Source organism: Arvicola amphibius, chromosome 8 (assembly GCF_903992535.2).
Source record: "Arvicola amphibius chromosome 8, mArvAmp1.2, whole genome shotgun sequence".
In the NCBI taxonomy this organism is placed as follows: Eukaryota; Metazoa; Chordata; class Mammalia; order Rodentia; family Cricetidae; genus Arvicola; species Arvicola amphibius.
The window spans coordinates 63,210,807-63,270,427 of NC_052054.1; the positions used below are offsets into that span (position 1 = coordinate 63,210,807).

Genomic DNA, 59,621 nt, shown 5'->3' on the forward strand with positions numbered 1-59,621 from the left:
TAGACAAGCGTTATGCAGACATTAAGAGACCATGGATGCCAGCTCTGATAGCATTGCCCTTCTTGTCTCTTTCTAGGCCCCTAAGGCTGTCCTTAGGCCCCATATCTTCTGTACTGGCTGGTTATGTGTGTCAGCACAAGACAAGAAAAAATCATCAGAGGAAGGAGCCTCAGCTGAGGAAATGCCTTTCTGAGATCCAGCTGTAAGGCCTTGTCTCATTTAGTGGTCAATGAAGGTGCTCCTGCTGCTGCTTCTGCGATTAACTACTTGCTCAACGGGCAAGCCAGGAGCACTTGAGAATGCATAGCTCAGTGGTGAAGTGCACTAGCTGCCCTTCCAGAGGTCATGAGTTCAATTCCAAGGGAAGGAGGGGAAGGAGGAGGGACACAATAGGTGACCTGGACATAGCAGGTGACCTGGGACAGGAGCCTCTGGAGGAACATTCTTCTCAAAGCCTGGAAAGTTGTCATGTTTTAGAGAATGAAACTGTGTTGAGCTTGCTTGCTCCTGACTCTCCTGTGCTCCAGACCGTGGCCACAAATAGATCTGTAATGTTGCCCTCAGTGGCAAAAAGCTTTATGGAAGGTTTGTCATTCCCAGGGTATACAACAGTGTCCAGATACAGTGCACAGCAGGTCCCAGTTCACTGACTTACTCCTGTATGTAAATGAGTATTTATAGGATGCTACATGTGAGCAAGGCCTCCACTGAGCATGAGGACAAAGACAGCTTAAGTCCTTCAGCTGAGGGAGCTCACAAGGCAGTGATGAAGGAAGAGCATTTTGAGCAATTAGTTATAATTTAATACCTACTGTTACTATAAAAACTGGAATGAAACTATCTTCTACTGCTATTTAACTGCAGAGAAAATTTACTATGGAAAAGTTTACTTGATAGAAATATTTTCTTTAGGTTTAGTCCATAGAGCAAGCAGCCCGGCTCACATGTGTGACTTCCATCTCAAGGTCTGGGGTGACTGGTCCATTTTCCCTTCTCCTGTCCATGTGATCATCACCCAGAAAGATAGAAGGAGAAGCAGTGGCTACATTCTTTTCTTGTGAGGCCACATCCTGAAGGCTGCACACATCTCCACTCATGACCACTGTTCACGACTGGTCAGTCATGAGACTATTGAAGCTGGAGGGAAAGCCAGGGAATCCAGAGTGGCTGTGTATCTGGCTAACTTCAGGAGTTATGTTACCCAAAGAAGACCAGGATAATGGACAGTAGGAGACAATTAGCACCTTCTACAGCCCCCTTCCAAAAACGCTCCAGTAGTTAGGATGGATATTCAAAGGCTTCTAGCTGAGCCTTCCCTCCACAAGAAGGAGGTGAAATTAGAAGATTCACTAACAAATACCACAACAGTGCTGGAGGTTTAGAAGACAACACATTTTTTCAGCATAAAAAGACTATGAAATCTAAAAGGTTTTGAAGAACTACGAAGGGAAAGACACAGAGCTAAATTTCCAAAAGTAGACTGGACTAGAATATCAGAACAATCACGTTGGGCCTCGTCTGGTGTCTCAGAGCCAAGCAGCCAGGTAGCCTGCATGCAGCTGGGATGTGCACTAAACAACTATTGGATGTGCTTTTCCCACGGAGTGTCCATCAGGCCGATTTCCTGGTGCACAGCACTGAGAGCTCTTGGGAGAGGAGGGCTTGTTTTCAAAGTTGCCCATAAGTGTTCTTTGAACCATCTAAGCATGTGAACCGTATGTATCGGCAGCCATGTAACCTTGGGTACCACGGAAGAGAAAAGGAGTGGATTGTGGCGGTCTTTGATTAGCTTTTAAAGCAGGCTTGAGTCTATCACGATAAGTGGGTTTTATGTCCCCTGGGAATCAAAAGCTTAGAACATAAGGATATGAAAAGAAACTCAGGATCCATTCATTACTCGGTAGGGAAGGACAATTGAAGCTGCAGTGAGATACCCCATCCCAGCCACCAGGAGGTGTATAATTGAAAAGACCAATATGGTGTGGACAGGTGGAGAAATTGGAACAGTCATAGATTACCAGTGGGGATGGAAAATGGTACACAGTCAAGATAAGTGAAAAGGCATAGGCTCAAAGCTTCCACTCAACATTGATGATAATAACTAACAAGGGGAACCAACGCGCTGTCCATCCCCTGATGAGTGAAGTAGCAGAACGTGGTACTTCCACGCGATGGGTGATGACTCAGACATGAAGAGTAGTGGAGTCCTGGCGCTGTAGATGAACTCTGGAAATATGACACTAGGCATCAACGGCCACAAAATGTCATATATTATATGATTCTATGTGCATGAAACGCTCAGCATAGGTGACTCTAGACAGAGTCAAGAACTGTTCAGCATAGGTGACTTTTTAGACAGAGAGTCAAGTTAGTATTTGCTTAAGGCCAGGGGTGGTAGGCTAGGAGGGGCTGAGTAGTTAGGGAGCTAAAGATCAGAGGGAAATTGGGAGAGAGTGCTGTATGCTGTGTCCGGGGCTTTGGGGAAGAAGGGAGAGATAAAAATGTTTTAAGTGTAATGACTAAGAGAAATCCAATTTATGTATTTAAGCATGTGAGTATATCTACATATAGTATATTAGTATATTTATATGCAGATAAAATTGTTCAGAAGCTAAAGACTATAAAAATAAATTCAGAGCGCAGATCAGAAGTGTGTAGCCCCTATCACTGAGAAAAGAGGTCTGGAAGTCATGAGAAGTGTTTTCTTCTGGACTGTGAGCCCCCAACAGGATCAAGGAAGGCATTCTGGTCAGGTGGTAGGCTAGAACTGCCAACTGTGTGAGAGACAGGGGAGGTTCCTCAGAGGATAGAGAAAAATATTTTATAATTATTGATTCTTGTGTTAGTAAAACTGCATGAAATTCCAAAGTTTCATTTAAAACATGAAATCAGGCATGCTGGTATATGCCTGCATGTACTCAAGAGGCAGAGGAAGGAGGATTTCTGTGAGTTTGGGGCTAGCTTGGTCTGCAAAGGGTGTTCTAGAAACGCCAGGGCTACAGACTGAAAGCCTACCTTAAAAGCAAACCAAATCCATGTATTTTCAGGACAGTATCATTCCTAAAGGAATGAAATGGATTTTAGGGAACACACACACACACACACACACACACACACTTCCTCTTTTTACAGATAAAACATACATATTAAACATTGCATAAACCACTATACAGTGTATCTGTGTTATTACCAGACCACAGCTGGGTGATCATGGAGAAAATATCTAGAAACATCGAGGACCGCAGTCTTCTTCCCCATTCATTATATTCTGTGCTAACACTGCTCCTGCTGCCTTCATTCAAGCTCTTGGGAAGTAAACATATTTGTACGTGAGGCTCATTCATTCTTCTTGAAATGCTCCCAGCCACATTGATGGTTTTCTGTCTAAAACACTGGCTCGAGTTGCCTCACCATGTGTGACTTAGGAAATCTTCCGTCTTACACCAAGAAACCATGTCTTGAAACCGAATAGCATAATTTAACGCATTTAACGCAGAGCAGGAAGAGATGAGGACAGCGGGCCTCTGCCGTGTTTGGCTTATCTTCCTATCCACGCAGGTCTACCCCCAAAACACAGCTCTGCCAGGAGAGTGAACGGGGAGACTTCTCTCTCTGCTCTACTCACCCTCTATCCCCCCACCATATCTGGGCCATCCCCTCATCGCTGTCTATATTGGAAGATTTACCAGGAAGATCCTGTCTGAAATTGTTTTGTTTTTGTTTGGTTTGTAGCCTTGGGTGACTTGGAACTCTGCAGACCAGGCTGACTTTGAACTCAGAAATCCTCCTGCCTCTGCCTCCCAAGTGCTGGGATTAAAGGTGTGCGCAACCAGCCCTGGCTGCCTGTGTAAAATAGGAAGGTATGTACATACTATCCTCCGAACCCAGGGCCTTTTCTTGCTTTTCAATTTCTCTTCTTTTTCTTCCCTTCAACGTTTCTCTTCCTTTCTTATCCCTTCCTGTATGTTCACTGGTCTCCTCTACACCGTTTGAAAAGTGAAAAACTGAGCTCAAGTTTTGATAGAATAGATCGTAGCAGCCAGATAGATGTCTTTTTGCATCTACCATGGAATAGGAGACTTTGACTCCCAACAGAGAAATGGCAGCTCGGGGAGAGACAGTCAGACACCGCCTGGGTCAGTTACAAGGGTGGAGGAGAAAGGATGGGGCAGATCAGACACAGGGCCTTCAACCTTTGTCATCTCATATCTGAATTGTCACGCCGGGGTCCCCCCAGTCGCATCTGCACCTTTGGTTTGCCTGGGAATCACTGGTCCCAGCAGAGGCACAGTTTTGTTATTGTCTTCTCAGGAGCTCACACACACTTGTACATAGAGGCCACAGATTCTCCATCTATCCTCCCAGTATCACACAGCTGCCCCAGCTCTCCCAGACACTGGTAACCCAGGGCCAAGGCTCCTTCAGTGGTTCCTGGTTTCAGAACCACTACTTGTGTACCTGCTCTCAGCATCTCTTGAGAAGGCAAACGGCAATCTACTTGTCTTCAACAAGCAGTTCTTCAGAACAGGAGGGGCGTCTAGGTCCCAGACCCCAGGTCACGGCCTAGCCATCATCCTCACCCATTGCCAGTAATCCAAGTTTTATGATTTGCTATCACAAACGCTTTCTTTAGATTCAAGTGTCCTATCATTTCTTTTCTTTTTTCCTTGTTTCTTTGTGAGTGTTTATTTTGGGTTTTGGAGTTGTTTTTTTATTGTGTTTTATTTTGTTTGGGGGACAGGGTCTCACTGTGGTCAAGGACCGACTGACCTCGAGTTCACAAATATCCACCTGCCTCTGCCCCCAAGTGCTTGGGTTAAAGGTGTGTGCCATCAGGCTTGGCTAGATTGCAGTTTGTAATAAAAGCTTTCATGTTTTCTCATCAAATATTGACCCCATAATCTATTCATTTCTGTTTCCAGTGTAATTCAGAAGTTCTCATTTGCTTTTGGCAGAGCTGATTTTGAATGTAAATGAAAGAAAATCAATCTTTTTCTCTCTGTAATAATCTGAAACCTTGCTGCAGAGCCATCTTATCAAACAGCTTAGAAGCATAAGAGGGGGAGGATTTCAAAGCATCTTCTAAATCACTTCCCAAGTTTTCTTTTATCTAGTCACATCCTTAAATGAATTTGTTGTGGAACGTAAAATGCTAAGCAGAACCTAAAGTTTGGAACCAGGAAATAGGATCAAGATGGCATTGCCAATTGCATGCTACACGATGCAATTATTTTTTGACCTACTTTCACCAAATTTTAATGTGACATAAAATAAATGCCGCTGTCATGACTTGCATCCTTCTTGTTCTTGAAGCATAGCTGGGGCCTTCCAAGAAAAGCCCAGTTCTAACCAATGGGCTGCGCAGCTCCTGTCTGACTTAAGAGCCATTCAACACACAGCCTGTGTCCCTTTCTTAAGCAACCTGAGACAGCCAACGCCATCATGCCAAACCAAGCCGCACTTGAAAACACCTGAACTATGTCTTCACTTGACTCATGAATGAATATATTAATTAACTTCTTACTTTTATTTGAATTCTTCTTTTGTTTTATAAAAATCCACAAGGACTTGTAATCCTTTATTTTGGACCCAGGGTCTCACAACTCAGGTTGGCCTTGATCTCATTATATAGCGGAGGATGACTTTGAACTTCTGATTCTCCCGCCTCTACCTCCTGAGTGGTGGGGTAGGTATGAATGCCATGGTTTTGTAGTGTTGAGAATCAAAGCCAGGGCCACATGCATGCAGGCAAACAGTCTACCAACAGAGCTACACCCCTGCCCACAGACTGCTTGTAGCAGTTTGATAGCAATAACCAGCTTCTTTGGGGAGGTCCCCACAACACCCAGACACCTGTCCCTACCCACGACCACAGAGTCCAGCAGATGTCTAAACGTGGACAGTCGGATGAAGTAAGGGAAACCTATAGCCGAGAAGCAGGCATGTGTGACATTGTTTAGGATCTTAACTGCTTTCAAAAATACTACCATGGGCCGGGCGGCGGTGGCGCACGCCTTTAATCCCAGCACTCGGGAGGCAGAGGCAGGTGGATCTCTGTGAGTTCGAGACCAGCCTGGTCTACAAGAGCTAGTTTCAGGACAGGCTCCAAAGCTACAGAGAAACCCTGTCTAGAAAAACCAAAAAAAAAAAAAAAATATTACGATGGTCTAACCTGAGAACCTACTTGGCTTCTATAAATAGTCTCCTGAGCAGAATGTTCCAGATAGAAATAATTCTCTCTGTTTTGAGATGTATCATTTTGTCCTGGTTGTTTGCTCTGTTTTGTCCTTTTTTTTTTTTTTTTTAAATGAGCTTTGTTTTGTTTTTGTCAACTTGGCACAAGCTAGAGTCATCTGAGGGAGGGAACCACAGATGAGAAAATGCTAAGAACAGGCTGCAGGCAAGCCTGTGGGGCATTTTCTTAATTAATGACTGATGTAAAAGGACCTAGTCTATGGTGGGCAGTGCCAACCCTGGGTTGACGGTCCTGGGCTCTGCAAGAAAGCAGGCTGAGCAAGCCATAGCAGCACCGTAAGCTGCACCCCCTCCATGGCCTCTGCTCTCATCCCTGCCTCGAGCTCCTTCCCTAGCTTCTCTGGGTGAACTGGGATGTGGCCCTGTGAGCATAAATAAACCCTTTCCTCCCCAACGTGCTTTAGGTCATGGTGTTCCATGTGACAGAAACCGAAGACACATTGGTAAGTTCAGGATGGTGTACACAGTGCTGACAGACTTGGTGAAGCAGTCTTGTTAATTTATGTCAGTCATTTTACAGAACCTCTCAGCATCTGTTTATACATCAAGGTCACTTTCAACCTGTATAACCAAGTTTTGTTTTGGCAAAAATGCACATTTTTTAAAAAAAGAATTCCCTTTATTTTCTTTTTATCTAAATACAAAGCTACACATAGATTGCTTTCTCTCTCTCTCTCTCTCTCTCTCTCTCTCTCTCTCTCTCTCTCTCTCTCTCTCTCACACACACACACACACACACACACAATAGTGGCTCTAATTGGTCTTGGCTCATTCATAACTGGGTGTAGCATTCCCGGCACACCCTTCCTTGATACAACCGTTAATACTTCTCTGTCTCTAACAAAGGTGTTCTAAGTCACACTGGACGCCTCTGGTTTCTCCAAGGGGACCGTCCTGGTGCTGAAAACTGAAGCTGCTGCCTTACTAGTGGGACGGGAGGCAAGGTGGCTCCTGCAGAGGTACCCTGAGTTGGTGATGTGCACAGCAGGTCAGCCTGAAGCTGAGGCACGAGATAGATCCCATCACCTGCACACACTGCCCCCACCACCCCGTATCACTGAAAAGGACTTGGCTGCCTGCATGAACGTCTGTACTCTCCTCGGCTATAAAACATGTCTTACCCTAAGGAGTAGAGGCCGCACCGCTTGCTGCGGATTTGATGCACTAAGCCAAACCTGTCATCAAGACACACCAGCCAGGGTTTCGTTGTGGGACTGGAGTCAGTAGCCAAGCTGTCTGTACCCATGTGATCGCATGCAATCTGTAAGGATTGGAAATCAATATGAATAATTTAAAATGCTGGCTGATGAATGGCAGGTAGAGACTTTACTGTTTTCCCTGCTCCTGGAAACAGTGATGGGAGAGTTACATCCTCTGCTGCTAACTCCTCTCCTTCCCCGGGGAACCACAAGACCACTGGAAAGTGTTCAGAGGAATTTCAATTACATGCCGGATGAAAAGCAACCTCATGAAGACTCAATGAGGCGGGGGGGGGGGGGGGGGGGAGGAGAGGGAGGGAGGAGGGGGGGCAAAATCAAGATATAAATGTAAGCAACTGGAAATTACAATGAGTACAATTACCTAAGACCCCAAATTCAACCATCATGTTTTCTCTTACATGTGGGTCTCAGTTTCAAACATTTTGCACTGTGTTTAAGTAAGAACAGGAGCTAGAGATGGACCGTTAGTGAAGAGATGCAGGAAGAGAGAATGAAGATAGAATATAGGTAATATGAAATTAGAAATTGGGAATACTGGGGGATGAATATTTCAAATATGTACGGTGGTGGTGGGAAGAGATTGGGCTGTTGAAAGTCAAAAAAAGGAAATGATTTTGAAGAAGCTGTATGGGAACCTATCATTTTGCAAGCCACATTACAGGAAAAAAAAAAAACCAGTACAAGGCAACAGTAGAACACATATGCTATAAAAGAATGGGACACCGAATTAAAGCCAACACCATAGAGAGGAATTCATGCCATGGTTAAAAAACATGGCAGTTAGTCACCTTTTTGCTATTTGTATGGTTTGAGTCTAGTATGAAGATTCTGAGGGTAAATAAAAGAATTTATCAGAGCATTTTCTTTCATGATGAATTTTCTTTTATCTCTGCAGTTTTAGCAAGATGTAAAGAATTTGTAAAAATCAATGCATTTGAGGAGTGTAATTTCCAATGAACAGCAAGACATGAGGATTATACATGGGATACCTTTATATGGTTTCTCAGAATTATGAATTTTGTCATGTACAGAACAATTAAAGAAAAAAAAACTAAAGGTTTTGTCATATACTTTGTTACTTTATATGACTTTTAATTTTTTGTTTTGAAACAGGGTTTATGTAGTCTTGGCTGTTCTGGATATGTAGGTGGTGATAATGTCCTCCAACTCACAGAGATCTTACTTCTGCTTTATGAGTGCTGGGATTAAAGGGGTATACCACCTTGCCTGGCAATATTATGAATTTTTGGATGTTGAACAAGACAAGTTTTTATTACATTTTTTACTTGGTGCTGAAGAAATGGCTTATTGGGTAAAAGTACTGATTTTCTTAAAGACCAGTGTTCAGTTCCATAAACATTCACAGCAGTTCACAATGGTCTGTAATTCCAGCTTCAGGACATCTGATGACCCCTCTGCTTGCATCAGGCATATATTTAGTCCACAGACATACTTGCAGCAAAGCAAGCATACGCACAAAAAGAAATAAAAACTTTTCTCAGTTTTATTTGCATGATTTTAATTTAACATAAAATCTAAGGTATTTTTTAAAATTTAAACCTTCATTAAAGACTTCCAAATATTTCTTATCTTTATGTCTCTATTTTGTATAGTGCTGTGATTTGTAAGCAGAAAACGCTATGTCTTATTATTTACAACAGTATGTTTCTCTCCAGCATGAATTTTTTGATGTCTTTTAAGATTCGACATCTGAATAAAAGAAAAGTCACAGTCTTTACATTTGTGTGGTTTCTCTCCAGTATGAATTTTCATATGTGCTTTAACATATGAGCGCCTAGTAAAAGATTTGCCACACTCCTTACAACTGTAAGGTCTCTCTCCAGTATGAACTCTGTGATGTGTTCTAAGATGTGAATCCTGGGTAAAGGATTTGTTACATTTCATACACTTGTAAGGTTTCTCTCCAGTATGAATTTTCTGATGTGCTTGAAGAGTTGAGCACTTAGTAAAAGATTTTCCACAGTCCTTACATATGTAAGGTCTCTCTCCAGTGTGAACTCTCTGATGTATTCTAAGATTTGAACGCTGGATGAAGGATTTGTCACATTCTCCACATTTGTAGGGTTTCTCTCCAGTATGAATTTTTTGATGCTCTCTAAGAGTTGAGAACTCAGTAAAACATCTGTCACATTCCTTACATCTGTATGGTTTCTCTCCAGTGTGAACACTCTGATGTCTTGTAAGATGTGAGTACTTGATAAAGGATTTGTCACATTCCCTACATTTGTAAGGTTTCTCTCCTGTATGAATTTTCTGATGTGTTCTAAGAGTCGAATTCACAGTAAAGGATTTGTCACATATCTCACATTTGTAAGGCTTCTCACCAGTATGAGTTCTGTAATGTCTTTTAAGATGTGATAATTCAAGGAAGGACTTACCACATTCTTTGCATTCATTAAATTTCTCTAGAGAATGAGTTTTCTCATGTCTTCTAAATGATGAATAGTGGGTAAATGATCTGTCACAGTCATTGCACTTATAAGGCTTCTCTCCAGTGTGGAGTCTGTAATGGTTTTTAAGATGTGAAAGCTGATGAAAGACCTTGTCACATTCTTGACAAGTATAATGTTGATCAGCAGCATGGATTTTCTGATGTCTCCTGAAACTGGAACAGTGGGCAAAGGATTTGTCACATTCCTTACATTTGTAAGGCTTCTCTCCAGTATGCATTTTCTGATGGCTTTTAAGTGCTGACAACTGAGGAAATGACTTCCCACATTCTTTGCATTTATAAGGTTTCTCCCCAGTATGAAGTCTTTGATGTGTTTTTAGATTTGCACACTGGTTAAATGATTTGCCACAAAAGTGGCACTTATAGGGTTTTTTCCCAGTATGAATTCTCTGATGTACAGTGAGGCTTGAGGCAGTACTGAAGCATTTCCCACATTTCTCACACTGGTGAGGTGTATCTCCGATGAAGATTGGTTGTTGCAAAAGACTGTAGGCCGAGCTGAAATAATCATCATATTCTTCCTGCCTGTTGTCTTTCTTTGCAGTGTGGAGACTCTGATCTTGAGTAATGATGGAACTCAAATTTAAAGATTTCTCACAATCTTTAGATTTGCAGGGTTCTTCTCCAGTGTGTACGCTTTCATGTCTGTCTAGGTTTGATGAGTCAACAGAGGCATCCCTGTGATTACTGCAGGTTCCCTTATTAGAGCTTTCTGCAGGTTCACTTGTTCTAGAAACTGCACCTTTGGAGGGGTCATGTAGCATTTTGTCAGGCTGATTACACTGAGAAAACTCTTTTTTATTATTCATATGTTGATGGGCAGGATCACATTTGCAATAGTTCTCTGAAAATGAGCACAAGTCATATTAACAGGGCTTGTTCCAAGATTAAACATTTGATAAATGCCTCCCTAAGCTCCCTTTTAAGATAAATGAACATGGGACTATTTAGACTAGAACTCCCAGAATTTGATATTTTTCATTTGTTGTAATTGTATGGATTCTCAGAAAACACACATGACAGCCTTCAAAGGTCAGTAATTTTTAACAGATAACCCATCTTATTGAAAATATCTAACTTGGAAAACCATGGAAAAAATAATTGAGGGTCTGCCCATAATTAGCTTTGGGATAGAGCTCACTGACTGATTTTATTTAGAAGACATGTCTATTTTTTAAGCTAGTTTTTTGTGAAATTGATGAAGGAGAGTGTAATTCAATTCCAGGTTCATGGTATTTGTACTTACTAAGGAGATGGTCAATTCCATTTAATATTAAAGACCTACTAAAAGCATCAGAAGGTTTATTTTATTTTTTCTAAAACAAGGCATTAGATTCTTCAAATGTGATGGATGGAAAACAAGTACTCTGCCGGATAACAGAGGCTCTAGACTGTTTGAGGCAGAGCTGCCTTCACTGCTTGAGTTCCACACACTGCAGTACTTCTTAACTTTACTCATAGGGTTACTCTCAAGTCCACTCTGCAATCGACTCCTGAGTTTATTTCCTAGAAGTCTGTCTGTGTGTTCTCCACTGAAAAGAAAATGAAGGATGTAATATGAAGATATACATACAAGGAAGGCAATTAGAAAATAATTCTATTTCTTGGACTCACATTAAGCTTATAATTCTTGTCTGATATCGTCATATTCAAATACAATTGTATTTTGCATTAGTATTAAGTCACCATAATTCAGGTGCAATAGACACCTAATAGTTACAAAAGGCAGGATGCATCCTGGGATCAGAACACTATATTAAGTTAAATGATCAGGAATTCATGCAAGTGTGGTATGGGAAGACCATCTGTATAGGTGTTGCTTTTACTGGTTAATGAATAAAGAAGCTGGCTTGGCCTGTGATAGGGTAGAGTAGAAGTAGGCATAGTAGTAGTAGGATAACAAATCCAACAAATTCTTAACACAAAACATCCAGGAAATCTGAGACACCATGAAAAGACCAAACCTAAGAATAATAGGGATAAAAGAAGAAGAATTACAGCTATAAGGCCCAGAAAATATATTCAACAAAATTATAGAAGAAATCTTTCCCAACCTAAAGAAGGATATTCCTATTAAGGTAAAAGAAGCATACAGAACACCAAATAGACTGGATCAAAAAAAAAAAAAAAGTATCCGCTCGCCATATAATAATCAAAACACAAAACATACAGAATAAAGAGCGAATATTAAGAGCTGCAAGGGAAACAAGTCAAGTAACATATAAAGGGAAACCTATCAGAATTACACCCGACTTCTCAATGGAAACCATGAAAGCCAGAAGGTCTTGGATAGATGTGCTGCAGACACTAAGAGACCATGGATGCAAGCCCAGACTACTATATCCAGCAAAGCTCACATTCATCATCGATGGAGGAAACAAGATATTCCAGGACAAAAACAGATTTAAACAATACTTAGCCATGAACCCAGCCTTACAGAAAATACTAGAAGGAAAACCACAAACCAATATCACCCATAATAACATAAGCATCTAACAACTCTCCACCAGCACAACTTAAAGAAGGGAAACACACAAACACTACCACCAGGAAAAATAACTGGAGTTAGCAATCACTGGTCATTAATATCAATATCAATGGACTCAATTTACCTATACAAAGGCAAAGGTTAAGAGAATGGATACGAAAACAGGATCCAGCATTCTGCTGTTTACAATAAACACACCTCAAACTCAAAGACAGACACTACCTCAGAGTAAAGGGTTGGGAAAAGGCTTTCCAATCAAACGGTCCAAAGAAACAAGCGGGTGTGGCTATACTAATATCTAACAAAATTGAATTCAAACTAAAATCAATCAGAAGAGATGAAGAAGGACACTTTATACTCATAACGGGAACAATTCATCAGGAGCAAGTCTCAATCCTGAATATGAATGCCCCTAATATAAAAGCACCCACTTATGTAAAAGAAACATTACTAGAACTCAAAGCATACATCAAACCACACACTCTAATAGTAGGAGATTTCAACACTCCTCTATCACCAATGGACAGGTCGACCAGACAGAAACTTAACAGAGAAATGAGAGATGTGACAGATGTAATGAACCAAATGGACTTAACCGACATCTATAGAAAATTCCACCCAAACAGAAAAGAATATACCTTCTTCTCAGCATCTCATGGAACCTTCTCAAAAACTGATCACATAATTGGTAACAAAGCAAACATCCACAGATACAAAGAAATTGTAGTAACCACCTGAGTACTATCAGGTCACCATGGAATAAAGTTAGAATTCAACAACAATGCTACCCCCAGAAAGCCTACAAACTCTTGGAAACTGAACAGTCAACTACTGAACCACACCTGGGTCAAGGAAAAAATAAAGAAATTAAAGTCTTCCTTGAATTCAATGAAAATAAGAACACAACATACTCAAACCTTTGGGACACTATGAAAGCAGTGCTAAAGGAAAGTTCACAGCACTAACTGCCCACATAAAGAAAACGGAGAAAGCACTCATTGGAGACTTAACAGCACACCTGAAAGCTCTAGAAAAAAAAGAAGCAGACTCACCCAGGAGGAGGAGAAGACTGGAAATAATCAAACTGAGGGCTGAAATCAACAAAATAGAAACACGGAAAACAATCCAAAGAATCAATGAAACAAAAAGCTGGTTCTTAGAGAAAATCAACAAGATTGACAAACCCCTTTCGAAATTAATCAAATGGCAGAGAGAGAACAAACAAATTAATAAGATCAGAAATGAAAAAGACACAGAGGAAATTCAGAGAATCATTAGATCTTACTACAAAAGCCTATATGACACAAAATTGGAAAATGTAAAAGAAATGGACTTTTTTTTAAAGATAAGTTCCATATACCAAAGTTAAACCAAGACCAGGTGAACAGTCTAAACAGACCTGTAAGTTGCAAAGAATTAGAAGCTGTTATTATTATATTATTATGTTATTATTATTAGAACCTCCCTACCAAAAAAAAGCCCAGGACCAGATGGTTTCAATGCAGAATTCTACCAGAACTTCCAAGAAGACCTAATACCTATACTCCTTAATGTATTTCACAATATAGAAACAGAACAGTCATTGCCAAATTCCTTTTATGAAGCGACAGTTACCCTGATACCAAAACCACACAAAGACTCAACCAAGAAAGAGAATTACAGGCCAATCTCACTCATGAACATTGACGCAAAAATTCTCAATAAAATTCTGGCAAACAGAATCCAAGAACACATCTAAAAAATTATACATTATGATCACGTAGGCTTCATCCCAGAGATGGTTCAACATATGAAAATCTATCAATGTAATCCATCATATAAATAAACTGGAAGAAAAAAACCATATGATCATTTCATTAGATGCTGAAAAAGCATTTGACATAATTCAACACCCCTTTATGATAAAGGTCTTGGAGAGATTAGGGATACAAGGCTCATACCTAAATATAATAAAGGCTATTTACAGCAAGCCAACACCTAACATCAAATTCAATGGAGAGAAACTCAAAGCCATTCCACTAAAATAAGGAACACGACAAGGCTGTCCACTCTCTCCTTATCTCTTCAATATAGTGCTTGATGTTCTAGCAATAGCAATAAGACAACATAAAGGGAGCAAGGGGATTTGAATTGGAAAGGAAGAAGTTAAACTTTCCTTATTTGCAGATGATATGATAGTGTACATAAGCGACCCCAAAAACTCCACCAAAGAACTCCTATAGCTGATAAACTCCTTTAGTAATGTGGCCGGATACAAGATCAACTCCAAAAAATCAGTTGCCATCCTATACACAAAGGATAAAGAAGCAAATAGGGAAATCAGAGAAGCATCACCTTTCACAAATATAGCCACAAATAGCATAAAATACCTTGGGGTAACTCTAACCAAGAGTGATAGATCTATTTGACAAATAACTTTAAGTTTTTGAAGAAAGAAATTGAAGAGATACCAGAAAATGGAAGGATCTCCCTTGCTCTTGGATTGGGAGGATCAACATAGTAAAAATGGCAATTCTACCAAAAGCAATGTATAGATTCAATGCAATCCCCATCAAGGTTCCAACAAAATTCTTCACAGACCTTGAGAAAACAATAATCAACTTTATATGGAAAAACAAAAAATACAGGATAGCCAAAACAATCTTACACAATAAAGGAATTTCTGGAGGCATTACCATCCCTGACTTCAAACTCTATTACAGTGCTACAGTATTGAAAACAGCTTGGCATTGTCATAAAAACAGAGAAGTCGACCAATGGAATTGAATTGAAGACCCGGATATTAACACACAAACCTATGAACACCTGATTTTCAACAAAGGAGCTAAAAGTATACAATGGAAGAAAGAAAGCATCTTCAACAAATGGTGCTGGTATAACTGGATGTCAACCTGTAGAAGAATGAAAATAGATCCATATCTATCACCATGCACAAAACTCAAGTCCAAATGGATTAAAGACCTTAACATCAATCTAAACACACTGAACCTGATAGAAGAGAAAGTGGGAAGTACTCTCTACAACACATGGGCACAGGAGACCACTTCCTACGTATAATCCCAGTAGCACAGACAATAAGGGCAACAATGAATAAATGGGACCTCCTAAAACTGAGAATCTTCTGTAAAGCAAAGGACAATGTCATTAAGACAAAAAGGCAACCTACTGAATGGGAGAAGATCTTCACCAACCCTGCATCAGACAAAGGTCTGATCTCCAAAATATATAAAGAACTCAAGAAATTAGACCTTAAAATGCTAATTAACCCAATTAAAAAATGGGGCACTGAACTGAACAGAGAATTCTCAACAGAAGAAGTTCAAATGGCCAAAAGACACTTAAGGTCATGCTCAACCTCCTTAGCTATCAGGAAAATGCAAATCAAAACAACTTTGAGATACCATCTTACACCTGTCACAATGGCTAAAATCAAAAACACCAATGATAGCCTTTGCTGGAGAGGATGTGGAGTAAGGGGTATACTCATCCATTGCTGGTGGAAATGCATACTTGTGCAACCACTTTGGAAATCAGTGTGGCGGTTTCTCGGGAAATTCGGGATCAACCTACCCCAGGATCCAGCAATACCACTCTTGGGAATATACCCAAGAGGGTGCTCTATCATACTACAACAGCATTTGTTCAACTATGTTCATAGCAGCATTATTTGTAATAGCCAGAACCTGGAAACAACCTAGATACCCCTCAATGGAAGAATGGATAAAGAAAATGTGGAATATGTACACATTAGAGTACTACTCAGCGGTAAAAACAATGACATCTTGAATTTTGCATGCAAATGGATGGAAATAGAAAACACTATTCTGAGTGAGGTAACCCAGACCCAAAAAGATGAATATGGTATATACTCACTCAAAAGTGGATTCTAGCCATAAGTAAAAGACATTGAGCCTATAATTCATGATCCTAGAGAAGATAAATAAGAAGGTAAACCCAAAGAAAAACATATAGTTATCCTCCTGGATATTGGAAGTAGGTAAGATTGCCAGGCAAAAATTGGGAACTTGGGGATTGGGGGTGGGATAGGGGTAGGGGGAAATGGGGAGAGAAAAGTGAGAAGGGGATGATGGGGAGAGCTTGGGGGAATGGGACGGTTGGGATGGAGGAAGAGTGGATATGGGAGCAGGGAAGTATAGATCTTAATTAAGGGAGCCATTTTAGGGTTGGCAAGAAACTTGACTCTAGAGGGGTTCCCAGGCGTCCATGGAGATGTCCCAGCTAGTTCCTTGGGCAGCTAAGAAGAGGGAGCCTGAAATTGCTCTATCTTATAGCCATACTGATGAATATCTTGCATATCACCATAGAACCTTCATCTGGCGATAGATGGAGATAGAGACAGAGACCCACACTGGAGCACTGGACTGAGCTCCCAAGGTCCAAATGAGGAGCAGAAGGAGGGAGAACATGAGCAAGGAAGTCAGGACCGTGAGGAGTTCACCCACCCACTGAGATAGTGGGGCTAATCTAATGGGAGCTCACCAAGGCCAGCTGGACTGGGACTGATGGAGCATGTGATCAACCAGACTCTCTGAATGTGGCGGACAATGAAGGCTGACTGAGAAGCCAAGTACAACGACACTGGGTTTTGACCCTACTGCATGTACTGGCTTTGTGGGAGCCTAGTCTGTTTGGATGCTCACCTTCATACACCTGGATGGAGCGGGGAGGACCATGGACTTCCCACAGGGTTGGGAACCCTGACTGCTCTTTGGACTGGAAAGGGGGGAGGAGTCGTGGGAGGGGGAGGGAAATGGGAGGAGGTGAAAATTTTTAATAAAATAATAAACAAATAAATGAGGTACAGATCTAAACAGAGAATTCTCAAAAGAAGAATTCAAATGGTCACAAGACACTTAAGAAAATGTTCAACATACTTTGCTATCAGGGAAATGCAAATCAAAACAATTCTGAGATACCATCTTACACCAGTCAGAATAACTAAGATCAAAAACATGCTAGACAGAATGTGGAGTAAGGGGAACACTCCTTCATTGGTGGTGGAAATCAAACTTAGTACAACCACGTTGGAAATCAGTATGGCAGTTTCTCAGAAAATCAGGAATCATATTACCTCAAGACCCAGCAATATCACTCTTGGGCATAAATACAAAGGATGCTCAATCATACTACAAGGGCTTTTGTTCCTTTTTAAGCAAGCTCCATCTGCCCCCACTCCTTCTTCTGCAGTACTTCTCTTTCCTGGTCAACTGTAACAAATCACACTTTTATCTCTCTATCAATAAATTCCCATGTGGGTTTGTTGTATTCCATGACTCATTCCCCAGCCACAGCTACACAACACATTTGGTGTTGTGACTTGCTAGGCTTTTTTCATGGTCCCTCTCACCCGCCACTCTGACATCCAATGGGGCTGTACCAGTTTGCATTCCCACCAGTAATGCAGGAGTGTTCCCTTTACCCCACAATCTCTCCAGCCTAAGTTGTCATCAGTGTTTTTGATCTTGGCCATTCTTACAGATGTAAGATGGAATTTCAGAGTTGTTTTGACTTGCATTTCTCTGATGACTAAGGATGTTGAACATTTTCTTAAGTGTCTTTCTCAAACAGCCTGGTATTGGTATTAAAACTGATAGAAGGACCAATGGAGCTGAATCGAAGACCCGGATATTAAATCCACACATCTTAGAACAGCTGATTTTTGACAAAGAAGCAAAAAATATCAAATGGAAAAAAGAAAGCACATTTAACAAATGGTGCTGGCATAACTGGATATCAACATGTAGAAAAATGAAAATAGATCCATATCTATAACCATGCACAAAACTCAAGTCCAAATGGATCAAAGACCTCAACATAAAGCCAGCCACACTGAACCTGATAGAAGAGAAAGTGGGAAGTACACCTGAACACATTGGCACAGGAGACCACTTCCTACATATAACCCCAGTAGCACAGACACTGAGAGAAACAATTAATAAATGGGACCTCCTGAAACTGAAATGCTTCTATAAAGCAGCCTCTTCTTCTCCAGCAATGGACCATTCCAATTGCCCAACTCTTGCACCCACTTTCACCCTTCCTGTCACTCATTCTGATGCCATGGTGTGCCACACCCTACACCAACCAATCTTGTAACAGTTCTCCCTTTGCAAGAAGTAGCCAGAGTGAATAAATTAGTCAAGGTACATGTCTCCTTGTTATTGAAAACCTCTCCCAAACAGAAAACAAAACAAAACAAAACTGGGTTCTTATATCTCCAACTCTACCACTTTCATAAAGGAACTCTAATATATAACTCAATCTTATAGTCTTACCTTTTATGACATATATATGATTTTACCTAACAACCTACTCCCTGAGGAATGCAGTCAAGTTTGGGAACAGGCTAGAGCCCATGCAGACAAGGTTCATCAAATTAATGCAGCACATCCAGTTGGGGCAGAGGCGGTCCCTGATCGTGACACCCAATGGGATTATAATACACTCCAGGGAGCACTCTAGCTAGAGATCAGTTTACAACCAGCCTCCTGGCATGTCTCTGTAAGTCCACCAATATGCCAATGAACTTCGAGAAACTTCAGGAAATAGTTCAGAACAGGAAAATCTGTCTCATATCCTAGAATGCCTCACAAAGGCCCTCTTACAATATACTAACCTAGATCCTGAACAAACAGAGGGCAGACAACTCCTTATGACCTATGTTTTCCAAAGCTTTGCCAACATTAGTGCCAAACTTAAATATTAAAAAAAAAGGTCCCTAATGTCTCAAAAAAAAGTCTTGGCACTGGCCTTTAAGTTATATCATGGGAGATATGAGAAAGCCTGTGAACAAAAATACCAAATGCTGGCCAAGGCCATCCCAACAGCCTCAGCGAGTGTCTCCGAGTCCAAGTTTCAAATGTCGTCAGGAAAGTAATTGGGCCCAGGCTTCCCCTAATCCCCATGGGCCCCCTAGGCCATGTCCAAAGTATCATCAAGAGGGACACTGCTCAATTGATTTTCCCCATGCACTTGTGGCATGGGGGCATCAAACACAGACTACCCTCCAGCCAAACTCCTAGGCCTGGCCATGGATGACTGAAGGGACCTGACATCTCTGACAGGGAATCTCAGGTAGACATCCTGGTATCAATGCAATCCATCTACTTCCCCTTCAACACGGGTACCACACACTTGGTCCTGAGGGAATTTTGAGAACCTACCTCTCCTTCCCATCTCCCCATTGTCAGGGTAGGGGACATTTTTACCTTCCTCATCATATCCGACCACTCAATTGCATTTTCAGTGGCATTCCTCTCACTCACTTATTTTTAGACAGGACAACCTGCCCTGTCCCCTTCCTGGGAAGGGAGTTTTCAGCCGAAGTAGGAGCTTCTATTTCTTTTGCTCCCCACATTTGCCTGATCCTAGACTCACCAGCAGCCCCTCCCCTCCTCCTCTTCCTAGCTACACACCCTACCAATTCCAAAATGTCATTCCCTCTACTAGCATCCCAGGTGAACCCCCAAGTCTGGGACACCCAAAAGCCCTCTCTTGCTGGACACCATTCCCCAATCATCATTCAATTCCAGGACTTAAGCAGTACACTACCCAAGCCCAGTACACATTCCCACTCTCGAGCCCTATGGGACTTAAACCTATCATCTCTGACCTCCTATGAAAAAAACTACTTTGTCCTATATCCTCTCCAGTTATCACCCTTATACTTGCAGTTAAGAAACCTAACAAAACCTACCATCTAGTTCAAGACCTCTGACTCATTAATTCTGTAGTAGTTCCCTTCTATCGCATGGTACCTAATCCCTACAACCTCTCTACACTATGCCCTCAGAGACCTCTCATTTCTCAATTCTGGGTCTCAAGGCTGCGTATTTCTCTATCACTGTCAGTTCTCAGTCTCAAAATATCCTTGCTTTTACCTGAACACTTTTGACCCTCACACTCACCTCTTCACACAGCTTACCTGGACTATCATACCCCAGGGTTTCCAAGACAGCCCACATCTATTTGGTCAGGCTCTGATTTCAGACCTACTCTCTCTGTCTCTCCCCAAATCTAACCTCATACAGTATGTGGATGATATTTTACTTTGTAGCCTGTCCTTAGAAATTAGCCAAACTAACACATCTGCTCGTCTAAATTTCTTGTTCAACAGGAGCTAAAGAGTCTCATCTTTCAAGGCCCAAATGGCCTCATCTCAGGTCACCTACTTGGGAATAATTATTACCCCAACTCACAAAGCTATTACTTTATACAGAAAACACCTTTTCCAGTCTCTTAAAGTCCCCTCTACTAAAAAAGAAATTTTATTGTTCCTAAGACTAGCTGGCATCTTGCATTCCTGGATTCCCTCTTTTTCAATCATGTCTTGCCCCATATATGAGGCAGCTTTGGGCCCCACACATGAACCTCTCCTCAATCCTGTTACTAAGCCATTTCAGAAGCCCCAAAAGGCTCTTCTCTAGGCTCCAGCTCTTCATCTCCCAGCCCTAACTCATCCTTCCTCTCTCTTTGTAAAAGAAAAGGTAGAATATGTTCCTGGGGTCCTAGGCCACCAGCTGGGACCTATCTTTGCACCCACAGCATACCTGTTAAAAAAAAAAAAACCTAGATCTAACCACCCAGGGATGGCCACCCTGCATACTTGCTTTAACAACTGCGGAGCTCCTCATTCGTGAATCAAAAGAAACTAACCTATAGTTAACCTGCCACTATCTTCTCCTCCAACAACGTGTCCCATCTCCTAACTTATAAAGGCTGACAAACTCTACCCACTTCCTGAGTTCTTTCACTCTAGGTGGCACTAGTATAAGATGGCACACTTACTTTCCAATCTTGCCCACCCCTCAATATCTCAAATCTTCTTTCTCAACCCAACACTGACCACTCCCCTTCTCATTCTTGCATTGAAACCCTAGTGGAACTTCTACGACATGCTTCATACATACAGGAAGGCACCTCAGGCCACCTACACCAGTCACACAGATGAGAGCATCTTTTTATGTGAAGTGACCCGAAGAACAGGCTATGTAATAGCATCAGATACTGGGGTAGTGGAAGTGCAGGCACTCCCTGCACACTACTAATCAACAGCCTGAATTAATAGCTCTCACCAGTGCCTTCCAATTGGCACAAGGATTGTTCCTAAAAGTTTACAGAGATTCTAAACATACTTTTCATATCCTCCTGTCCCGTGTTGATATCTGGAAAGAGTGTAGGCTATTTACAACAAAAGGAGAACCTATAACAAACTCAGGTCAGATTATCGCCATGCCAAAAGCTTCCCATTTCCCCAAAGCTATATGCTGGTCTCATCAAGAGCTCCATTGTTTCTAGGGGAAACAGCCAGGCTGACAAGGCAGCTAGAGATGCAGCCCTCCAGGGCCCAGCCTAGACTCACCTTACCCAATACAGGGAGTCCATACTCTACAACCCACATCTCCACAATCACCCAGCGATACTTGACAAATTCTGTCCCATTTACACCAGTTCTTTCATCCTAATAGTCAGGCTCTTTCTCATTTGGTCAAGGCTCAGTTCCAGCCCACTCCTGGTGGCTTGCATTTCTTAAGAACTATTACTGTCTCTTGTAAAACTTGTCAGATGTCGGACCCTGATTCCAGGTATTGTAGCCTCCCTTTTCCTACCCACCAAGCCAGGGGCTCCCTCCCAGGGACTGACTGGCAACTTGATTTTACCCACCTGCCCATAGTCAGATGAGTTAAATATCTCCTGGTCCTAGTGGATACATTCTCAGGCTGGATAGAAGCATTTCCAACCTCTAACAAGAGAGCTCAACCAGCCTTGGGCCTCCTTCTCAGGGAGATTATCCCCCTGTTTGGAATTCCAGCTTCTCTTCAGTCAGACAACAGTCCTGAATTCACTTCTCAGACCTCTCAAAGTATCTAAACCTCTCATCACCCCTTGGCATTTTTCATATCCCATACCATCCCCAGTCCTCAGGAAAGATAGAACTAACTGCTGCTTTAAAAAAACATTCTTAATAAAATGTCAGAGGAATGTCACCATGACTGAGTAAAGCTCTTGCCTCTATCTCTTTTCAGGCTCCAGGCTCTCCCCCAAATGACCTCTTCCCATCTTACCCTCTGATATCGTGTATGGGCAGTCGGTTCTAACCCCCAGTCTCCCCCCTAAACTCTCAGCTCTCCCTGACCACCTCTTCACCCCTTTACTTTATCACTTCTGTTCCCATTTATGGAACTTTAGTAGCCACTCTCTACCTCAACTATGTACGACATTATCTATCTCTGATCAACATTGGCGATCAGGTCTTTCTCTCTCCTCCAAACTAATGCCCCTTACGTCTTTCTCCTAAATGGCAGGGCCCCTACAAAGTAATTCTCGTAACTCCAACAGCTACTCGGCTTAAGGGCCTTCTTCATTTCATTCATTTATCTCATCTCAAACCCATTACCCCTCCACCTCAAGCTCATCCTTCTTCATACACAGCAACTCTGACAGGACCCTGCTCTCTTAAGTTTCAGAGGATACGAGGATCAACTGCCTTATCCCCAATTTCAGAAGAATGAGGCTTTACCCTACAATTGTACTCTGCTAGATTGGGAACCCCATATGCTTTCCTTCCTGACTCCTCTTCCTCTCCCTGGCTGATCCATGTCCTCCTGTTTATATTAATAACACACTGCTTCAATTGATTTCCTGTCTACGTATCACCAATGACTTATTCAAAACTTCTAATCAAACAAGTCAGTTGTTACAGGACTATCAGCTGTTAGCCAAAGAGTTGGAGGCACAAGACTATCAAACATGCCCGAGTCATAAGAGACAGCAACACCCCAGAGACATTCACACCCGAAGACTCAAAAAAAGAAGACTCACAAAACAGATTTCAATACAATTCTGTACTATTAACAGTCCTCAGAGATCAACCACCTGTGTCTCCTGAGTGTTAAGGTGATGCCATGGTGATGGGGAAAGAACAGGTGCTTTAAGGTTTGTAAAGAAAAAAGCTAATTGGTAATTTTTTTGGGTTTTTTTTTTTTTTTTGGTTTTTCGAGACAGGGTTTCTCTGTAGTTTTTTTCTAGAGCCTGTCCTGGAACTAGCTCTTGTAGACCAGGCTGGCCTCGAACTCAGAAATCCGCCTGCCTCTGCCTCCCGAGTGCTGGGATTAAAGGCGTGCGCCACCACCACCCGGCTTGGTAATTTTTTTAAAACATGATTTGAGACACTTAAAAGAATAAAACATGTTCCAGATTTCTCTCTCTATGTTACTATTATATTAAGCCTTCAAAGTTCTTAGAACAGGTAAGATGCACTCCAGATAAGTACTGTCAATAGACAGCCTATGTCTCCCCACCTATCCCTGGTCTTGACACTCCCCTCCTTCAATTACCAGGACGTAAGAAAATATTTTTTCCTAAATTTAACTTTATCTTCTGCTATGACAGCATCTCACCAGGTCCACGAGACACCAAACACTTCCACACAGCCTGGATGGCAGCAAAAACACCAGCTACCCCAGGACATGGCCAGCACTCCATCTTTCTCAGGTCCCCAAAAGATGGTTGACATCCCCTATGTCAACAGAAAGCAGTCTTGAGAACTAGGCACCCCCATCCCTGCCCTACCTGGTATGCTCTTTAATTCCTCACCTTTTAATAATTAACAAAAGTGGGAATGTTAGGATCTAGGCATTAAGCTGGCCAGCCCCCTGTAGGCAGCAGGTTCTATATACCAGCATTCAGGCTAATACTTAGTCAGCCCAGGGGCCCAAAGCCATATGTCATGTGTTACATGGCTGTGTAAGGTTCTGTAGGCATGAAAAAGGGCTCTTTATAAGCAAGTTCTACTTGCACCTTCCCCATCCCTCTCTTCTTTTCTACTTCTCTTTCCCAGCTGGCTGTCACAAATCCCCCTCCCTTACCCCTCTATCAATAAACTCCCAGGAGGGGTTGCTGTATTCTGTGATTCATTCTCATAGTCACTGCTAAACAACTACAAAGGACATGGAGGTTTAAGAATCTGATGGAAATATTCTACACTGCTGAGTTCATAAATGCATCTTGGAAACTAAATGAAGGGTGCTCAAAAACAGAAAATGAAAAGAAAAAACTAAATACCATGAAAAAGTTCTTTTCTACTACCAAAATTTCCTAGTCTCCTGTAGTTTCAATGACAGCTTAACGGAGAGTTTATAACCTATGAAGTCAGTACATATGAAGGATGAGTGAGGAATTCTATAAGCAAAATGTTCTCACCCACAGAGACCAGGTTGCTGTAATTCTCCAACATCACATCAATGTACAAAGCCCTCTGAGCAGAATCCAGGCATTCCCACTCTTCCTGTGGGAAGTCCACAGCTACATCCCCGAAAGTCAACAGACCCTGAAACACAAAGTACATTTTGATCACATGATGCCGGGAAAAGTGCTTTCCAGAATATACTGAGACAGGATGCAAATGAACGAAGAAAACTAATGAAAAAGCTAAATTCAAATATGGTCACATTCTATAATGCATTTTTTTTTAACTCTGTGAAAACAGGATGACAGAATAATCTTATAAGCAGTATACATGAAATAGCAGAGATTTACAGTTGGGGCATCATTAACTCTTTGTCATGAATGGTGTGTTTTGTTACACAGGATCATAGCAGACATGAATGAGAAGGGAACTCTGTGAGGAAACGTGACACTGAATCAATCCTGTCTGTACTTGGGCCTTACATGACTCTATTTTAACAGGCTTAGTTGGGATGTGTAAACTCTAGGTCCAATACCATACCATTAAATAGCAAAGGGGTAGGTATGGAAGGCAGAATATGTGACTGATTTTACTTTTTTTCCCATAGTAAGAAAGATAGCAATAGCACTGAATACTCTCCATTAAATATTAACATATTAGATTAAGTATTCCAAGAAATTAATTTTATAAGAATATTTGAGCCACTATAAAGCAGATAAAAAATCCACATCAGCCACATTTGATATTATCTAAAATTTTCCTAAGCACATGCATAAGCCAACATAGACAATTTTAGAAGTTTTGAAGAATATTTCACTTCACTCACAAAGAGTAATAAAAATTGAAGGTAAAAAAAATAAAATCAAATACTGTTTAAGTTATAGCTCAGCATGGACATGAAAGTGTAATAACTGTGGATTCATTCAGAAGCCGAGGAAGCTGCCTGACTTCATTTTGAAGGCAGGAGTCATTACACTCTAGTTCTAAAATTAAGTTTCTATTTACTGTGAAAGTTGAGGGGTGCTGTTTCCTGGAACCTGACCTTCCCCAACCTAATGGGGGAGGTGATGTATGATCTGACTATGTTTTATTGCCATTGGTTAATAAAAAAGTTGCTTTCGGCCAATGGCTTAACAAAATAAAGCCAGGCTGAAAGAGATATATAGAGAGAGTAGGCAGTCAGGGAGAAGCCATGTAGCCATTGCTGGAGACAGATGCATTGGAACCTTGCCAGAAAACTGCAACTGTCATGGTAAAATATAAAATAACAGAAATGGGTTAATTTAAGATATGAGAGCTAGCTAGCAATACACTTAAGTGATTGACCAAGCTATGATTTAAATAGTATAGTTTCTGTGTGATTATTCTGAGTAAAGATGGTTGAGAAACAAACTAGTGGCTTCCCCCAATAACAACCTATGCCCTTGATTTGTTTTTGAAAATATCCTTACTCTCCCTTACCCCTCCCTAATTACATAGTGACTATTTGATTTTTTTTAAAAGATTTTTTATTTTCTTATTGCTCCATTGTCTCCCTTCTATAAAACAATTTGTGACTTTATTCCTGAAAGGGGCCCAAAAGATGGACTTGGGGCTCAGGGTTGTTCTCTTTAACCTAATGAGGAGTTAAGGCTGCTCTCTTTAACTTAAGGCCAGCTCGTGGGTACACCTCAATAAAAAAACAAGCATACTTCAAATTTGAATCATACTGTGGTAGTGGTCTTGTTCTTGTCAATGGGATTAACAAAATGACATAGATTTCATGTGAGTAAACAAATATATTAAATTCTGCAAATTACAGATACTTTCAGAGCCTTGCAGATATAAAAGAGTATAGAAGAATGGCTCAGGAGAAAACGTGAGCTATTGTGTCTGAATTTGATAGTCCTCTATGTGTTCTTCTTCAGTACTTATGCTATATTGTCTAGCAGATTTTAGGTTAGAGTGTTTGTAATTCTCCTGTTATTTCTATGAAAATGCAAAGCAGTGACATATTATGTCCCTGCCATAAATATTAAATAGAAATGTAAACCTCAGGTCAAAGCCCATAGCTAAAATCTCCACTTTAAAACACTACAGCTTCAGGGTAGGTATAGTGAGCTAACAATCAAACAGAAAGACATTAAAGCAAAATAATAATCACGAGGAATGTTCTTTCTGCATCAAATGTGATTGTTTCAGCACATCAATCAGTCAATGACCTCAAGACATTTTTTTCTGAAGCATTCCACATAATGCTACACAATGAGTCCAACCCCCAAAACACAGAAAAATGCTGTTTGGGGGGAAAAAGGCAAAGGAAAAATACTGATATTCTATTTTAGCATCTTAACCAAGTGATGGGAGCAGCAATTCTTCTGAGACAAACAGATAGCAGGTGTCAGTCAACAAGTACATGGGCACGTCATCATTACCATGATATTAAACACCAAAAAGAAATAGAAGTAGCCAACAATATGAATCAATCTATAGTGTCATATTATTTGTATTATAATAAGTAAAGCTTGCCAGAAGATAAGAGGGCAAAGCAGCCACACTAGTCAGTATATAGGCCAGAAAGTGTGATACACACTTGTAATCCCAGGACTTGGGAGACAGAGACAGATGGATATCTGTGAGTTCAAGGCCACCCATGGCTACACAATATTAAATATGTCTAAAAAAGAAACAGAGCTCACACAGAGATCCCAGCAATTGGGATCACATGCCTTTAATCCCAGCACTAGAAAGGTTGAGACAAGAGTAATATGACTGGGCCAAAAGAGGAATATAAAGGGGCAGAGACAAGAACTTAGTGGAGTGGGGAGTCTGAGGATTAGTGGAGACAGGATCTCGCCCCTTCGGTCTGAAGATTTGGTAGAGGTAAAAGGTCCTTCTAGTGGCTGGCTGCTTTGCTGCTCTGATACTCAGGTTGAACTCTAAGAGCTGTCTCTGGGTTTTTATTATTCATGCTACAATAATCTGAATCTACACTGAAGAACATCAGTCTCATGGCAAAATCAAGCCACAGAGAGTTGCCATGTTCTGTACTACATAGTATGTTAAAAAAAAACTTTAGTACCAGGAATCAAGTATTATTTAGTACTAAGAACCAAGATTTAAGTCTCTTTTAATTCACACATTTCTAAGATGTTGTGAAACCAATCCATGTGTCTTAGTATGCATTTTTATAACCATGATTCAAGGAAATGGGACAGATCTCACAAATAGAGGCTACATGGCACATGGACCCTTATTCAACAATATATAAGGATATAGTCCATTTTATACAGCAATTAAGCACCAATATATTTTTTGTTCATAAATTAATGTGAAAATATATTTAAATTAAAGGTCATAAAGTTCATGTGAGATATTTGTCCTGGGGGTGGGGAATGGGAATAATCTAGAAAGGAGAAAAATGAGAAAAGTGATATAAGTGAGGATTTATGGAATTATATTATAAATCTGTAGTCATAAATATAGCCTGGTATCATCATAAAATCAGAAAGGGCATTAGAAAATAGAAGACCCAAAAAAGAAAATAAAAATCTATGCCTACTTAAAATCTGACAAAGGAGACAAAAAGATAAATTACAAAAATATGACATTTTCAATAAATGGTGCCGGTCAAATTTGATCCAGCAGGAGAATGAAATCAAATTTTTATTTTTCACCTTGTACAAAATCCATTCAAAATGGATCAAAAGTGTTACTTAAAATCAGAAACACAGCCGGGCGGTGGTGGCGCACGCCTTTAGTCCCAGCACTTGGGAGGCAGAGGCAGGCGGATCTCTGTGAGTTCGAGGCCAGCCTGGTCTACAAGAGCTAGTTCCAGGACAGGCTCCAAAGCCACAGAGAAACCCTGTCTCGAAAAACCAAAAAAAAAAAAAAAAAAAAAAAAAAAAAAATCAGAAACACAGAAACCTAGAAAACATAGGGAATATCCATCAGGATATTGGCATGAAAGAGGACTTATTAATTAGAAAGAACACCAACAGCACAGGAACTGACCCAAGTGTTAGCAGATGGGACTACATGAAAATAAAGAGTTTCGATTTATCAATGGAAACAGTCAGAGCACACAAACACCCACAAAATGGGAGAGAATTTGTACCAGCGACACTTTGGATAGGAGCTCATACCTAGGATTTAGCAAGAATGACAGAAATTAAATAGCAAGAAAATAAAACTGACAATTAACAAAGGGGCAAATGAACTGAATAGACACTTTGTGAACAGAGAAACAGAAATAGCCAATAAACATTCAAAAAAGTGTTCCGGATCCCAAAAAGGCCAAATGGAAATGAAAATTCAAAGTACTTGGAAATACTACCTCATCCAAGGCAGAATGGCTGTCCTCAACAAACCTGATAATAAATGCTGAAGGGAATATGAAGAGAAAGAAATCCTTACTCACTGTTGATGGATTAGACGGTGCAAATTAATACAGCCATTGTAGGAAGTAGTATGCAGGTTATTGAAAAAAATTGAGAGACATAACATATGAGCCAGCTCTTTCACTCCTGGACATATATCCAGAGAACAACACGCCCCACTACAGAGATATTTCTACTCCAGGTTACTGCTGTTTTAATCACCAAAGAAAAAAAATACTGGAATCAAACAATTAATCTATCAACAGATGAATGGATAATTAAAATTGTATAAATAGAGTACAATTCAGCTAAAGAGAAAAATAAAATAAAAATATGCAGGAAAATGGACAGACCAAAATGTGTAATATTAAAGGCAGTCATATACTTTTAGAAAGAAAACACTACATTTTTGCTCATAGGCAGAATCTACCCAATAACATATGTATACAGAAACAACATATATGAGGGCACAGTATAACATGGAGAAAAGAGAACAGGAAAGGTTAAATGATCAGGGACTGAATGAAGGTAATGAAGACCAGGATATAATGAAAAAGGTTATAATACGAAGTGCTTTCCTCGTTCTAATTCTATCAAAGGTTTTTGAAGTTTTGGTGGTGGATAAGTAAATAAAAATATAATAGATTGTGAAAATATAAAATAAATCCCACATAAGACTCCAAGGCTTCTGTTCCCTCAGACTACTGTGACTATATAAAAATACACTGAGTTGTATAGTCTTTGGGTCTGCTTAGTTTCAATGAGTGATATTGTTTGTTTGCATCATTTTTCATACTAAAATTTAAAAAAAACTATTAAAAGAAGAAAACTAAATGTATAAAATAAAATGTATTTAGATAAAAAGTAAAAGGGACCACTGACCTGTGGCATGTTTATTGTAGAATTAGCCATTTCTTATTATTTCTCTTCTTTGAGTTTCTCTTTCAGGAACAATGAATAGATAGATGGCTTGCTTCCCTTTTAAATCAAGAGGTCAAAAAGGAAGAGTTAAAAATTAATACTGAAAGTTATTAGAATACAGTGTCCAACCACATGAAAAGACCAAAGCAACGAATTTCTGATCAATGATCTCAAAGACAGAGTAGCATAAAACAACATTTGAATCTTGAAAAGGAAATCCCCATCAAGCATCTTGTTGCACAAAGAAAACTACTCCTTAAAATTGATGGAGACATAAATGCATTTCAAGATACTCATGAATTAACACAAACGATGTCACTAAAGCAGCACTGCCAACAATAAATTAGAAGTAACACAAACACAGGACAGTCAGAGGAATGATTCCTGAGAACATGGGAAATAATAAATTTCATGTGAACTGGGATGTAATCAACCATGAACAAAATAGCAATACACTAATTTTCAAACAAAAGGAAGAAGACTATGAACAATACAACCAGCAACAACATAAAAACAAAACCATAGGAAATAAAAATTCCATGAACAAAAAAACTAGCCACACTGGAAACCAAAATAGAGACTCATCAATTAAATAAATAAACCCTCATGTTAAATAAATTCAGCACATGTCCAAGCTGTTCCATTCCTTAGCATGTGCTCAAAGGACTTACATTCTACTAAACAGATCCTATGCTACTTACTCAACCGTATTCATTGGGCTTCATTCACAATAGTTACAAAATGGAAACAACCTTAATGTCCTTGAACTGAAAAACGGACAGTAAAGGTGTGGTTCCCAGAAGCAGCTGGTGCTGGGATATCACCGAGGCCCCAGGTGGCAGCAGAGGCCACTATAATACCTTTCAATTTTTTTTTCTCTTTTTCTTTGTTTTTCTTCCCCAAACAGGGTTTCTCTTAGTCACCCTGGCTGTCCTTAAACTCACTCTGTAGACAAGGCTAGCAAAGAACTCCAAGATCCATCAGTTTCTACCTCCCCAGTGGTGGGATTAATGGCATGTGCCGCCCCTACTTGGCTTATAATGTCTATTATAACTGTGAAAATACTGTGATCTGATACTATAAAACAGCATACTGTTCTTCTTCAGGCTCTAAGTTGCAACATTACAAACTCAGCACATGCACAATGAAACACATTTCGTTTTTCTTTGTCTATTTTTTTCTTGTCGTTGTTTTAATTTTTTTGTTTCTTGAAACACGATCTCACCATGGAGTTCTGGCTGTCCTGGAACTCACTATGTAGATCTTGCTGGCCTCCAACTCACTGTAATCCACCGACCTCTCCCTTTTGAGTGTTGGGATTAAAGGTGTGTGCCATCAAGTCGGCAAGGACTTTTCAGAATACTGCCATTTACAGCACAGAATGCATGTCTCATGATAAAAACTTAATGATAAATAAAGTTTACTTTTAAAGATTGTTTACAACCGTACTTGCGGAACTCGAAAAAAAAAATCAGATTCAACGAAATTTTCAGGCGTCCCTTTCAGATTAATAACTAAAAGTTCACCGGAAATCAAGTCCCCAGGTTCATATTCCAATCTCTTGCAGAGGGAAGAGGTATGACACGTAAGTTAGTACGCATGGTTGTAAATTTCAATAGTTTTGTCGTTTCCACACTTGCTAACAGAACCGCGTTTGCACACATCAACAGATAAATTCAAATATTCTAAGCAAATGTTCTTATAAGAATATTTTGGCATCAGAAGATAATGGGAATAAAACAGGATTATTCCAGTTCTTATGTTCGCATCTCTGGTCCCTTCCCTCCTATGCCCCGCAGCTCCTCTGACCTGGGAGGTCCAGGGCCGCCACGGCGCTGCTGACTTTCCCAGGCCGCCCTGCGCGGCGACACGGTCTCCAGGGAGTTTTTGCGTCCCCGCGACACCTGGCCGTGTCCTCCGCACCCAAGACTACATCACACGATTTCCCACGGTACAGGCCCCGATGCAACCACAGACAAGGGGCCTTGACACTTGTGGCTTCGCCTCCGCAGTCCACTTTTCAGTGCTCACACAAATTTAGTCCCCCTTCCGTTTACGTCACTCCTCTAAACCCGCCCATTCTCCGTCCTTCTTCTAACACGCAGCCAATCAGCTAAATCCACCCAACCTCTGTTTCCGGGTAAGTGTCCCCGCTCTATCGGGGGACCAGTCCCTCCCTTTGCGTCACAGGCTGCTTTCCACACATCTCCAGCTGCCAGGCTGCCCTGGACCCGCTCTGCACAGCCTCCCCACAGGCTTGCTGCCAGCCTAGAGCAGAACTGATCTAGGAGCATGCGGTATCTGACCCCCACAGTGAGTTCTGAATCCTGAAAGGCAGCCTGACCTCGACTTGACGAACAGCCTCCCTGGCTACAATTTATACCACATGATAACAGGCTAAATTCAGATGCCAGTGTCCCATAGTTAACACAAACATGAAAAGCCCAAACCAAATACTGCAATTGTGCCTTGGGGAGAGACATTTAAGGAGCTTGAATTCTGAAAAGAAATCGGCGGAAATCACTCGTAAGGCCCTTGCTAACATCCTGTGTGTACTGCTTTAGCTACGGGATAGTGGTTTTGTCATTTTACTAAATAAGGGACCAGTTTGTCTCCTGTGACTTATGCTGAAGGTGCTTGTAGATAAAACAAAGAAGGAAATGTTTAATGCAGTGGTGAATGTATAGACTATTGACTCTTCCAGATGTAGAAAACAAGAGAGGTATGTGATACCAGCCCTAAAAAACGTCAGTTACTCTATCTCATCTATGGCTCTGGGAACACTGAAGAAGAGAAGGAAAGGAAATAAGAAGGAAAAGAGGAGGAAGGACTTAGACATGCCATTCTCAAGACTCCATACAGCTGCTGTAATCAGTAACCCACAGCAGCTGTACTTACCTGCATTGACCTCACACTAGACCACAATCAGTCTAGGAAGGGGAAAGGCTCACAGATCTCACTCTTTACCTCTCAAATGTTGGCTATTGATGGACTGTAGGAAAATAATTACAGCCTTTAGCTACAGACCTCTGCTGAGCCCACCAGACTCTAACACATAGGTCCAAACCCATAGTCTCACAGATGGCTCTGGTTAATCTCACTGTGTTAAAAAGCAAAATGAATAGAGAGGAATACACTTCTCCCAAGGTAACATGGAACAGTCACCCCTCCTATAACATTTGTTCTTTTCTTAGCTTGTTGGTTTAAGGGCATTAGAAGCCAGTAGTGACCAGGGGGTGTGTGAGCTTCCAGTTCAAAGGAATGTTTGTTTCAGCTCCTGGCAGGAACACTCGCCTATCTGGAACCAAAATTTCTGGATCAGCAGAACTTCAGGTTGAGGGTAGAGGAATGCAAAAATTTCCTAGTGAGTCAGTAGGGGTGATGGTGAGAGGAACTATTCCCTTTCCCCTTGATTACTGGTACACATGGAACCTAGCTAAGGGAGAAAAAATATAATATTCTGGACACTGATTGAAATCATATACTGCCTTCTGGAGAACTCTGCCACAGCCTGGTGCCTGCCACCTATTGGTCCTGTAACTGTTTCTTTGGGAATTCATTCTGGCCAGCTGCTTCAAGATGGTGGAGAACATGGTGAGATCAGTGGATTCCAAGATTACTGTAGCACTTCTCTACTATGAAGTGAGTTCCTTGATCAGAAGCAATGCTCTGTGGAATACCATGATGGTAAATTAGGCATTTTGCGGTTCACAGATGGTAGTTTTGGCAGAAGCATCTGATGCAGGAAAGGCAAATTCATAAGCAGATATAAGAATCTGCTCCAGTAAGGACAAAGTGGTGTCCTTTCCATGGAAGAAGTGGTCCAGTGTAGTCTGCCTGCCACTGGATTGCTGACTGCTTATTTGGGGTAATGGTGCTATATCTGGTGGTGAATGTTGGTGTGTGCTATGGGCAGATCTGGCACTCAGGAGGAGCTGTGGCAAAGGCAGACTTGGTAAGTGGAAGTTCATGTTGCTGAGTCCATGCATAATCGTCATCTGTGCCACTATGGTCACTTTGTTCATGGGCCCCTTGGTCAATAACAGGAATGAAAAGGGAGAGCCTGACTATGTAACAGGTCATCCTATCTACTTGATTATTGAAATCTTTTTCAGCTGAAGTGACCTTTTTGTTCAGTATTTACATGGGATATATGTATCTTCACATCCTTTGCCCACTTGGAGAGATCTATCCACATATATCCAGATATCTTTCTCACCAGTTTTCCAGTCATGCTCTTTCCAGGCTCTGACCATTCAGCCAGTCATTTGGCTAGAGCACATCAGTCAGTGAACAATGACACATTTGACTATTTCTCCTTCCAAACAAACTGTATAACGATGTGTACTGCCCAAATCTCTGCCCACTGTGAAGAATTCCCCTTGCCTGTGTCTTTCAGGATTGTTCCAGCAAGGGGTTATAATGCTGCAGCTGCCCACTTCTGGGTGGTGCCTGTATAATGTGCAGAGCCATCAGGAAACCAGGCCCTAGTCTTCACTTCCTCAGTCAACCATTAATGGGATACACCCCATGAGACTATAGATCATGCTTGGCAGTAGACAGCATTATAGCAGGAGTAGAAACCATAGCAATTTTGGAAACTTCTTCATGTTACTTGCTTTCAGGATCTGCTCAGGCCTGATCATGTATATACCACTTCCATTTGATAATAGATTGCTGCTGTGCATGTCCTACTTTATGACATGGTGGGTCAGATAACACACAGCTCATGATGGGTATCTCAGATCACTTGGTAACTTGGTAACGCATCATCAAACATTCAGTTTCCACTAAGGCCCAATAGCACACCAAGAACTGTCTCCTTTTTTAAAACTTTTATTCATTCTGTGGATTTCACACCATGAATTCTGATCCCACGTTTTTTCTCTGTCCCCTTGCACCTACCATATGCTCTTGCAACTTCCCTTCCCCCAAACAAAACCAAATTTAAAAGAAAAAACAAAAATAAAACAAAACAAAGAAAGCAAAAATGCAAACAAACAAAAAGAATAATCCTGTCGTGGAACCTGTAGTGTGACCCCTGAAACACAATTTAATCTTTAATCTGTTCATCTTTATTTGCAATTTTTCAATGCCACCAAGTCACTGGTCTGGCTCAAGGCCTCTGGTTTCTGCTACCCCACTGATAATCGGCTATTACTGGGGCTCCTCTTGGATAAGTTGTTCTGTGAAACAATTTTTATACACTGTGAAGTTGTGTTGCTCTCATTCTTAATAAAAAGCTGATTGAACTAAAGCTAGGCAGGATGGTCAAGCAGAGAGAACACTGGGAAGAAGGGCTAAGTCAAGGGAGTCATGAGGAATTACCAGCTAGAAGTATAAGAAGCAACATGGGAAGTTGATAGATGAGGTAAACAAGCCTGGGCTGCACAGAGATGAATAGAAATGGGTTAATTTTAGTTATAAGAGCTAACTAAAAATAACCATAACTTATTGGCTGAGCATTTATAATTAATATTTCGTTTCTGTGGTTATTTGAGATCTGGCTATAGAAACAGAATATTCAGCCTACAATCATGTTGGCCTGTGTCATGGAGATCCTGCTGTTTTGGATCTATAGGCTTGTCCCCTTCACACGCTCCAACAGTTCATGGGTTCAGTGAATTTTGGAGTGGGCCAGCTCATAGTCCTGGTTCTTGTCTTGGTTTGTAGCTGGGTTGGTCAGCTTGTTAGGTTTCCCTCATAGTCACTAACAGATGAGCTCTCCAATACTGCCTGAGGCAGCTCACCCAGTGTAGCCTACAAGGGCTTGGAATGCAGCCCTCTCTATCCCTATCTACCTCCTGATGCCTAAAATAGTTCCCTCCTTTGAACTGAGGTTCCCATCCAGATAGACAAGTTGACTGCTTGAGGTTCTGAATCTTTATTACAATGTAAAAATATTGTGCGCCCTTCCCATGTGTTGTATATCAGTCTTCATGATGTTTACTTTCATACCAAGCTTTTCACTTACTCCCACCACTTTACCATGGCCTGCAGCTCATTTGTACTTATAGAAAGTAGTGCTGTGTCATTGGAGAAACACAAATTATTGATTCGCACACCACGTATCTGCACACCTATATCCCCATTCATTAAATATTGACAGGAGTGAAATAGAGGATGTTATTAAGAGAGTGAAATACAGCAAGGCACCAGGATCAGAGGAACTGATACACCCTGGTTATGAACTCCAAAAACTTGCTACTTTACCAATGAGCACTTGCCCATCAATTTCATTGATGTTTTTATTCACTGTATCTAGCAAATGGAAACAACCTAGATTCCATGAAGTGAAACATGGGTAAATGGAAACATGATATTTATCTATATAATCCAGCATATTATTCAGGTGTAAATAAAAATGTAAGTGTGAAATCTAGATGTACATGTAGGTAACAAGAAAAATGATGAGTTCAGATATATAGGACCCAGAAGTCAAACATCACATATTCTCTCACATATGTGTGTCTAAGCTACAAACTTTATATTTTAGTAAGACTGAATGTAGAAGCCAGGAATCTACAAATAGACCATTAGTAGGAATATGGAGGAAAAGAGGTTAGGATAGAAGAATATAGGTGGAATGAAATTAGACTGAGTATCCTGGGGACAGAATGGTTCAAATATGTAGTGCAGAGGGGACTGCTAAAAGATCAATTCAAGTGAAATGTCTGTGAAGAAGCTAATTGAAAACCTAGCATTTTGTAACATAAGTAAAAAAATATAATGAGAGGAAAGTAGAACACATGTCTTTATTAAAGAATGGTGCATTAGATGATGTGTGCTAAATTTTTAACTGGGGATGGAGCAGGGAAAAGCAATGAATATTGGGTGGGTCAACCAAAAGTAAAGATTTGTGAAGAAATATACCCTATCTTACAAATTAATAGTAAACATGATTTTAAATACTTTAAACAGACATGTCCCACATTGATAAATAATACTGTTCCAAGTAACCAGGGCTATTTATTGGAACTCTCAGTAACAGGTACTGGTCATCTGCCTAGGACTTACTGGGAGGCCCCATTGTCATGCTGCACAAAACAGGTTATTCCCAATGCTGTTGCTCATAAATATATGATGTATCTGAAGACTCCAAACACCTTTTTTTTTTTTTTTGCAAGATAGGGAGCAATATTGAACTTATCAGGGAATTCCTCCTGATGACTAATTTTTGTAACACTGTGATGGTGATGGAAGTTACAAAATAATCCCACACTAGTTCAGAATTACGTATAATAAAGGGTTATTTATTTATTGGAAACTCACAGATCACTGTCCTAAATCACAGTCCTCTGCACAAACAGGGAACAGGAACAGAGTCAAGTAGCCGGAAGCAAGAGTTAGAAGCAAGAGAGCAAGCACAGGCTTTACAACTGCATTTATTGTATAAGAGACCATGCCCAAGTGGGCTGGTATCTTAAGGCTGTTGGTTGAAGGAGCAGAAAGAGCTTCCACAGCACCTCCCCCTTTTGTTTAAATGAGAGTTCCAAACTCAATACAAAACTATATACAGTAAGAACAGACATCAAGTATAAGATTAGAATTACAGCCAGCATAAACAATATTAAGCAAGGAATATATACTAAATGTTTTAATAAGCATTATATCCTAAGGAGTCTAAGTCTTGTATTGTAAATGGCTTGGCTAGGTCATAAAAGGATGGTAACTATAACTATCTAATCTTCAACTTCATCAAAGGCCCGAGAAGGGAGACAATATTACTTGTGTAGGCAGGAAGTGCAATCAAGCAGCTTCCAAAATGTGCAATAGATGACAGAGACAACTGGGTGCCTGAGCAATCACCCATAGTCTCATTTGCAATGGTGAAGCAACCAACTTTGGCTAAGGCCTAGAGTAACTGACAGACAATTTTCAGAGGCAAGAAAATTTTCAAAATGATCTTACCCTGTCTTGGCAAGATTTGACAGTCTTTTTTCTTGTATCCTGCTTGTCCAGTCCTGACATCATGCACTTTGTCAGTGATCAAGGCATGGGCAGCTTCTTGCCCAAAGGCCAGTTGTACTAAGAAGACAACAAACTCTAAGTGGAGTGTCTTTGGTGCTCAACACTCTCTCAGGAATAGATGGTGCTACCAGGAGCAATCATGTCTCACATCAACAGAACCCTAAGTCATTTAAATGCCATGTTCTACAGATCTTTGAAGTGATTGAAGATTACCTATCTATGCAGAATACAATTTCTATGTATCTAAAGAACCTAATTAGTCTGACTAAAAGTATAACAAACATAAATGACTATTGATCTATAATACTTAATACCCATATATCTTAAAGATTAAGAGTTAATATCAGAATATTAAACAACCTTTAAACAATTGTGCAATAAAGGAGGACAATGACATCAAAATGTAAACAATGTATAAATATCTTGATTAAAGGTAGAAATACATAATGCAATATGATAAATATATCCTAAAATTGTATTAATATGCAAATGTCTTAGAGGTAGAAACTGCATGCTTTCAATCTGACAAAATAACTTTGCGTAGATGTACAAATATTGTAAACAGAAATAGGCACATATTCAACATAACAAATATCATTTGAACTTGTAACAATATATAAAAATCTATACCAATGTAAGTTGTCCATAAATAATAGCTCACAAATATTCACTATATTATTCACTATTATTATTATTATTATTAGTGTGAGTAAGTTCATACTAATCTACCTATTATCCCACTCAGTTTTCCCTCTTCTTTCTTTTTCTTTTTTTTAATCTCTGGGCTTATGTAATTTCCACCCCAAACCCTAACCCTAAGTGAGTAATAATTGACCCTAAAATGGTGTCCCTAGTTCTGAGGACAAACTTTGTTGGGCCTCATGAGGCCTGGACATGAGACCCAGTGTGACTTCCTAAGCCTAACCTGAGTTTGGTGAGGCCTAGTGTGACATCCTAAGCCTGGCTCGAGTTTGGAGACCTGTTTCTGGCTACCCAACCTAGGCCCACCTCTGCCCAGCCACCACTAACATGGCAGAATATTATTGGCCCTTGTTCCTTGCTCTACCTTGCCCATTCCAGGCCTCTCCACCTCCATTACAACTCTATATAAGTCCCTGCTTGACACCATTAAAGAGTTCCTTCTTTAACAGACTCCCAACTCAGTGGGTGTGTTTCTCTCTGGTGCCCAGAGGGGAGGGCTGAGTCAAAAACGCTCACCATTCCATTCATCCCCAGGGAGAGTGCAGAGAGTCTGACTCTCTTTCTTTCTGCCAGAGAACCCGGCAGGGAGTGGGGATATCATCTTCCAGTATTGCTTCCTACTGTCATGGGGGAGATGTGTTTCTTTTTGTTTTGTTTTTGGTTTTTGGTTTTTTGGGGTTTTTTTTTTTTCCACTTTATAGTTTATTGGGTTTAGAACTGGACCAAGTCACATGTATGCAAAACAAAGCATACTATCCCAAAGCAGAGTAGGGATTAAGGGCTGGGGATCTGTTACTGGCCTTGGGGGGAGTTCTGAGGGGAGGGGTAGTCTACGTTCCCACTGTAGAGGTGTGTCCACAGGGTAGAAAGGAGAGAGGGAGCTTTGGTCACAAAACTCATGGCCTTGCACTAAGCCAGGACAGACAGATGGAAGAGAAGCCTCAGAAACCACCCTGCCCAGGAAGCCAGGGACTGTCAGCAGCCCCATTGTGGCAGGTTCAGACCTATACTCAGGGGCTGCTGTAAAGAAAAGGCAGCAAAGCAAGAGGGAGGAAAGACACTGACGAGTGGTCACTGGGGATACTTGGACCTGTGGAAAGGGTGGGTGGGGAGGTGGGCCACCTGCCACTAGGCAGCTAGCAGTGGGTTTCATAAATGCCACTTCGGCCAATGTATCGCATCCATCATCATCATCATGGTCATGGCATCATGGTCACTGTAGTTCAACTTCGGTTCGAATACCTGCAGGTAGCGCACCTTGAGGCCAGAAGGCGCGAATGGCACCTCAAAGTTCATGATGATGAGGGGTCGAACCCATTTCTTCTTATCATTGGTGGGCAGAAGCTCAATCTCCGCGCTGATCTGTGATTCCTTCATGCCTGCCATGCACTTGATCTTCCATACAATGGCGTTCTTGCTGGCCTTGTACTTGGTCTTCCCCTTCATGCAGATCACCTGCACCCCGCTTGTGTTCAGTGGGGTTGGGATCCTCACCTCAATCTTCTGGGCCAGAAGTAAGGGCTTGAAGTTAGACTTGATGACCACATTGACCTCCAGTTTGGTGCGTCCCACTTCCCGCACCAATGGGATCACCCGGAAAGGAAGGATGATGTCCTTGGTAGTACTGTATCTCATGAGTTCAAACTCTCCATCAGGCAGGATGAAGCTGATGCTTCGTTCAGAGTCAAACTTGCTGAGTCGCACACACTGGTGGAAGGTGCAGTCATCAATGGCAATTGGTTGTTTACCTCTCTTGCCTGTTTGTTTCATCAGCTGTCCCTTTGCCCTGCTTTTCAATGACAATCTTGTCATTCATTCCAAACTTGCATTCAGGCATGCCACACAGGTAACTCTTCATCACCACCCGGCCTGACACGTGGGCACTTAGCACCTGCCCTTGTGGGGACATAAGCAGGTTTACGCTCTCCAGAACATCTAGGAAGAGTTCATTTCAGCGATACTTGATGCCTTCCCGCTGCCAGCCAATCTGCCCAGTCACCTGGCTGGTGATCTGGGATTGTTCTTCTTTTGTCTGATGCTGACTCTTGATGCCCTGCTGAGTGATGAAGGTTTTCAATGCACCTGTCTCTGAGTTCTGTGGGTAGCCAAAGTCCAGAATCTCATCCAGCAGCTTGTATATGAGCACAAAATTGTTCTTGATGTTTTCCTCACTGATCTTGCCAAAGTAAGCAGCCATTACATCGCACATCTTATAGAGGAATTTGAAGACTATGGCAGCATTGACATTCTGCTTGGTGACCGCTGCTAGCCAGATGTTGGACCGCTTAACATGGAAGAAGCTGGTGCGAGCGATGTTTGTGACAGGGCTGCGCACCTGCTGTCATGCATGGATCACATTGACCTGAAAGGCATCCACTGCATTCCTCCCCATGTCATCTCTGTAGACCCGGGAGATGAGCACCTTGTGATTATAGATGAATAAACCTCCAATCATGGTGGTGGCTCAGTCTCTGGGACCCATTGCTCTGAGAACAGATCTGGAGTCAGAGCCCCCACAAGGCCGGCCTGGCCACTCTCGGATCCCAAGATCCCGCCCCCTGCTTGCCTGTCCGCTGCCTCGGCTTTCACTCGGGAGATATGTTTTCTATGGGATCCTGTAAAAGTAAAATTGTTAAGTTTCAATATTGCTATTTTGTATAATTGCAAATGGCCTCTGGGTAGTCAATAGGGTTTTTCTTTGTGTGTCTGTTTGTTTGGTTTTTGAAGTTTTTATTTGGAGTTCTGGCCAGAACATTGTAAGAAGAGGTACCATTTCCGCAGCTGATACCCAAACACCAGTCTCATAGTAACACTATCAGCATCATGACATCATATCAACCAGGTGGAGTCGTTGTTGTGGGGCCCCATTTTCTTCCTGGAAGTTTCAAAGATTACTGCAGGAAAATCTACTGTTCATTATGGAAAACTTAAACATCATTTATATAGACATATATTCAACAAAAGATATGATATAAACAAAATGGGCATGGAGAAAAGTAAAGTATTAACTTAAAACCTCCTTCTTTCTGTCCCATACCAGATGGCTTCTGACATGAGACAGAAATTCTGAATTTTTTTTAAAAAAAAAAACATGCTTGGATTTAGAGAAGGATAGCCTTGTCCAACTCGAAGCCAGCTCTTATTTTTAAGTAAAGATGTTTACGTGTCCAAATAATCTGATTTTACCATGCAGTTAACACAGCATCATAAGGCAGAATTCTCTTTGCTTCTTGATTCTTTCTGCATAGCTATCTTTTATCTTTAGGCATCAAGATATCCAAGGTCTCTTTACTCTTTGAAAATTAATATTTTCCTGAAAAGACAAGAACAGAACCCTGCCCCAACCCTTAGGAGGTTTTCTTAACACCTGTATGATTGCTACCTCTGTGGGTAAGCCATCATTTCACCTTCTCAAGAGGTTTCTCTTTTTCAAACCGAATCTTTGTCAATTTTGATGGTATCCATAGCTTTTCTTCTCCTGTGGAAACAGGAGTGAAACCCCTTCCCCAATGTAGCACATCTCCTGGTTTCCATTATGAGGTCAACACTTCCTTAAAATACACTGGCTTATTTAATTCAAAAGTTTTTCTTATCTGTTATCCAATGTCTCTCTGTTGCTGTTGTTCTTTTCTCATTAGCATTAAGAAAATTCAAGATTAATTAATTAAAATAAAGCATTTTGCAGTCTATTTCTGGGGGTATTTTCCATCCCTTTCTGTTTGTTTAGCATATCTTTTTTAGTTTGATTTGATCTTTCTATAACTGCCTGACCTGAAGGATTGTTTGATATACCTGTAATTTGCTTTATATTATAATAAGCAAAAAACTGTTTCATTTTCTTAGACACATATGTTGGACCATTGTCTGTCTTTATTTGTTATGTTATGATGGCCATAACTTCTAATAAATGCATGATTATTGAATCAGCCTTTTCTGAGCTCAAGGCAATTGCCTACAGAAAACCTGAATAAGTGTCAATGGTGTGGTGTACATATTTTAATTTTTTAAATTCTGCAAAGTGGAACACATCCATCTGCCAGATCTTATTCCTTTGAGTAGTTTTTGGATTTTGTGCTGCTGTTAATGGTGTTTGGTTACAGAAAGAGCAAGTAGGACATCTTTTTATAATCCCCTTAGCTTGTTGCCATGTAATAGAAAACTCTTTCTTTACCTGATGATGAGCAGAAGGAGGGAGAACATGAGCAAGAAAGTCAGAACCATGAGGGGTGCGTTCACCCACTGAGACGGTGGGACAGATCTAATGGGAGATCAACAAGACCAGTTGGAATGGGACTAATGGAGCATGTGATCAAACTGGACTCTCTGAATGTGGCTGACAGTGAAGGCTGACTGAGAAGCCAAGGACAATGGTGATGGGCTTTGATTTTACGGCATGGGCGGGCTCTGTGTGAGCATTGTCAGTTTGGATGCTCACCTTCCTGGATCTGGGGGGAGTTGGGAGGACGTTGGACTTCCCATAGTGTAGGGAACCCTGACTGCTCTTTGGCCCAGAGAGAGAGGGAGTGGGGGTATGGGTGGAGGGGAGGGGAGGGAAGTGGGAGGAGGAGAGAAGATGGAAATTTTTAATAAAAAAGAAATAAGTACACTTTCAAAAAACCCTCTTTCTTTAAACCTTTACTTTTGACATGACATTTCTTATGAAATTCTGAGGCCTTCGGCACATTTCTAATCAATAACCAATCAATTTCTGTATTACCTTGAGCTAGAGAACACGGAAGACCCATATGGGATGGGATCTGTGTTATATATATGGGACAAAGCCTATTCCTGATTGTATCTTGAACCTGTATGAATAGTGAAGGCAGTTCTGTACCACCTGGTATAAATTCAGCAGTTTCAATATGTAAGACAACTCTTTCTGCATATTACAACTCAGTAATTATATTGAAGGGTTCTTTAAAATCCCTTCGTACCATGAGAATAGCATATAATTATGCCTTCTGGACAGAATTGTAAGTGCTTTGTTCCACCTTACTTAATTCTTCTGACTTGTAACCTGCCTTTCCTGATTTATTTACACCAGTATAAAATGTACAGGCTCCAGTTACTGGTGCATCATGTACAATTTGGGGAAGAATCCAAGTAGTTTTCTTTGTAAGGATAAATTCTATCATGTTTGGGATAATTGCTATTAATTTCTCCTTAAAATTAGCACAAGCTCTTTCCCATGGCTTATTGTCTTCCCATATTTTTTTTATTTCATCAAAAGTAAAAGGCACTATATTCTCTGCTGGGTCTATACCTGCTAGTTGACAGTCTCAATTTTTCTTTTATAGTTAATTCAGAGACTTTTTCCATGTAAGTTTTTAATTTTTTTACTTGGTTTATATGGTAAAAAAAAGTCCATTCTAAGATAATATCTTCCCTTAGCATTAAAATTCCTATAGGAGAAATTCTAGAAGGCAATATGACTAGAATACAATTAAGATTTGGATTCAGCCTATCAACATGTGCCTTCTGTAATTCCTCTTCAATGATCATCAATTCTTTTTCCACTTCAGCTGTTAATTCTCTGGGACTACTTAAGTCTTTGTCAACATCTAAGGTTTGGTTGAAATGACTGTTATGTCAGGTGTTATCCCAACAGCTGGTCATAGACTGGAAATATCTCCTAACAGTATTTGAAAGTCATTGAGAGTCCACAATCAATCAGTCTCTCCTAATTTGTCTCTGTTGTGTTCTAATTTTCTGCAAACCTATTTGGTAACCTAGATAATTGACAGAATCTCCTCTTTGCATTTTTTCACGAGAAATTTGTAATCTCCATTTTTTTTACTTATTCCAACATTCTTTCTAAAGTATCTGCATTTGAGTCAGATAAGAAAATGTCATCCATGTAATGGTAAATTATAGACTTAGGAAATTGCTTGCATATTATTTCCAATTGCTGATTTACAATGTATTGGCACAGGATGGGGACTATTGCATATTTCCTGTGGAAGGTCCTGATATCTCCTAGTAGGCTGAGAATTATTATAAGTAGGCACTGTCAAAGCAAATTTTTTATTTTTTTCTTGTAAAGGTATAGTGAAGAGACAGTCCTTTAAATCAATAGCTATCAGAGGCTATCCTTTTGATAACAGAGAAGGCAGAGGAATTCCAGACTATAGAGAACCCGTAGGCTCGACTTCCTGTTGACAGCTCTTAGATCTGTCACCATTCTCCATTTTTCAGATTTCTTTTTAAAAATAAATACAGAAGAATTCCAAGGGCTGGTTGATTCTTCAGTATGTTGAGCATCTAGTTGCTCCTGTACCAGCAGCTCTAAAGCCTGCAGTTTGTTTTCTATTAAAGGTCATTGTTTAACCCATATGGGTTTCTCAGTTAACCATTCCAAAGGCAAAGCAGTTAGGTCTTCTCTTTGTCTCATCTGTTTAGAGCAATGATGTGACTTCAAATCCTTAGGGTCTACTAACATTTAACAATAGTGCTAATAGACCAAGGGCCCTTTTCTCTTTACATAGGTTGCCTGGTTACTCTCTATGCCTGAAAGATTTTGTGGGTCTTTATAGCTGGGTAAGAACAAAGAGAATGGACAGAATCTGGAGCAGAAATTAGAGCAGAAGCATCCCAGAAGTTTGCAGAGATAAAAAAATGGAAAAAAAAGCAGAAGAAAGATAATGTACAGAGAAGTAAAAGTGGGATTAGAGTTAAGACAGAAAATTAGAGCTAAAAAGTTGTAGACAGGACAGAAGAATTAGAGTGGAGAACAAGAAAGAAAAAACAATAAAGCGACATGAATAGAAAAAATATGTTGTGAGTAGACTTCTTAACCCTCAGATTTTAGTTCTTTTCATTAAGTGTGGCATCTTTCTTTTGAACCCTGAGAGGAAGCCTTAGAGGCCAGACCTTTAAAGTTTTCAATACCTGGAACCTGAATTTGGTACTTGGGGAATCAAGTAAAGGAGAGGCAGGCAGATCTCTGTGAGTTTGAGCTCAGCCTGATATACAGAGTAAGTTCCAGGACATTCAAGGTTACACAGAGAAACCCTGTCTCAAAACAACAACAATAAAAAAGTAGATACACAAGCACACCTGGGGAAAGAGATGTCATTTGTTTGAAAGCTGTGTGGAGGGACAAAGCTTCTCAGGAGATCTCTATAGTCACCCGCCACCCTCCCCCCTTGGACTGGTGAGTAGAAGTCCCCCTTGGAGGGCACCCTGAAAGGTTCCTTCTGGAAGCATCCCAGAGGCAATTCCTCAAGTTGGTAACTTTTCAAAGAGTCTCCACCAGTAGAAAGCTACTGGATCGAAGGACGTGAATGCTTTTTTAAGGATAAGTGATTTTTACCCCTCAACCGTCCTTAAGCGCTCTCCTTATGTAATTTTTTTTCTTACTAGAGGTCAAACAATATCTACAATGCAACAGGCAATTGTTCAGATTGACAACTCAAGAGACGATACTGATAAATCTAGCATAAAAAATCTTTACCTTGGAAGATTTAATTGTAAGTCAGACTCTCAAACAAAATAACAGGCACTGGAAACTATGCTCCCTCCCTTAAAGTAAAAACCCAGCTGCTCTTTCACTCGGGGCCTAACATATAAACAGCAAAATGCTATGCTCATAATTGCTGTTCTTTTACTTCCAACTAACCATTTAAAAAGACTGCTTGACAGGGCACCCTGACTTCTCTTAGGACTGGAGAGGGAGGTGGGAGGGTGAGTGGGGGGAGTGGGAGGGAAATGGGAGGATGGGAGGAGGTGGAAATTTTTAATAAATAAATGAAACTCAACCCATATCTCTTACCCTGTATGAAAGTCCATTTGAAATAAAAAACAAATAAACAAAACTACTTTTCATCTGGAAAAAAAAGACTGCCTGAAAATGCAAACAAGGGTCAATAATGTTTTTGTCATGCTCTCCCCCAGTTTTATGGGCTGGTAGTTTGAAACCCTGCCTATTCTGAATATCTTTCCTTGCTATGTCTCACTGGAAGCTTATTTGAGCTTCAGCTTGGAGCTTGGTGCTCTCGCAGCTCCTCATTTAAATAGCAAAGCTGGCTTCACTGACAGGCAGACAAAAAAATGCCTGCACCTACAGACTATCAAACTCCTTACTCTGATTTATAAACTCAAATGGTGATTTCCCAAAATTCATAAACTATTTCAGGCTGTTTTTCATATCGCTGCACTAAAAGTCTGTGTCTCCCTCTCTTTCTCTCTATATGCATGAGGCTACCTGACTTGATTTGATTATAAAAAAAATGGCCCTATTCAGGAATTCCAGGTTAGCCCATTCTGCCATGGTCCATGCCAGAGGAACAGCAAGTTGCAGTTGAAATTTCAGGTGTCGGCCTACCAGAATGGAATCCTTTGATGGATCAGTCTTGTTTAGGCAAGGCCATGGGACCACAGACCCTGGAATGTCGTTTGCTTCTGCTGTGCCTTTACATGTTTGCTGCAACTCTTATTCTGATATCTATCACGATGTAAGTGGACATGGGGAGATCTCTACTACCTGTGAGATCTATATTGTGTTTGTCACTTGAAAACATCCTGTTTTACTAGGCATTTTTACTTGTGGATTGTCAAGATGACCCCCTCCCTAAGCTATACTGTCTAATTTAATGATAATAATAATAATAGCTTATACAGAGTTTTGATGAACAAAAATAAATAGAAGGATATGTTTCACAGCCAGGGTCTGTGAGTCTCACCCAAGGAGCTGCATGGATTGTGGCTCAAGTTAATAACTAACAGTTGAGTCCTAATAGCCCATCTCTTTTAAATTCTTTTAACCTAATGTTGGGAGATGTGCTCACAGGTCTTGGAGTGCATCACAACTGAAACAAAGCCTTGAAAATAGCAAAGTTAGACTAAGTTGATTTTTTTAAAATAATTTTGAAGTGAAAAACCCAAGACAACAATCTAACGTTTTAGAAAGACACATAGTTGAATGTGGAATTCTTTAAGGTCAGAGAACAAGAACAAAGGAGCCTAATAATTACTGGCTGATGTATTCTCCTTGCTAGGTTTGGTTGATAACCAAAGGTGATGATTAATTCCTTATACTCATTTATGTCCTCAATCTCCTGATGTAAAAAACTACTAATCAATGGATATGTACTCTTAAGATTTAAAGTAGAGGTGATTGATTCTTTTTCATATATAAAAGTTTAGGTTTGTGATTTCCTTAAGATTCCTTATGAGATTACTTTTCAAGATAACAAATAAAGTAATTGGCCTTTTCTTTGTAACTGCAAAATGCAGCCTGCCAGTAAAAGACCTGATGTGAACACCTTGGTTGCCTGGGTATAGATAACACAGTTAATCTATAACAAGTTGCCTGGGTATGAATGTATGTGGGTTCTTGGGATGATTTGTTTTTCACCTGTAATACATAAAATGTTTAATTATATGAGGGAGATGAAAAGCATGTTTTTTACCTATAATCATTCACTTGAAAAAGAGAATGTAACTGTTTTGACTCTTCAACTGCGTGGAAGATTCTGTTGGGGTATAAAAGCTGTAAAACATGAGATAGAGGAGAGAGAAAAAAAGAATAGGAATAAAGAAGGAACACATTAAGAGAGCTTGTGAGTGCCTTTTTTCTTAACCTCTCCTAAGATAGAAAAGTTTAGTCTGGCTGACTCCATGGATTCCTGTCAAAGCCCTGTGCTGCTGGAGGCTGGTTCCCCAGACAGCAGTACCATTCAAAATCAAATGCTCTACAGGATTTTTTTTCAGCTCGATTGGAGACATTCAAAAAAAACCTAGATAAATCATACTTTATAAAACTTTCTCCCTCTTTGTCTCTCTGCCACTGATTGCCTGCACTCTGTCTTCATTTAGCTGCATCTCTGCCCCTCCTCAATGTTACTTGCTCCTAGTTATTGTCTGTCTGTCTGTCCCAGCTTGCTCTGGTCTCAGCTGCCTTCCACTCTACTGCACTTCCCAGACCCTCCCAGCCAGCCAGCCTAAAAGAGCTTGTTGCTGTTGGTTGATTTTTAAGTTTAAAACTCTACAGTTTTCATTTAACTCTAAAAATCTCTCAGCCTAACACTAGGGACCTACTTCTTCAGCTGTCTAATAGTCTTCTTATTAAACACCATCCACCTTACAGGTATAGATAAAAATATAGCCACAAAAGATATGTCTTTTTAAACTGATTTTTAAAATATCTTGAGCTCACATGTCCTCTCTATTATCCTGTTATCTCCATAACAGTTTAAAATACATCTTTCCCTTTTCTTCTCCCATAAAGGAGTTATTTTGTCTATTTACTGTCTGACTTATCCCAAAATTTATTAAAAAGGACACATAATTACCAAACTCCTTATATATTGTATTTCTGGTTAAGAACTTTTATTTCCATATGAAAACAACGTCATCATTATTTTTTTAGCTTCAGTTTACAGAGATAAAATATAAAGTTCTAAGTTTATAAGTCAATTAATTTATAAACTGTTTCTTTCAATTTTTTGTTTGCCTTTTTCTCTACTTCTTTGAGGAAATATTTCATTTCCTCTTTAAGGACCTCAAACATTTTCCTAAAGTTTTTTTTAAGGTCATTTTCTTCTGCTTCATCTGTGTTGGGGTGAATGATGGTCTGCTCTGTCCCTTTAAGAGACAAGCCACACCCACTCCCTCCCCTGTCCTCCAAGGCAAGCTGATCTTCAGCTTCCAGTCTGAGTCCCTTCCTTTGCTGTCTCTCTCTTCTCCCCACTTCTCCCCTTCTCCCCCCTTCTCTTCTCTCTCTGCTCTTCCCCCTTCTCCCTTTTACCCTCCATAACCCACTAAATAAATATCCAATCTCACTCTGCATGGCATGCCTGTCTGTCTCTCACCTACGCTTGTATTCCTGCCCGGGACCAGCCACCTTTGGAGACCTATGGTCTCATGGCATGCCCATTCATCTCTCCTTGTGGGACTGGCTGCCTTGTCGAGGTCTCTCACCCACCATGCGCCTCCCTGTCTGGGTCTCTCTGCCCCTCGTGGCCTACTGCAGCCACTTGGGGAACTGCGCCGTCCCTGCTTGGGACTGGCTACTCTTGGAACCTGCTGCTCACTGCCTCCCACTACTTCAGGAACCTGCAGCGTGGTCTCATGGCCTGCTGCCTGCTGCAGCCACTCAGGGATCTGCAGCATTTTACGTTTACCATTATAGGGTGTTCAAGTCTTACTGTTATAGAACCACTATATTTGGTGATGCCCTGTTGCTCTTTGTGTGTTGAGTGTGTTCTTGTTGTCTACAATCTTTTCCTCCAATTGGTGAAGTTGAGGTTGTTTCTCCGGTGATCACTCCTCCCATTGCCAGTGGGTCCAAGCTTCAGAACTGGAGTCCAGGCCATGGTTCTGCTTTCTTGGTGCTCCTGGAGGGAGTTAGCTCTGGCCTTCCTGCCTGCTCCCAGAGGTTGCTAGGCCTTGCTTGGCTGCCTCTGGAGGTTGCTCGGACTTTCTGTTAACTTATAAACCACTAACAGTAACTTTATTTAAATCATAAACTATTAGGAATAGTTAAAAAAAATAGAACCTATTAATTAATCAGCTAACTTAAACTATAAACTATGAAGGATAACTTTCCTTAAATTATAAACTGTTAAAAATATAATAACTTGTAAACTGTTAAGGAGAACTTTACTTAAACTCTAAGTTATTAAAAATAATTAAAAATACAATTTGATGGCTAGCCATATACCCATTAACTCTAATTATAAACTATTGAGAATAAACTTTATTTCAATTTTAGGTAATTTTACTTAAGTAAATAAATTTAAGCTATAAACTATTAATAATTTTAAAATACAGATTGACTAATCATATTATTCAAATATGTTCAAATAATCTTTAAATATATTGTCATATATATACAAAACTATATCTCTAAATATATTATTATTGATAAAAATGCCTTACTTTGCACTCTGCCATTTAAAATGTTTAAACTTCTCATGATAAGCAAAACTATGCCTTGTTCTAATTTCTGCTACGGCTCTATTTTAATTATTTATACCTTGCAGTCATCTCCTTTCCCTTGCCTAACAAAAAGACAGGAGTGATTCCCAAAGTTAGTACCTTACAGCAAAAGACCTTTACTGCTCCTTCTAACAATGAAATCTATAATCATTGCCAACAATGAAGCCATGGTTAAATATAATATTTTTCCTGAACCTTCAGCTTCCCTTTCAGTCTTTCTCATTAAGTAAAACTTGACCAACTGGTCTCACTTCCTTAACTGATGACAAACCAAAAATAATTCACCTTGTTACCTAATTACAAATAAAAGACAAATCATGAGACAGATTTCAAAATTATTTTTACTACATTAACTGCTCTTAGTAATCTATTACCTCTGTCTTCTAATAAATTAAGTAAAAATTAGAGGTTTGGGATATTGGGTTTTTATAACAATATGACGGCTTAAGATTTAAAGATAAAAGTTTTAGTACACAGGGCAGAACCTATTGATATTTTGATAATGATCAGTAAGCGTTAATCTGACATTTAAACATTTATGTTTAAAATTATCACTTTGGCCAGGTAGTGGCAGGGCACGCCTTTAATCACAGCACTCAGGAGGCAGAGGCTGGCAGATTTCTGTGAGTTCAGAGCCAGCCTGGTCTACAAGAGCTAGTTCCAGTACAGTTCCAAGCTACAGAGAAACCTGGTTTTGAAAAACAAAACAAAAAAGTATCAATGCTGATGAAAAAGTCTCCTCTTGCAGTGGGTAGTTAGTAATGCATACACTAACTGTTCAAAAAATACTAAGAACAAGCAACCATGTAAGTGTGGGGCAATTATTATTTCATCATGACTGAGCGTGGGTCCTAGGAGTTTCCCTTACCTCAGTGAAGGTGTACTGGGAGTTAGTGGAAGCCGTATCATTTTATTATGAGTTTTAAGTAAATTTGTCTTAATTTTTCTTAAGTGTCAGAGACAAGCTTTGAAAAAAAATACCACTTACCAGGGTAGGGGCACAGGGATTAGAAAAGTTAGTGAAGAATACAAAGAAGTGAGTGAAAATAACAAATCAGAAAACAGGCTGGTATTGGGAGGGAGTTCTAGTGAATTCTGAAGTTCCCCGTGTTTAATTTTCCATACTCTTTTATACCCCAATACAGCAGGCAGAAGAACACAAAAGTCTGCTTTAACATGGTACAGAGGACAACTAGAACAGTTATTTGCTTCAATACTTTGAGATATCAAGTCATTAGCATTCTGTTGTCTAGGCAGTGAAGCCACTCTAAATCAAATATCCTAAAGGCAGAAACTCTCAAGGTCAAACCTCCTATTTTAAAGGAAGCAGAAGTATGCTTGAATATCCTGACCATTGGTCAGGGTGGAGTGGATCTACCTGTATGGGTCATCTTAATGTCAAAAGAACCAAATAATCACATCCTATGTCAGAATGTGCAGCCACACTTGTTGTCCACTTTGAACAAGCTAAAACTCTCTGACATTCAGACAAGGTGGAAATAGGCTCACATTTTTGGGCCTCCACTTAAGTATTTCAAAATGAATTTCTGCATGTTCTCAGGGTTTTTCTTCTTCTTCTTTTTGAGATAGGGTTTCCCTGTGCAGCCAAGGCTGACTTGAACTTTATACTGTAAACAACAGTGGTCTAGAACTCACAGGGATATACCTTCCTCTGCATCCAGAGGACTGGAATTAAAGGTGTTTGTCACAACACCCTTAGCCTTTGGGGATTTCTAAATTGTTTGCCAGCATTCCAGTGATGTCACATTCACACCCTATCTCTTCAGTTAGTTACTTTCTTCCTATTTGTATAGTTTGACTCTAGCATGAAGAATTTGAAGGTGAATAAAAGAATTTATCGGTGTTTTCTTTAATGGTGAATATTTTATTTCTGCAATTTCAGCACTATGTAAAGGATTTGTCAAATTCAATGCATTTGGAAAGGTATAATTAAAATGGACAGAAAGATACAGGAAGTATATACTTTCTACCTTTATATGGTTTCTAAGAAATATGAATTTTGTGATGTACAGCACAATTAGAGGGAAAACTAAAGATTTTGTCATTTTTATGATACTTTATAAAGATTTTATTTTTTAAAAGTTTATGAAGACCTGGGTGTCCCAGAAGTCAGTATGTCCACTGAATCACAGACATCTTTCCTCTGAATCCTGAGTGATGGGAATAAAGGACTGCCCCATCACATCTGACACTGAGTTTTGGTTGTTGAAAAAGATACACATTTTTATTTCATTTTTTACCAGAGGCTGGAAACATAGCTTAGTGGGTAAGAGCACTGGATGCGCTTGCAGAAAACCAGTGTTCAATTCCCAACATAGACATAGCAATTCCCCATGGTCTGTAACTTCAGCTTCAGGGGATCTGATGACCCTTTCTGTCCTCCCCCTGCACCAGGCATCCATGTAGTACACAGGCATACTTGCATGCAAAGCATGCATACACATTAAAAGAAATAAGCTTTTCATACTGTTACATTTGCAGAATTTTACTTTAAAACTCTAGGATATTGTATAAAATGTAAACCTTCATTAAAGACTTTCATGTGTTTTGTATCTTTATGTTTCTATTGTATATACTGTTGTGATTTTTAAGTAGAGAATACTGGGAAATGCTATATCACATTATTTACAATGGTATGTTTCTCTCCAGTATGAGTTTTCTGATATCTCCTAAGATTCAAAATCTGGATAAAGGATGCCTCACTCTTTGCATCTGTGTGGTTTCTCTCCATTGTGAATTTTCTGATATCTCCTTAAACCATAAGAGTGGAAAAAGGATTTGTCACATATCTATCCATACTGTTCTCTTGCCAGTATGAATTCTCTGATACCTTTTAAATTGTGGATCTCTGGTAAAGGAATTGTCACATTCCACACATTTGTAGGGTTTCTCCCCACTGTGAACACAGCGATATCTTCTAAGATTTGAGCAACTGGAAAAGGATTTGTTACAGTCCTTTCAACTGTAAGGTATCTCTCAAGTATGAACTATCTGATGTCTTCTAAAATTTACAATATGGATATAGGATATTTCAATCTTTGCATTTGTGAATGTTCTCTCCAGTATGAATTTTCTGATGTTTCCTTAAACCACAAGAATGGGAAAAAGATTTGGCACATTTTTGACAACTGTAAGGTCTCTCTCTAGTATGAACTCTCTGGTGTTCTCTAAGATATAAGTTCTGGGAAAAGGACTTCTCACATTCCATACATTTGTACGGTTTCTCCCCAGTGTGAACACTCTGATGTCTTCTGAGATTTGAGCAACTGGTAAAGGATTTGTCACACTCCTTACAACTGTAAGGTCTCTCTCCAGTATGAAGTTTCTGATGTTTTCTAAGACTTGAAATATGAATAAAGGATATTTCACAGTCTTTACACTTAGGAAGTTTCTCTCCAGTATGAATTTTCTGATGTGCTCTAAGATATGAGCAGCTGGTATAAGACTTGTCACATTCCATACATCTGTAAAGTTTCTCTCCAGTGTGAACACTCTGATGTCTTCTAAGATATGACTGTTCAGTAAAGGACTTGTCACATTCCATACATTTGTAAGGTTTCTCCCCAGTATGCATTTTCCCATGTGTTCTAAGAATTGATTTCCAAGTAAAGGATTTGTTGCACACCTCACATTTGTAAGGCCTTTCACCAGTATGGATTCTGTAATGCATGTTAAGCTGTGATAATTTAATAAAGGACTTACCACATTCTTTGCATTTGTGAAACTCTAGAGAATGAGCTTTCCTATGCCTACTCAGTGATGAATAGTGGGGAAAGGATCTGTCACAGTCATTGCATTTGTAAAGCTTCTCTCCAGTGTGGAGTCTGTAATGGCTTTTAAAGTGTGAGTGCTGATGTCTCCTGAAACTGGAATAATGTGCAAAGGGCTTGTCACATTCCTTACATTTGTAAGGCTTCTCTCCTGTATGTGTTTTGTGATGGCTATTAATTCCTGACAACTGACAAAATGACTTTCCACATTCTTTGCATTTGTAAGGTTTCTCCCCAGTATGAAGCCTTTGGTGTATTTTAAGACTTGAATGCTGGGTAAAGGATTTTTCACAAACATTGCACTTGTATGGTTTAATTCCTGTATGAATTCTCTCATGTTTTCTGAGGTCTGAGGAAGTCCTGAAGCATTTTGCGCATGTCTGACAACGGTGTGGTGTCTCACCGATGTAGACTGGTTGTTGCAAAAGACAATATGTAGAGTCAAAATAGTCACCATATTCTCCTTGCTTATGCTCTTTCTTAGTAGTGTATAGTATCTGATCTTGAGTAATGCTGGAACACAAATTTAATGATTTCTCACAGTCTTTAGATTTGCAAGGTTCTTCTCCAGTGTGCAAGCTTTCATGTCTATCTGGGTTTGATGAGTCAACAGAGGCATCCCCGTGACTATTGCATCTGTAGTTATTAGAGTTTTCTGTAGTTTCACTTGTTCTATAAACTGCACATGTGGAGAGATCATGAAGCAGTTTGTCAAGCTCATCACACTGATAAGACTGCTTTTCAGTCTTCACATGTTGATGGACAGGATCAAGTTTGCAGTTCTCTAAAAATGAGTACAATTCAGATTAATAGAGTTTCAATAATCAACATATGATAAATGACTATCTCCTTAAGTTCTCTTTTTAAGATAAGTGAACCTGGAACTATTTGGATTAGAGCTCCCAGTAATGGACATGTTTCATTCACTGTAATTGTATGGATTCTCACAAAAGTAGCATGACAGTCTTCAAAGATCAGTTATTTACAACAGATTTCTCATCTTTGCCAAAAATCTCTAATTGGGAAATGATGGAAAAAATAATTGAGGGTTGTGAATAGCTTTGGGATAAAGTTCACTGAGTAATTATGTTCAGAACACATGTCTCTATCTTAAACTATTTCTTCTGAGAAACTGATGAAGAGGAGTCTAACCCAATCACAGGTTCACAGTGTTCGCACTTACTAAGTGACAGTCAATGAAGAATACTGTTAGGAAGACACAATTCCTTTAAAGATTAAAGTCTTACTTAAAAGTATCAGAGGGTTTATTTCTTTCTAGAAAAAAATTATTAGATTCTTAAAAAGTATTGGTATAAAGACAGTACTGTGGCAGACAGCAGAGGCTCTAGGTCATTTGAGGCAGGGTTGTCATGGACAACTATTGCTTATTTCTACACTCAACTGTCTGAACTCCACACACTGCTTTATTTTTTAACTTTCCTCATAGGGTTATTCTCAAGTCTACTCTGTACACTCATTCCTGAGACTATTTTCCAGAAGAATGTCTGTGTGTTCTCTATTGGCAAGAAAATGAAGGATGTAATATGTAGATATGCATATAATGAAGGCAATTACAGAATAATCCTACTTCATGGACTCACATTAAACTTAACACAACATCTTCTAACAGTTACAACAGGAAGGATGCATTCTGGGGTCGGGATACTACACTAAGCTAAGTAATCGGGAATTGAATGCCACAACATTTCTCCTTCACTTGAAGCCTTCATTGTTCTCCTATTCATTAATTAGCCCACTGTAGTTGTAACTACTCTTTCCTCTCTCATTTCAGGGCTATCTCATTCTTTTCAGATAAGTGGCCATGCCTACCTTGCATACATAATCCCCATGTTCTGTGAGGCAACTCATTACCCATACAAGAACTTTTAGAAAGAATACACAAGTCTAAGACAGTATCGCACTTAATACATGAAAACACAAAGCAGAGGAATTTAGGCAAGGTTTATCAATTTATATTTCTTGTCAAATTCTTCAGTATATTTAATTTTTTCAGTTTGTATATCTTGAATGTATCTCACAATTAAAAAACTGTCAATTGAAATAAAACTGAATGGAGCTTTAAGGTATGAATGGAAGTATTACATGCTACTAAGTTTATGAATGAATCTGGGAACCATGTTGAGGGGTGGATGACATCTCTGAAATGGAAACTGGAAAGACAAAACTAAGTAGCATGAAAAAGTTCTTTCCTACTACAAAATTTTGCTAAATTAGATTAAATAATGTCTCCTGTTGTTTTTTTCAGGACAGCTGACAATATTTTACGTCCTATAAAGTGAGAACAAACAAAAGATAGGTTAGGAATCCTACAAACAAAATGTTCTCACCCACAAACAGCAAGTTTTTGTAATTCTCTAACATCACCTCGATGTACAAAGCCCTCTGAGTAAAGTCCAGGCATTCCCACTCCTCTTTTGAGAAGTTCATAGTCACATCCCGGAATGTCAATAGGCCCTGAAACAAAAAAGGATGGTTTGACCATGTGCTACCCAGAAGTGCTTTCCTGGTTATAAGGAGATAGAATGTAGATGAGCAAAGATTAATTACTCAAAATATAACTTCCAATACAGTCACATTCCATTATGAAAGTTTTAACTCTGTGGAAACATGGTAACAAAATATTCTTACAATATTCATGAAACAAGAAATACATTTAAGGCCTGGACACAGTTTATCTGTCATGGATGTTGTGTTTATGCTACACAGGATCACAGCAGACATGTCTCAGAAGGAAAAATTATGATGAGGAAATTTGCTTTAAATGTTGTATCTGTAGATCATGCTAAAACACTGACGGTAAAACAATCATGTATGTACTTGTGCCTTACACAACTATTCTAACAAGCTCAGTTGGGATGTTTAAACTCTATGTACGATGACACACCAATAAGTAGCAAGACGGTAGTAGGGAAGACAGAATATAGGTCTTATTTTATAGACAAAGAGTTTTGATTTTTTTCCACAGTGGAAGGGACTGTGACAGCACTACATACTGTGATATTTAACATATAAGGTTCTATGGAATTAATTTTATGAGAATTTTAGGGCCACTATGAACAACTAGGAAAATAAGGATCAGCGATATTTGATATAATCCAAAATTTCCCTAAGGATATGCATAAGTCAAATGAGACAACAATTTAAAAAGTTTTGAAGACTATTTCAATTCACTCCCAAAGGGTAATAAAAACTGAGGGAAGTCCAAAAACACATCTAAAAATATTTAAAGTATAGCTAAGAGAATCTGTACCAGTGAAACTTTGGATAATGCTCAGAGCAAGAATTTACCAAAAATTCAATTAATTAAATATTGAGGAAATAAAACTGTAACTTAACAAATGCAGAAGTGAATGGAATAGACAATTTTCAAAGACTAAAGACCACTGAAATGGACCAATAAATATTGCATAAATATTCAGCATCCCCAAAATATTCAGGCCATCACAGAAAGCAAAATAAATCCACTTCAAAATACTGCCTTACCACAGGCAGAATGGCTGTCATCAACTAACCCAACAATAAAAATTTATGACTAATTGTAGTGAGGAGGCTGCGGGCAGGCCTGCTTTTCATCCTGCCCAGCTCCCGGCCACCGGCTAGCTTATACCCCAAAATAACATCACACAAATTGTATTCTTTTAACCACTGCCTGGCCCATTAGTTCCAGCCTCTTATTAGCTAATTCTCACATCTCTTGCTTTAACCCATATCTAATAATCTATGTAACACCACGAATGGTGTCTTACCCGGAAAGATTCAGCATGTCTGACCTGGTGGCTGGCTTCATGGCATCCCTACCAGAGAGGAGAGGCGGGGCAATTGTCTAAGCCATCTACCTCCCTTCCTTTTTCCTGTTCTGTCTACTCCACCCACCTAAGGGCTGGCCAAGGCAGTTTCTTTATTAAAACAGAAGACCTTCCCACATCAACTAATGGAGAGAAAGGAAGCTTTATTCACTGTTGATGGAGAGGATGGGACAAATTAATACACATACTGTAGGAATCAATTTGGAGATTATTGAAAAAAATTGAAGAGAGAACTAACATGACCCAGCTCTTTCATTCCTGGCCATATACCCAAAGAAAAATACACCCTACTATAAAGATATTTCTACCCCATGTTTACTGCTGTTTTAGTCACAGAGGAAAAGTACTGAAATAAAACTAATTAGCTATCAAAAGATGAACGGATAATGAAAATTGTATAAAATAAGAGTACTATTCAGCTGAAGAGATAAATTACAATAAAAATTTGCAGGAAAACAGATGAATCCAAAATTTGTAATATTAAGTGTGGTCATACACTTTTACAAAGAAGATACCACGTTTGCTCAAATGCAGATTCTACCCAATAATATATGTATATAGAACAATGTATGTAGGCACAGTACAACATGGAAAAAAACAGAAAAAGTTAAATTATCAGGGACTGAATGCAGGTAATGAATAGCAGTTATGAAAAAGGATATAAAGCTAAGTGCTTTCCTAGTTAGATTCTGGTGGTGGATAAGTAAATCAATGTATCTGGCTGTGAAAATATAAAATTGTATGTGAGGTTCCAGAGTTTGCATTTCCTGTGATGACTCTAACTGTATAAAAGTACTTTGAATTGTATCATCTTTGGGTCTGCTTAATTTCAGTGTGTGATTTTTGTTGTTTGGCTATTTACAGAATTGTTCATAATAAATTTTTAAAAAATTATCAGAAGCAAAAAATTAAAGGCTTTTAATGTACCTAAGTATAACATTTTTTGACAAAGAGAGGAAAGGAGCACTGACCTGTGACATGTTTACTGGAGATTCAGTCATTTACTGGAGAAACAGTTTCCCTCCTTTGAGTTTCTCTTTCAGTAAAATAAATGAATAGATGTCTTGTTTCCCTTTCATTTCAGGGGGGCAAAAAAGGAAAGCAAAAACTTAATACTAAAAGTTGTTAAAGAACAAAGTTAAACCACATGAAAAGAACCAAGCAACAGAATTCTACCAGTTGATCCCAAAGACAGGAGAGCGTGGAAAGAAATTTGAAACTTGAAGAGAAAATCACTATCAAGCATCTTGTTGCACAAAGAAAATAATGCTCTTAAAAATTGATGGAGACATAATTGGATTCTAGAAACTCACAGTTCATTTCACTGAAGCAGCACTGCAGATAATAAATTAGAGGCAAAACATATACAGGAAAGTCACAGGAACATGGAAATAATGAATTTCATATGAAGAATAGATAAATACAGGAGAACTGCAAAGTAATCATCCATGAGTAAGATAGCAAAAC

The 59,621-nt window shown here is 39.8% G+C and overlaps 2 protein-coding genes and 1 pseudogene across 4 annotated transcripts; all 3 read right to left on the reverse strand.

Annotated features, from left to right (window-relative positions):
* Positions 1-7,116: 7,116 nt before the first annotated feature.
* LOC119820859 (zinc finger protein 54-like) lies at positions 7,117-31,960 on the reverse strand. Of its 3 annotated transcripts, XM_038339529.1 has the most exons (5): positions 31,733-31,960; positions 29,885-29,980; positions 24,659-24,785; positions 9,875-10,792; positions 7,117-7,516 (listed from the first exon to the last, which is right to left on the reverse strand). In XM_038339529.1, the coding sequence occupies exons 2-5, from the start codon at positions 29,912-29,914 to the stop codon at positions 7,476-7,478; spliced, it is 1,116 nt and encodes a 371-aa protein (XP_038195457.1). In that variant the 5' UTR covers positions 29,915-29,980; positions 31,733-31,960; the 3' UTR covers positions 7,117-7,475. The 3 variants fall into 3 exon arrangements, with proteins under 3 accessions (XP_038195457.1, XP_038195455.1, XP_038195456.1); XM_038339527.1 differs by lacking the exon at positions 7,117-7,516 and having other exon boundaries at positions 8,966-10,792; XM_038339528.1 differs by lacking the exons at positions 7,117-7,516; positions 29,885-29,980; positions 31,733-31,960 and adding an exon at positions 23,857-23,975 and having other exon boundaries at positions 8,966-10,792; positions 24,659-24,784.
* Positions 31,961-39,732: 7,772 nt separating this feature from the next.
* Positions 39,733-41,051, reverse strand: LOC119820867 (annotated as a pseudogene).
* Positions 41,052-53,168: 12,117 nt separating this feature from the next.
* On the reverse strand, positions 53,169-59,155 carry LOC119821744 (zinc finger protein 54-like). The gene is made up of 6 exons (XM_038340868.1): positions 59,126-59,155; positions 56,676-56,802; positions 54,183-55,111; positions 53,620-54,116; positions 53,388-53,453; positions 53,169-53,223 (listed from the first exon to the last, which is right to left on the reverse strand). Exons 1-6 carry the CDS (start codon positions 59,153-59,155, stop codon positions 53,169-53,171), a joined length of 1,704 nt encoding a protein of 567 aa, XP_038196796.1.
* Between the last annotated feature and the right edge of the window lie 466 nt (positions 59,156-59,621).

Coding starts and splice junctions, on each gene's coding strand:
- LOC119820859 (XM_038339527.1), bottom strand. CDS start 29,914: ATGGCTAATTCTACAATAAACATGCCACAG. Junction 24,786..29,884: donor CTACAATAAACATGCCACAG/GTCAGTGGTCCC, acceptor TTTGTGTTTCAG/GGTCTGTTGACTTTCGGGGA. Junction 10,793..24,658: donor CAGCAACCTGGTCTCTGTGG/GTGAGAACATTT, acceptor GCTCATTTTCAG/AGAACTATTGCAAATGTGAT.
- LOC119821744 (XM_038340868.1), bottom strand. CDS start 59,155: ATGACTGAATCTCCAGTAAACATGTCACAG. Junction 56,803..59,125: donor CTCCAGTAAACATGTCACAG/GTCAGTGCTCCT, acceptor TTTTTGTTTCAG/GGCCTATTGACATTCCGGGA. Junction 53,224..53,387: donor AGAGATCCACAATTTAAAAG/GTATCAGAGAAT, acceptor GAATCTTAGGAG/ATATCAGAAAACTCATACTG.